Source organism: Diuraphis noxia, unplaced genomic scaffold (assembly GCF_037042655.1).
Source record: "Diuraphis noxia isolate RWA-SAM2 unplaced genomic scaffold, SU_Dnox_SAM2 contig0001, whole genome shotgun sequence".
NCBI lineage: Eukaryota > Metazoa > Arthropoda > Insecta > Hemiptera > Aphididae > Diuraphis > Diuraphis noxia.
The window spans coordinates 70,639,991-70,712,079 of NW_028301711.1; the positions used below are offsets into that span (position 1 = coordinate 70,639,991).

Consider the following 72,089-nt stretch of genomic DNA (forward strand, 5'->3'; position numbering starts at 1 on the left):
ACTATCTATATAAATTAAAGAACGCTTTAATTATTACTTTAATTGATCATTCTACCGATTATAATTAATTATATATTCATATACATAGGTATGTGTAAACTTTAGAGTTTTGCAGCTGGAGGGGAGGGGTGCATCAAATAAAATCAAAAATATTATACGTTTTAACAAATTTTAAAATTTGAACTATAAACGCTTAAAATGATCAACGGAATAACTTGTATAAACAATGTACTAAACATAAGTACAATAAGTTAGGTAGTGTTATATTCACATTGAATTTCTGATAATTGTGTTCAGTATCCTTTTTTAGATTTTCATATAGAAAAATATTAATGTTATTGGTTTAACAATGATAAGTATTTTTTTTTATTTCCTGTTGTCACATAGGCTTAGGATAAATAAAAATGTTTATTTTTCAACTTTGTTACTGGTTTCTGATTGAAAATTGATGTAATTGGTATAGGTAATAGGTGCCTACTTTGAAAAGTAAAAGTAAACATTTTCTAGAACTTTTCAAAATAAAAACAAAAATTTAATTTTTTTTTTATTAGTTTTTTACGTAATATGGTAAACATTTGGTTGGAAATAAAAAAGTTTACATTTGAAATTTTTTTTTTAACAGTGAAATCTTAATATTATATTTGTTGTTGTTATTATTATTAGGTATTATATGTATAATAATAAATAATATTCATGAGTGTAATTAAACTAAACATATTTTATTATATTTAATAAAGTGATTTTAGTTGAAATGTGGTTTTACGTATTTATTTCTGAATATGGCATTATAAACCCAATATTGTATTATTTAATATTTAATATTATAGATTTTGATTTTTTTTTAAGAATTTTTTATTACGATAACACAAATTTCTATATAACATGTAATAGCCGTACCTACATTGGTTGATTTCAAACCATAGCTGAAAAAAAATCTTGTTATCCATGATAAATAGGAATAGTGTTTTCATTAAATTATTGTACAACAAATTTAATAAGTGAATATGGCGAGGAATGTAGTATTAAAGTGTAATCTTTGGCGAGGACCGAAATGGTCCGAGCTTTTTTTATTATACGATCTTTTTGTATATGATATGATATTTTTGAAGACTCTATACGATGCGTATTGAAATACTGGCAACAGTATATAAGGTATATTTTACAATGACTTAAATGATTATTATCTAATTTTCCATATTAAATATTCAAAACATTTGGACTATTTTAATTTTTAAGCTATTTTTACCCAAACCTATTCACACTATTCTACATTTCTAACGAAAATATTGGCTAGCGGAAAAAAAAATCTTGAGATAAAATATAACGTTTCCTAATATTTTGACGATAATGTTTTTAAGATATTTACATACATAAGAACTTCAAATGATACCTATAACATGTGCAATGTAATGTGCAATGTAATGAGTAGGTAATATATGATTAATAACAATTAACAAACTTTTATATTTGTAATTAAATATTAATGACGAATAAATTAGTTTAAAAAAAATATTTATTCATCATTTTCATATAGTTTTGAGGTGTGAATAATATTGTACCTAGTCTGGAGATTTTTTTCCAGAGATATATTTTATTCAGCGATTTTGTGTCATAAGATTGGCTTATAAACTAATAACAATATGTACCTATAATATTAAATTGTAATAATAAATAATAGTAATAATACTTATTTATAATATAAGCGATGTTATAGTCTTAGGAAAAAAATGTATTTATTGAATAAATAAATAATAACTAAAAAAATATTACATAAAAACAAAATTATCGTTAAAACTAAAAGAGTTGGTCACTCTATAAGCCAATGGACAATGGTTGTACGGAGATGAGAGTTTTAATAAAATACAATTTCTGACACATGCTTGAGAAATTATGGTGTAATTATGCTATAAAAAATTCGAATTTATTTTTTGAAACAACTATATCCCTTTTTATAGAAGTCGTATATTATCGGAAACACATATATTCGATCGAGAACAACTTGGTCATGAAAAAACGTTCTATAGTAATTATTCATAAGTTTCGTTATTTAGATTATAATAATAAAAAAACAATAAATTTCCTATGCTGTACATGTAAAAACGACATCACTACTGTCCGACGTGCATTCTGGCGGAATGTGATAATTCCGGACCATGTTTTTACGCTTCGTTCGGCCGTGTTCGGCGTCCTTCCTCTAATGTTCATGGACACACACACATTCATTTAAATAATCTAATTATCGATGTATACTCGAAATCTTATTAGTTAATAATATACGCTGCAATATCAGGAAAGAGCCGATTTTCTAGATTTTACTTTTTTTAAATAAGTTTAGTGACAAATTAACTTTATATGTTTAATAATCCATATAATGTGACCGTAAGTCGTAACATTAGTAATATTCTTTCACTCTAAAAAACGATTTTACATTTTTATGGTGAAAATACGGTTGGCGTGTTGGTTAGGTATTATTATATAGTGCACGTAGAATCATTATTTAATATTATTAGTTTAAGGCAGAGAGTTTTTTTGACAAAACAAACATACATTAAGTATATTCAATGAAAACCTTTAGTTTAATTACCGTTTTTTAAGCACTCAATAAATCATTAATTATACCTAACTATACTTTTGTTATTCACAATTATTTGTTTATCTCATTTAAAAAAGAATAAAGAATAAAGAAAATATATAGTTACTGTCTCTTATAGTAAGCATTTAATTTCGTAATACAATAATTGATATTAATATAATTATTATTATTTATGTACAGTATACTTCGTACCCATGTACTTCGTTGCACGTAAAACTTTCCAACTCCATTACAAGTAAAAACAAAAAAAAATGGAAACACGCAAAACTCATTACATTCAACTCAAGGATGATGGGAAATAATTAATAACACTATAATCACTACCTACTGTAGTTTAAAACATTTTGGCAACTACCGGTTTCAGTGTGTAGTTCAATATATCTGACCATCTAACACGTGCGTGTGGTTGACGCAAACGTCTCAATTTCATTACCTAACTTTTGATAGCAAAAACATGCATGAGATACGCCCCTATAATTTGGAAATAATAGACCATTTTACATTTTAATGTTACGTAACGTACAAAATATTATGATTCTTTTATATTTTTTTATTGACATGTCAGCAGGTGTATTATGTATTATATTATTTATTCTGACACTTAAAACATTTTTATGTAACACTATCCACTGATGAAGGATTCATGAGGATTTATATTCAAAATAGGTATATATACAGGGTGATTCTTTTATCAAACAACACTCATTATTTAAAAAAATATTGACTTTTTTCAAAATATTTTTTTACATAGTTTCAAGTTTTTAAAAAACCAACGTTTTTATTTTTAAAAATGATATTTTTAAACATTTTTTATCCTTATCATTTATTAAGTTTTATTCTTTTTTGAATGACAACATAGAGTTTTAATTTCATATTCCAAAGCAGAATGTTTTTCTAAATATTTTGATTCATAAAAATCGAATTTAGGACGAGTAGTTTATGAGTTATAAGCAGGGCTCGAGACTTATGGGACTAAAAAATCATGAACTATGCGCTATAATATGCACTAAAAATATGAAAATATGCTTTAAAAATTTTGATTTAGACATTTATGAATTTATAATTATTAAAATTTAAAGAAAATTTTTTATATAATTTTACAGTTATAAATTATAACTTATAAGTATTTAAAGTTAAGACAAGTGGAGTAGTGGACAAACATTTTACGGTGTAACCCCGTACCACTCCACTCTACCAATCTAAACTTTAAATACTTATAACTCATAAACTACTAGCCCTAAATTCGACTTTTATGAATCAAAATACTAAGAAAAATATTCTGCTTTGGAATATGAAATTAAAACTCTATGTTGTCTTTCAAAAAAGTAAAAAACTTAAAAAATTATAAGGATAAAAATATTTAAAAATATAATTTTTTAATAAAAACGTTGGGTTTTTAACAACTTGAAACTATGTAAAAAAATATTTTGAAAAAAGTCAATACTTTTTTAAATAATGAGTGTTGTTTGATAAAAGAATCACCCTGTATATACATATATGGTATATATCAGTGGTTCTTAACCTTTGTGTAGTGGCTACCCAAGATATTTACCAAATTTTTAATGCGACTTTTTTATAAATAATGTTCAATGATGGAATAAAAAATAACTATCGGGTACTCTTAATTTAATAATTTTAGATTCTGAGCGGAGCGATGAATATATTGATTTTACCATAATGTGTGTGTTTTTTTTTTCTGTCATCACGTTTTGGGGCAGTATAAATGCTTCGATTTTTGACTTCAGTACCTCGTTTGATCAGAAAGTGAATCTAGGTGGTAATTTGGGGGATCAAAAGTGAAAAATTCTTAATACTTTTCTAAATAATCGAGAAAAACAAACTAAAAATTAAGGGAAAAACGGGAAATTTTACGCACGCTCATTTTTCGACAAAATCGATTTTGGTTTTTGACGTAACATTAAAAAAAATTACCATAGATACCAACATATATATTGTTATAATAGCAGTTGAAAAATAAAATCAATTCAAAGTCATAAGTTTTTTTTTATAAACATTCAAAGATTGAATTTTGACAAAATACGTAAAATTCACAAATATTCGCAAATTATTTTAAGCTAGAAATTCATTAAAATTTTTTTTTTTTAAACTAAGATTTGAAAACTTAATACAAGACTCCTTGCAAGTTTGTAAATCTTTATCACAAAAAAAATGTCCATCAGAAATTTAAATTAAATTTTTATGAGCGTTTGAAATTTAAATGTTTACAACATTGAATTTTCACTAGATTTCTCAGTTAGCGATTTTTTTTATTTTGGTGTAACTCTAAAACAAATGACCGCAGATACTTGAAATTTTCACTGAATGTTTACATAGGAATTTTCTATATTTGATAAAATCTTCAGTACCTCGTTCGATCAGAAAGTGAATCTAGTTGGTAATTTGGGGGATCAAAAGTAAAAAATACATAAATACATGAAATTTTCACCGAATGTTTATATAAGTATATTCTATCCACCATGCAATTTTCAAAATTTTTTGACTTAAGTTGAACTATTCATAGGCATTTGAAATTTTCGATCATTATTAGTTTTTTTTAAAAATAATATTGATAAAAATGTATTTGTTATGCAGAAATGCTTAAAAATTTAATACAAGGCTCTTAACATATTGTTACAATAGCTGTTGAAAAATAAAATAAATTCATAGTCACAATTATTGATTATAAGCATTCAAAGTTTGAATTTTGACAAAATACGTAAAAACTAAAAATCACAAAAATCCACAAAATATTTTAAGCTAGAAATTCATAAAAAATGTTCTTTTTAAATCTAAGATTTGAAAATTTAATACAAGATTCCTTAAAAGTTTTTCAATCTTTATCACAAATAAAAAGTCCACCGGAAATTAAAATTAAATTTTTATGAGCATTTGAAATTTAAATTTTTACAACATTGGATTTTCACTTTTAGCGATTTCCTTATTTTGGTGTAACTCTAAAACAAATGACCGCAGATACTATAAATTTTCACTGAATGTTTATATAGGAATTTTATATATTTTATAAAATTTTCAAAATATTTAGATTTGTTTTGAGCTGTTTACTGACATTTTAATTTTTCAACTTTTTTAGTTTTTTTTTCTATAAATATCGATAAAAATTTATTTGTTCGGTAGACTAGCTTGAAAATTTAATACAAGGCTTCTAACACATTTTAACAATAGTAGTTGAAAAATAAAATTAATTCATAGTCACAAATTTTTTTTATAAGCATTTACAGTTCAAATATTGACTAAATACGTAAAAATTACGGCAAAATGTTCTAATTATCTTAGATAGAAATTCATAAAAGTTTTTCTTTTTAATTCTAAGATTTAAAAATTTAATACAAGGCTCCTAACATATTTTTACAATAGAAGTTGCAAAATAAAAGGAATACATAGTCACAATTTTTTTTTTAAGCATTCAAAGTTTGAGTTTTGACAACATATTATGTAAAAATCACGAAAATACAGAAATTATTTTAAGTTAGAAATTCATAAAAAATTTTCTTTTTATATCTAAGATTTGAAAATTTAATACAAGGCTCATAATATATTTTTACAATAAAAATTGAAAAATAAAAGAAATGCGTATTCACAATTTTTTTTTTACAAGCATTCAAAGTTTGAATTTTGACAACATATGTAAAAATCACTAAAATTCGCAAATTATTTCAAACTAGAAATTCATAAAAAATTTTCTTTTTAAATCTAAGATTTGAAAATTTTTAATAATCTATAATATATCCTAGACAGATAAACCGTCTTCGCTCAGAATCGTTTTTTGTATACAATGATATAATATCATTGGATTCAAATTTAATTCCATTCATTACAGTAACCCACTTGTAACCTACTGTACAGCAGAGCGACATACACGACTTAGGTACCCGCTTTTTTTTTTTTACTTTTATTACTTGTACTAATAGGTCATAATATTAATTACATTATATTTTTATAAATAAACATTTCTTTTAATAATTTAAAATCGTACATATTTTTTAAAATAATTTTTAATTTAAATATTTTTTTTAAATAAGAATTTAATGACTTCCTTGGTCTTGATGTTGCTTCGCCAATGAATCAATTTGAGCTTCTATGGAGTTAGTAAGTGAAATACGTATCGTGGGTTCGACATCAAGCTTACTTCTGGATTTGGTTTTGATTGTAGTTAATGTCGAAAATCCGGATTCACATGAATATGTGGTTGCAAAAGGAAGTAATTTTTTTAATGCTTCTTCGTAAAGATTAGGATACTCTTTGCTTAAAGATATCCAAAATTGGTTTAAACTTTTAGTATTAAAAAATTGTCCTAATAATTTATCTGACGATAATTCTAATAGTTGGCTCTCATTTAATAAAGATAATTCATGTTTTTCACAGGGTAAAAACGGGTTAAGAATCCACATATTGCTTAATCGAATATCATGAGAAGGTGGGAAATAATTTAATAATTTATTTTTTAATTTCGACAAATGTGTTTTAATTACACATTGAATTACATTAATTTCATTTTTTTTAAATAATTTTTCTTCAGTCATGTTATAATATGATAGAAACATATCATACCTACATATTTTTCTGAATTCGTTTTATCCAAAGATCAAGTTTCTTCAGAAAAGCTTCAACTTTATTGCCCTTGCATACTGAAATTTAACTAATTTAATATCGAAAAAATATCTGAAAGATACGCAACTTTTGCCAACCAAATTATATCTTGAAAATGATCGGATAACGGTGAATTTTTTTCTCTTAAAAATACTTCTATTTCAGTTCTTAATTCAAAAAATCTCGTTAAAACTTTTCCCCTTGATAACCAACGTATATGAGAATGAAATAATGCATTATTGTAAACTGAACCAAATTCTTCACACATGACAGAAAAAATACGAGAATTAATGGCTCTTGCACGAATAAAATTTATTGTTGCATTTGTTGCAACTGTTGCACATTGGTTTAAAATATCATTGAAATTTTCACCCATGTATTTTACTGCTAATTGTTCTCGATGTATAAAACGATGAGTGGAAATTAGATGTGCATGTGCTACTTCTTTAACGCGTGATACTACGCCTGAATATATCCCTGTCATAGACGCTGCACCATCTGTACAAATTCCAATACAAGAAGCCCAGTTAATATTTTTGGATATCATATAATTATTCATTATTTTGAAAATTTCATCTGCTGTAGTAAATATTTTCAACTTTAAGGTACATAAAAACTCTTCTTTTATATCGTTAAATGTATCATCAATGTACCTTACATAAATTAATAATATCTGTCGATTTGTCCAACTGGATGGCCTAAAATAAAGATTTGTTTATTTTTTCGACGAGCTGATATTCGATATCATTAGCAATACAAAGAATTCGTTTATGAATAGTGTCATTTGACATGGGGATATTTTTTATTTTTGAGACGTGTTCATTACCGAATAGTTCTAAACATATATCGACCATACAAGGTTTAATTAATTTTTCACCAATATTATATGGCTTATTTGTCTTAGCAATATGCAAAGCTGCAATAAAAGAACATTTTAAATACACCTTGTCAACTGTGGTATATGATTTAATATTTTTTTTATTTATCTTTAACTCATCACGTTTTCTTAAAAAAAATCTGTAGTTTTATTTTTGTATTCATTATGATTAGTTTCAAGATGCCGTATAAGTTTATTTGGCTTTAAAGAAGCATTTGCTAGTACAATACCGCAAATAACACATTGTGGCAAATCTACTCCGTTTTCATTTATATAAGTAAACCCATAACTAATATATTTATCAATGTATTTATATATGTAATTCGTCGATATTTATACCTTTTTTCTAGGCATCTCGTCCATCTCCATATTTTCTTGTTCATTTGCATGTGATTTCGTCATTTCATTTTCATTATTTGTAAGTTGTATCTACCAAAGGTTTTTTGAAAAAAGATGAAAGTGATGTCTGTTTACTCATTATAAATGTTTAAATTTAAGTAGGTATACAAAATTATTAGACGATTTACGAATGCTAACGACTATTCCGCACTGGGTACAGGTAGGTTGACGTTAACCTCACAACTACCCAAATAAGTACCATACGACGTTCACAACATTGATAATTTATTATAAGAAAAATGCTGGTCGAAAACTTATCTAGTACTATAATTTATAGCTATATATATTATATACTTTATTGGTTGGCATTAACAGAAACGAATAAATTTGATAAGCTCCTTTGTACCAATTATCAATACTGTGCATTTACGAAAACTGTTTTATTTATTATTTATATTATAAGAAATAAAAATAAAAATATAATACCAACATTTTAAATTTTAGCCGACCCAAAATTGGGTCGCGACCCTATGGTTAAGAACCGCTGGTATCTTCTATATATCATATACTATACACAACTAAATGAACATCAATTTAAATTATATGAACATTCAGCATAATATTTTTATGCGATATACACATGCACTTAAGCAATTTAATATACACATCATAAACTATATACGTTCACAATGTACACTTCTATATTTTATGTGTAGTCGAATTCTTCGATTTATTTGAAGTTTCATAACAATTAATCGATATTTATTTTGGGAGGGGGTGTGGAGTATTTTAGTTTTGGTTTTTTGAAATTAGACAACTTAAATTTTAAAAATATTAAACAAAAACTTTAAATTTCATAATTAAATAAAGTTTAAGAGAGCTTTATCAAGTTGGTTCGTGTTAGTTTTCTATATTTTTTAAAAATTAATCAACTACTTACAATATTATATTTATATATCTAGTATATCTATACATGAATATTCAAAATTTATGTTAGGTACAGGTACAGCTTACAGTTATTGTATCATATAAATATTCAAAATAGTGAATAATGTATGATATAAAAGTTTTTTTATTTAGAAACATCAATTATGATTTCACAATTTAATGGTTGTTTACAAGTTACAACATTTTAGGGTGGTTTTGAGGGGTGCATTTTAAAAATTCAAATAGAAGCCTATACTGACGAGTAAAAGTATTTGGGTAAAAGTATTCAAATACTTTTTAAGTACTCAAATACGTATTCTAAATACATTTGAAAATAGTACTTGGACACGGTATTTGAATACATTTTTTAAAGTATCTGTATTTAAAATCAAATACTATTTTTAAATATTTTTTTTGTTTTACCACAGAGTATATGAAAATATAAAATATAATCTGTGGTTTTACTTTTTGTACAGCTGTACAGGGACGCTAAATTTAAATAAAATAATAAAAATTGTACAACATTTTTATTTATAGATCGTTCATCAATATTGTAATATTTATAGAGGCATAAACTATATATTAATATATTATGTATATATTTATTTAATTGGATGTATACAGTCCGTTGATTTCCTAATAAAATTGGAAATACCTTTAGTCGAATTATGTACATATAAAAATAAAACAACGAATCATGAGGCGTAAAACACTCATTATTTATAAAACTATTTACTTTTTTCAATTTTTTTTTTTTCAAAATTTTAGATCTATGCTGTTCTAAAACTATATAAATTTTTAATATTTTTCACCCTTATATTTATTGGGTAAATCACTCTCAACTTTTGATTTTTAAATGGCAACCTATATTAAAAATATCATAAATTAATAAGGCTATTTTTTTAATGAATTTTGACGTTTTAAATTTCATTTTTCGTTAATCCGTTGACGAGATATATAGTCTCCCAAAGTTGGATGGTTTTGGGGTGGTGTTTGTGTATAAATGTGTTATACCATATCAGTACCGTGGCCGCAGCAATTGGGATTTTTCGGTGTAAGACATAAGAGCCAAAATAAGATAAGAAAAAAGCGCCAAAATCGTATCGTTCATAAGCGCCAAAATGCATGGGATAAGAAAAACAAGTCGTATCGTACAAAAGCGTCAGAAATTAAATAACAGAATTAAATTAAAAAAAACTCCAAACGCTTAATCTTAATCGACAAAAAATGTATTATCTGATTACGATAGATTGTCAAATAGACAGTGGGTGAGCAGTTTGTGTTATAACATATTGTTAGTAACTATTTCGTAATTTCGTCATTTTATTTTTATAAAAAATCAACCAATTTATTAAATGTATAAAATATTGATGTGCATGTATATTATAATTTACTATCGACATTTTATTTTTATAAAAAATCAACCAATTTATTAAATCTATTAAATATTGATGTGCATGTACCTTATACCTATATTATAATTTACTATCAACATAATAATATTAATATAATATAATTTTTATAAGATATAGAAATTTTTAAATATCTACCTACTTAATACTTATATAAAATATTAATTTTGGCGCAAATGAAAGGTCATTTTTGTACCTTTGGCGCTTATGTCATACAGCCGGGATTTTTGTACTCTAGCGTAAAATATAATACACTTTTCAAATAAATTCAGTAAGTACGATAGTAATAGTTAAGCCTAAGTTGTGCCCCAAAATAGGTAAACATTGGCCTCCACACATGCCATAGTCTAGATTATATCTTCATCATAAAAATAATTGTGCACATCTACCCTACAAATCAAAGTGGTTATTATTTATGCCACTAACCCATAAAGGGTTAAATAACAATAACTAATTTGCCACATTTATAAAATTAGTACTGAATGTTTAGTGTATAATATATAAAAGGTATTGTTGTCCAAGCTATAGGTAGTATTTGATGGTACTTACAACATCCACCAAGGACCAAAAGTGCAGCATTCTTATTCTAATTAATTTAAGTAAAACAAGATAGGTAGTGCTGAAATAAAAAATTAATTCAGTTTACTAATGATTAAGCTCATTTATAAGGTTAAGGTAAAAAACATTAAAACAAAACTACAAAAGTATTTGAAAGTGTCTTTAAATACTTTTTAAAAGTATTCGTATTTGTACTTGAATACTTTTTTTCCAAGTATTCAAATACGTATTTTAAATACTTTTGAAAATAAGTATCTGTATCTGTACTTGAATACTTTTAAAAGTACCTTTTACAAGACTAGTCATTTGTATGAATTTGTTTGAAGGTTTTTAGAATTTGTACGACACCAGGATTTGAGAAATATCGGAAATATAGAAGGGGGGCTGACGACGACACATGTCTCAAGCCACGTACATGTAGAAATATAGTTGTTTTTGAATGTTCTAACAATTTATTTTTTCCAATATAAATATTAAACTATATACCTACAATATATGCACCTATACGTACACTTAAATTTAAATGAACCCATCGTGAAATATTAATAGCGTTCTAAAATTATAGTATGATACAACCGGCAGGTTTTTAATTTCATCCATATTATATACGTATCTAGATCCTTCTAGGTATAAAAATCCAATTGATTATCAATTATTTTAATACCTTTAAAATGCATTTTTGTTTTAATTTGACTTAACTTATTAATTAGAGTTAAGTTAAGTTAACTTAATAGTGTTTTGTTAACTTAATTTATGTATTAAACATTTCTCTAAACATAACTTTTAATTCAATTGAAAAAAAAATACTTGACTTTAATTAATTAAGTTAAAAAATATATTATTGACTTTACCAGCCATGGATTTAGGTAAGTAATGTTATATTATTTGTTTATATGTTGTTTTTAACAATGCACAGTACTTATACACAATATAATATTGCGTATACTAGTATACCTACTTACAGCCTTACAGGTGCTATTTTTTGTAAAATTTAGGACTGCACATTTAATTTTACAGCTTTAAAAGAAAATGTTATGCACTACTATCTTATATATATACAGCATATCAGAGATACAGATGGAGAGATTTTGATCGCAGCGATGGTTCTGAATGGACCGCTAAGCTGACGAAGAAGAAGAAGAAAGTATGTATGTATGTATATAAGTATAAGTATAATAATTTAAAAATGCAATCAAATCAAACAACAAAATTCAAGAAAAAAAATCATGTTTTCTAGTAGCTGCGGCATGTAATTTTTGTTTTGTATACCGTAGTGCAAACACGTTCAAATCGTAGTGCACACTTGTACATTCGTGGTACACATTGTGTTTCGCGGTGCACATAAAAATAGGGCCTGCCTATACTTACTTGAAATACAACAATATTTATATTAGTAAAATGTGTCCGTGAAGTTTGGGTTGGAAACTTAAACGTATATAAGATATTATTAATTGATTTTATTATACATATATACGTATTATAGGTATTACTATGTAATATTATAATTTTATATAATAAAAAAATCTCAATTTCTAAGAACTTCCGCGGGGGAGCTACTTCATAGACGCTAGGGGCTACGTGGAGACCTACTTCGTGTGAAAACAGTATATGGTCTCCATATGTGGTGATGGACAAAACAAAAGGAGGGGTACATGGAATTTCTCCATCAAAAAATATGCATAGTGCCCAAAGTAAGGAGTTACAAATTTTGAAAAGTGCGTGTTACAGAACAATGGCGTTGGTCTGGAGTCGATCAGACAATAAGTCAGGGGGCTAAGTGAAGTTGACCCACCTGGCCGCACCTAATTAAAACTTGATCTTATAAAATGTTAAAAGGACTTTCTTAATTCGAAAGCTAACTTGCTATTACTTGATTCACTATTTGTTGGTACGTATGCTTAAATTTGAAGTGGATTGGGTTAAGTAGGTGTGCGGGTGTGCCAATTTTATGGACGTCGATAACACACAAAAATTGTTCAAACATATCTATATATAAATGTTGAAAATACAAAGGTTGTTTTTTTTTTATAAGAAGTTCAAATTTTAACAATATTCGTAAAAATTACGAAGATTTGCAAATTATTTTGTAGTTTAATATAATTGATTGGTGGTATATAGTATATACCACCAATAATGTCGAAATCGGGCAAACCTCAGAAATGCCGGTCAAAACACAAAATGCCCACAATCCTTAGGCAAAATGTCATATTTCGGCTTTTGAACGGGCAAACCTAGTTATGATCAACCTCATTTGGGAAAAACTGTATACTGACTTATCGTAAGGGCAAAACTGTATTGCTTTATAATATACGTTTGCTAATATTAAATACAAATAGTGATTTTTATCGTACGATTTTATTACGATTATAAATGCGTCTATTATGTGTAGCAACAAATAAACATAAATATTATTTTTTTATTATTATTAATATGTATTCAATTATATTTTTACAATATTGTATGATAATTATTTATTTGTATTTAATATTAGTGAAGTTATTTAAGACGCTATGGGTTTGCTACAATGAAGTTTAATATTTAAATGTATTCATTTTTTAAATTCTTTATTTTAACATTATAAGAGTACCTTATATTATTATTTGTTAATTTTTATACGAGTACTTAATATCATTTTATTTTTATTATTATTTAAGTGTATTCAATTATATATAAGTATTTTGTACGAAAATATTTATTTTATGATTATTTGGTTTTGCCCTTACAATAAAAATCAGTATACAGTTTTGCCCAAATGAGGTTGGTCATAACTAGGTTTGCACGGTCAAAAGCCGAAATATGAAATTTTTCCCAAGGATATTGTGGACAGTTCGCGTTTTGACCGGCAGTTCTGAGGTTTGCCCGATTTCGACTTTCGCCCGTAACATAGGTAGGTATATAATAAATACCTATTTAAAAAAAAAAACTTTTTAAAAGACATTAACTTATAGACTATAAACAAATTCGTTAAAGTAACATGAATATTGAGACATCTAAAATTACATTTACACAGACAAACAGTACATTATCCCAATCAGTGGCATAATCAGGTTTTTTCAAGAGTTCACAGTACAGACTGAATATAGGTACTTTGAGTGAATACCGCATATGCCTCCTCTTGGAGAAGAGAGGTAGTACCATGCATATAGTGATATATACATAGATAAATAGATCACAATATGATCTCCCTACTACCCACTTGTGATAAGCATTGACGAAAACCTAGTGGTCGTTTCAATGAACAAATACAAAAATAAAATAAAAATAGATTTAATAGATATTATGGATATTATAATATTATATATGTAGATATTAATATATTATATTATATTTCACAATACGCACACATTTAACAATAAAAACCGGTCGGTGCCCGAACCCGAAGGATTGCGCATAGTAGATATAGGCTATAATATAAAAATCTTGTGATTATAAAGGTTTCTGAATATTTGTAAGTACATACTATTATATTATATTTTTAGTTAGTGGTATAAATGTAATTATAATAAAATAATATTTGACGGTAGTCTAAATCAAAATTCAGTAATGTTCATTAGGGGATAAAATAATTGTGAAGTGTACAAAATGTTTAAAATCAAATGTAGATATACCAGATTATTTATATTGTTACATTTTTATCTATTTGGGATTGGATTATACTAAATTTTCCAAAGTATACTTTTTATTCATGTTATAATTTGTTACAGTATCTAATAAGATTATGTATATACATACTCATATTGTATAAAAATAATTTTAAGTTTGAAATGTATGAATCAAACAAAATAAACAATGAGTATTAAATCAATTTTTCCAATTTCCCTTCAAAATTATACATACATTTTAAGTTGAAAAACAAAATTAAGTAACTTGAGTAAATTTGAAAAAGAAAAATAATATCATATAAATACAACCTAACAACTTGAGATTCAGTTATTATACAACTAAAATTTTTATGGAATAAATACAATGTAATATTGTTAACTGACAATAAATAATAGTTAACTTCACTGGATCCAAGCCCTATTTATTATTATTATTGAGATTTTAATATTTGTTAATATCAAATCTTTATGCTGTGAAATGGTTATCTTTTTAAAAACATTGTTTAATTTTATAGCATCATTTAACGTTATGTTTTACGCAAAGTTTAATCATTCAATCATTCTATCTAAAAATTTGATCTTCTTGCATTCTATAGAAATGAATTACCATTTTTTGATTTTTTTGATACTACAGTAGTAAAGGAATGCAATTATGGAAGTACAAAAACAAATTTTATAGGAGAGATAAAATAGTATATGATTTTTATTTTTTAGTCAAATATTTCTGTTTATTTTTGAAACTTTTTTCATAAACAAAATTGGGTTAACAAATTAATTTATGATAACTACCAAATAATAAATAATATGATAAATAAAATTAATTTAGTAGGTGTGTGTAATAGTCAGTCTATCGTGAGTTCATTGTCATATGGAAAAACACAATATGCTGTTGATAGTATTTTTAGCAAAAATATCATACATTGACTTACAATTAAATACTTCAATAATATTATTTTGTATGATTATACCCTGAACCAGAAGAAAACTGAACTTGTTATACTATTATTTTGTGTTACTTTACTTCTGTGGTATAATAATACAATAATACAATCATCACATGAATTATTAACAATTTTAATAGTTAAAAAAGGACTTCTATATTTTTATGAAACATACATTTTTTGTAAATTACTATAAACACATACATTTTAGATTGAAAGCAGATTTCTTTTGGTGTTTACATAATTTAAGGTAAAAGTACTTAAGTATTTTTTTTATTAGAGAAAATAAATTATAAATATAAGGTAAAATTTGTTGTTGTACAATTAGTGATGGGCACTACCCAATGATTTGAATAACCGATTAATAGTTATATTTTACTCCAAAAAACCGACAAACAGTTGGTTACAATTACCATGACCAACTAACATCATAAAGTTTAATGACTCATGCTATTAGAAAATAACTAATGACTTATAATTATAACTATCAAAAAACGACTAATGACTAATAACTATCAAAAAAATACTAATGACTTATGGCTATCAAAAAGGACTAGGTAACGAATGAAAACTGACTAAAATACTAAAAACAAAATTAGTCGGTTAATATATAAAAATATATAAATAGTCTAATATTTATCTTGCATTCTTAAAGCTAACAAATAAATGTTTTTAATATAGTTCATTATGATAATTAGATATGATATTTTACAAGAAAAAAATATTGTAAATCCTTTTTTACAGTTGTATAATATATTTTATTTAAACAAAATAGAAATAAATAGAGTAAATACTAAATAGACAATAGTTAAATTAAATTAAATTCATTATTTATTTATTATTTACACTTTATTTTAAAATTTAAATAATGTAAAGAACAACAAAAAAAGTATCTACTTATTACTTAGTATTTAGTAAATACTATATACTATTTACCATTTTAAATATAAAAATGTCTATGATAAATCTTTTAAATTTTTGTTTAAAAAAAAATAGAATATCTAAATTTTTTGGATCCAGCCGATTTCTTTTGGCACCTATTATTTCCCCTGTCTTTGAAAAAACTCTTTCTGAGGGAACTAAAGTCACTGGAGTTGTAGAATATTTCACAGCTATTTTAAATAAAGAGTCCAGAAGCGACTGATGTTTGATCCAGAAATCTAGTGGAATACTTAATCGTTTTTCAAGAGGAAGACTAATATATTAGTTTATAAGTGTTTCAGCGGTTGTTGTTGAAGTTAAAGTAGTCCTTTCCTCTTCTACTTCTGTTGTCGAAATGCCCATAAGTTAAAGCATTGGTTTTCTTGAGATTCATGATTTAGTCTGAGTGATGAATGCTCACTGTTTTCACCTTAAAAAATAACATTAAGGTTAGCATATACCGTGTGTCCCAAAAATCAGGGGCCACTTTACCACTCATTACCATGTAAATATTTTTCAATTCTGTTTGCAGGACATTAAACTAGACTAATGGATCGTAAATTTCTATGACTGCACATGCGCAATAAAACTTACTTTTTTTAAATGGCAACCTGTAATTTAAATATCATATTCGGGTTCATCAATTTTTTTCAAGCCATTTTTATTTATCAACTTGTGTCCTAAACCCAAAATTGACTACACTAGAGCTAAGTAGAATTTAAAAAATTAAATTAAATTAATTTTTTTTCTGATGTACGTACTTATATTTTTATTCTAAACAACACCAGGGGGCCTATTCTCAAAGGCATCGAAAGCAGTGGTCGAATAAAACTGTTCGATTGTGAATATTCGATCATTAATATTTATTCGACACATTATATTCGATCAATCGTATTCTGAAACAACTATCGAATATTGAATGTCGAATATTATTTTATTCGATATACTTTTCGATTATCGAATAAAACCATTGTTTTGTCCATGTAATTTTCAGTTGTTATCACAAATTGATTGCTGATAAAAAATTTAATTTAAAATTTAAAATTTGTTTGACACTGTGACGTGCTTACTAGTTACTTAGTGTTTACTATTACTATTTAGTTTTTTATTTGTCTACTGCAAGTATATTAAGTATAACCATAATATAACTATGAGTACTGAGAAAAAAGTTAAAGGCAAGTCCGTCACTCTGGCGCAGAAGGAATGTCTTGTGGATTTTATGGAGATGCATCGAGAGTTAACAAAAGGGAAGTTTAGCACAAATTTCACCCACAAGAATGCCCAACATCTTTGGCAAAAAATAACGTTAGATTTAAATTCAATGATAGGTGCAATAAAAACTCCAGAAAAATGGAGAAAAGTAACTTTCATTTCAATTGTGACAAATTTTTAGATATACTAATTACTAATACTAAATACTTTTTTTAACATCCATTAGACTTGGACTGATATGAAATGTAATGCCAAGACTAAAAGTGTTGGACTTAAAAAAAGTATTTCTAAAACTGGTGGAGGTAGTTATGAGCAAGAAAACACACTAGCACCGATAGAGGAAAAGATTACTGAAATAATAGGAGAAGTACCCATTTTTGGACAACCACATACAATTGAACCGACTGTTAATTTTGACGGTTATGAATTTTTAGTTGATTCTGAAAATAGCAGTATTTTACAGTAAGAATTAAAAATGATAAATTATTGTTATTAGATTTTTCTTATTGAAAAAATAATATCTCATCAATACATAATGACTTCTTGTTTACAAATACAATATTAATTATAAAATCATAAGATCTAAAAGGTATATATATATTATATATATTGTATAGGCCATTAGTAAAATCTGCTTATGATAATGTACATGGAGAAGAATTATTCACTGATGATTTACCATCACCAATTGAGTCATCATCATCTAAAATACTGGAAAATTTACAGCCATCATTAAATGCGTTTGCATCTAAGCCCATAGAAATGTAATATCTATAAAATTTTTTTAGGTTCAATATTTATTTTTTTAAATCTTTACATTTAGATCCAAAAATATTGTTATTGACAACACTAGCAATTTTATTAATCAAGACAAAATAATTATTGAAGAACCTGTTAAATTATCTGTTAAAAAAAGGTAAGCATACCCCATCTATAAGAAAACTTCCTTGAAAAGTTTATTTATTTCATACAAAATTGTTTTGTTGATATCCATGTTAAATGACTCGAATATTTCTAAATTTGTTGTTAGTTTTGCATACAATTAATTATTTAACTGGTACACAATTCAACTTCTTTCTAGTAAGCTTGATATATTTCAAAAATCTGCTGATGCTTCTATGCAATTGCATTATGCCAGTGAAGAGAGAAATGGAATTCTTAAATCATATTATACAGCAAAGTTAAATCTCTTAGAAAGAATCGTTATAGCAAAAGAAAAGAAAGTTGCTTTAATGGAGGCTAATAGTAAATTTAAAGAATGATTAATATTGAAAAAAAAATGTTATTTGCCATATTATTAATTGTACCTACCTAAGTATTATTTTTATTTTGTTTTTAAAATTTTATATAGCTGGTTATTGCTTATTTATAATTAATATGTTACTTGATTTTTAGTATTTCAGTTAAATATTATAAAATATTATTCCATGTTAGTTTGAATGTAAAAGTAAAAAAGTAATTTGTTACTAACTTTTATAAAAATTAGTTACCTAATACTCAATTATATTTTTAGGATACAAATAAATGAACAAAGATTTAATTTTTTATGTTTATGTTTATTTTTATTTTTATTTTGTGATACAATAAAAAATAATATTTTGTTGAAGTTTGAGTTATTCATTTTTATAATAACAATTAGGTAATTGATAATTGGTAATTGAATAATTCTCTAAATGTAAAAATATGAATCTATCATTAGCTGTTGCATACGTTTTCCTGCCATAAGTTCTGTATTAATATGATTTGTATTTGGATCATTTGGAGCTGCATAATTATTTAAAAGTCCTAAATCATTTTCACAATACTCATCATTATTATCGATTTGAGGTAGATTGTTGATTATGCAAATATTGTGTAATATAGTGCAAGCATTAATTATACTAGAAGCTTTTTCTGGTTTGTAGTGGAGTACTCTATGTTTAAGTAAACATCTAAAAAAATATAATATGTATTAAAAGTTTATAGGTAGGCAGGTAGTTCTAGAGTAAATATAGAGTAATACCTAAATCTAATTTTAAGAACACCATTACACCGTTCTATAATTGATCTCGTTCTACAAAACCAAGTATTATATCTAGCTTCCGGGCTATTTGGTAGATATTCACTTAACGGTGTCAATAGCCACGGTCTCAAACCATATCCAGAGTCCCCTATTTTAAAAAGTAAATCAACAATTACTAATAATTACATTTATAGTACTTATGTAATCAATAATTTAAATTAAATGTACCCAATAAAAAACAAGATGTATGTCCGATGGAATGCAAATGTTTCAACAATCCTAACACAGGACTAAGACGCCAAATATGGCTATCATGAGTACTTCCCGGAAATTTTGCACATACATTTAAGATTTTCAGGTTTGAATCGCAAATCTTATTAAACATAGTATAAATTGTATACTATATAATATTATTTATTCAAACTTATAAGATTAAAAATATTCATTTATTCTTTTTAATTTTGTATGAATAAAATTGAAATGGGTATTTATTAAATTTCAAAATGTATAATATTATATATTTAAAATTACCAGTTGTGTATTAATGCTGTGGTAGCCTTTTCGATTAACGTATACATGTTCAGGATAAACGGGATCATTTAAATTGGGCGGTACAATAGCAATATGAGTTCCATCAATGACACCAATTACTCCTGGTATTCCAAATTTTTCATAGAAACTTAGCAAAAAAAATAAATGTACCTACTTCAGTTAAATATTACACAGTTGAGATTTTAGTGAAATATATTACCCTAAACGAACTTCTTTAAGTTCACTAACAGAACTTGGAAAATGTATATATTTGTTGAGTATTTCTGGAACATTCAAGGCATTAGCTACTTCAGTAATGCATCTACTTACAGAAGCTTGACTCACAGAAGCACCTCTATGTTCCCCAATATCTTGCTGGTAGCTTCCGCTTGCAAAAAATCTTAGTGCTGTCAATATCTAACAATGTAATAATAGTATTGGTATAAAAACAGAAAATACTATGATATACCTATCAAAAATAACAGTGCTTAAAATAGTGTGCAGTAGGCAGTAGCAAAATCTAAGTATAATGATTTTTATTATTTAATAATACCATAAGTTTACTGACTCAAGCTTTTTAGTCTTTAATTTTAAATTTCTTATCATATACCAAGGACTATTAATAAAAATGTTAAGCACTGAACAATACATCTTATTTTTGTGTGTATTATAATTTTCTATGGCTAACCTTTCTTTCGATACTTAGTCCAGCAATTGTATTCGGATTTTTCATAAAAGGAGTCAGAAGATTGGTTAACTCTTGCACTAGAACTTTACTTAATCGATAGGTTCCAATGAATTGTCGGTCAGAGAGTACTTAAAAATTTAAATATGTTTATTATATGATAGCTGATTTTTATAAAGCAATTATATTGATATATGAATAAATACATTTATCAATTTATAATATGTAGGTATTACACTTCAAAATGTATGAAGCGATTTTATAATATTGAATATTTACCGGCAAGTAAAGAATCATATTATTTGATTAATAATTAAAATGATGTATATAATTACCGACGAAAGGATCTTCTTGTATTAAAACTCGCCTTCCTTCATTTTCGAAGTTCATATCGTTAAATATTTCTATATTCATTGCATTTAACTGCATATTATATACTTCAAAATCGTCATCAATTAATGCCATATTGCTTAAATTATCTTGTTTACAGGTATTATTAATACAAAGTTAACGAATATCTTTACAGTTCGTGGAGGTAGATTAAATATAAATAGTATACTAAATTAAAATATACTAATATTAAATGATGACGTGAAAACCGTTGTGTCGAAAACCGTTTTCGTCACCTAATTCACTATCGTAGAAAATTATCGAATAGTAATATCGGATTTGTAGTCGAAAACCGTTTGAGAATAGTGTTTTTTTTTACAATCGAAACCAGAGTTCTTTTCGACCAATTTTTGATCGAAAGCCGGTTTCGATACCTTTGAGAATAGGCCCCCAGGAAACAAACAATCAAAATTATTATTATTATTATTAAATTTTATTTCTTGGTTTATGGTAACGTCTGAGGATGATCTATTATTAATTAATCATATTTTGTGGATTGATGAAAGTAAATTTACTTATAATGGAATATTAAATAAGCAAAATAATCATTATTGGTTGAATGAAAATCCTCACTGGGCTGTTCCTACAAACTTACAAACATGTTGGGGTACAAATGTATGGGTTGGTTTTATTGGTGGTAAACTTACAAGTAACTACTTGGGCCGGGATTTCTATGACAGAACTTTAACGGGAAGAAGATACGTAGATTTTTTGCGTAATGACTTGCAATATTACTCCTTAATGATTTACCTTTAGATATACGTAAAAGATTTATTATCAGCAAGACGGGGCACCTGCTCATAGTGCCCGAATTGTTCATGAATTTTAGAGAGTAAGATTTAGCGAAAAATGTATTACAACACATGGACCAGTAGTGGCCCCCAAGATCACCAGATCTAACACCGTTAGATTTATTTTACGGGGGCACTTGAAAAATGTTGTGTATGCTGATCCTCAATCAACAGCCAAGATTTAAAGAATAAAATTACACACGCATGTTACCTCCTAAACGAAAACCAAATACTGGCAGCAACTATAATAGTGAATGTTTACGTCGATTTGGGGCATGCTTTACACGACGAAGGGACTTTCGAACAGTTTATTGAATAGTTTATGTTTGTAATTTCTGTAAATTAAATTGTAAATAAAAATGTATAGTAATGTTTTAAAAAATAAAATAGAAATTTTGTTTCTTGAAACACACGTTTAAACTATGTTATTTCATAATGTGTAATAATAAAATAAGATAATAATTCATAAATAGTAAATAGTTAATTAGTTTAATAATAATAATTTTGATTATATGTTTAATGGTGTTTAGAAAAAAAAATAATAAGTACGTACAGTTAGAAAAAAAAAATAATTATATAGAATTTTTAAATTTTTTAAATTCTACTTAGCTCTAGTTAAGTCAATTTTGGGTTTAGGACACAAGTTGATACATCAAAATGGCTTGAAAAAAATCCCTGAACCCGAATACGATATTTAAATTACAGGTTGCCGTTTAAAAAAAAGTAAGTTTTATTGCTCATGCGCAAAATATATGAGTTAAAAACATTGTAAGTCACAGAAATGTACGATCCATTAGTCTAGTTTAATGTCCCATAAACAGAATTGAAAAATATTTACATGGTAATGAGTGGTAAAGTGGCCCCTGATTTTTGGGACACACGGAATATTAAAATAATAGCTAGTAGCCAGTAGGTTTTCAAATAAACATTACCAATTAATGCAGCTAATTCATATTTTATATTCTGTATAGCTTTATTGGCCGACTCTATATTGGGAAAAGCTACTTTCTTAAACCGTGGGTCAAGAACTGTTGCAATTGCAAAACAAGGTAAAATATCATTATCTTCAATCAAATCAAAACGATCTGCCATATTTTGTATTAATTTACTTTTTAATGCTACTCCTAATTCTGTCTCCATTGTTTTAGAATTAAGAGAAATATCCACACCTGCAAATAAATTAGTTAATAATTATACATAATATTAAAAATTAAATTTATAAAAAATGTTTAATACCTCTCACTAAAGGAATAACCATGTCAAGTGTTGGGTATTTTCCGCCTGAAAGTTCAGTTGTCATCAAATTAAACGGTGTTAGCAGTGGTATAATATCCTCTATAATTCTCCATTCCATTGGTAGCAGCACTGTTGGGCCATCCTTTAACGACATCATGGCATAAGTAAGTGGTTCTTTTAATGTTACCAACCGTTCAAGCGTTAAGAGGCTACTGTTTCAACGTGTGGATACATCTTGCTTTAGTTTCAAATCGGGTAAACCTAGTTGCTTTAACCTTTGAAGCACAGGATTTTTTATTTCTGATTTCTTGACTTTAAGTGACTGTTTCCTATTATTTTACAATACCATATTATAAAAAAATAGTTTTTTAAATTGTTCATTAAAAAAAAGGTGGTATACCATACTTACCACCATGCATGTAACACCTTTTGTATTAGGTATAACATATTTTTTTTATGATACGTATATAAGTATATTATTATACATTTATTTTCTTTATTTTTAAATATTATAACATAAATCAACACTATTAATATTGATTTATAAACCTTTTTATTATTATCATGTAAATATAATAGTTATGATAATATGTTTATGGTTTTTGAGCTTGCTGGGCATATAAATTAGTTTCTAATAAAATTATATCAATAAGACAATCTGGAAACATTTCATGAAATAAAATGTAAGGCGTTTTAGGTTCCAATGAGAGTATATGAGATGCTAAATTTGAATCTGACAAAAACATTGAATTTGTAAAGATTTATGTATTTTTATCCCACTGTGGTTCTTCAAATATATTATATTCATCATTAGGGCTCGGAAGTTGCAGGAGCTAAAAAAGGTAAAATATGCACAAATAAATTGAAAAATATGCATTAAAAATGTTAAATATGCAAAAATATTATTCTGAATTTCAAAAATATACGCGCTTCACCTACTAATAATACAACGTCTAAAACAAAACTGTCAAACATCAATCGTGTACAATCTACAGTAACGATAAACAAAGAAACCATCATTATATTTACGATAACTTATCGACGATAAGAAAGTACTACAAATAAGTATTTCAGTATACTAGCATGATAGACTAAATGCGTATCACATCAGTATATCACTGTTAATAACTCTGTAATTGACTATGGCGATGACAATAAATACCTTCATTGGTCATTTTGAGTTTTATATTCAATATTAGTTGAAATATAAAAGTTAAAAAAAAAAATCAATTTTTTTAGAAAAATATGAAATATGCATAATATGTGTATAAAATTAATGAAATCTGCACTTTTTAGCTAAAGTTGGCAAAATATGCAAATTATGAATTTTCAATTTTCAATTTTTTAACTCGCAATTGTGTATTTCAAATTTCTAGCTAGGTCTGCTATAAATTGAGATCATACAGAACAATATGCAATTCCTACAACTTCCGAGCCCTATTCATCATTATTAACAAGTAAATCATTATGTGTATTAGACTGTTGAGAAATATTAGCATCTTTTACATTTTGTTTGCATTTAGGTGTTAACTTTTTATCTTAGACTGCCTAGGAATAGGTATTTCTTCTTCAGAGCTACTAGAGCTACTAGGAGGTATAACTACAGGACTATTACTCACTGATGGACTTGGTAAAAAGACAGGATCGACATCAGAGTCATCAACAAAACTATTATTATCTGATGGTAAATCACTAATGTCAGCATCAGAATCAAACAAGCAACCAATTATATCTTCATAATTCAATTTATATGCCATAATTACACTAGATGAATAATTTTTGTTTAGCATACAAACAAAATAACAACTATAGCAACTAATATGGATATTATACACTGTTTTCACAGGGGTATATATACTATACCACCAATGAATCACTTTTTTAACAATTGCATTTAAGAAAAACAAAGATCTATCAACTAGGGAAATTTCATTAGATGTTTTGTAAGATGATATAACAAAACTACAAAACAAACATGAAAATGGATAATGGAATGATTAAAATATTATCATGTTTCTGTAAAACGAAAATATGATAAGTGAAAATCAATAAGATTTTATTGATTATACCATGTTTTAAAATTTTGACAGTTCTGCCATCTACCGGTTAATTTTACAACTTATTAAATGTGATATAATGGTGGTATTAAATATATACCACCATGCAAGAATGGGAGATTTTTTTAAAGTGGTATATATTATTTATACCATCATGCTTCAAAGGGTTAACTTTTCTTGTAAAAACGATGTCAACTCACCTTTTTTTTTTTAAATGTCACTATTGAACGATATTTTTTAAATAAAATGTTTAAATCATTGACTCCATCCATTGTGTTTGTAACCACTAAGTTCAACTTATGTACAGTAGATACATGGTATATGAGGAATGTCTTTAATTTTTTTTTATCGCTGTCTTTATGTTAGCACCAGAATCAGTTACAATAGCTACTACTTTATTATTTATTTTCTATTCCTCAAATATTTTAATCAATGTTTCTTATAAGTATTGTGCTATATGATTTTTAACAAGTTTTTCTGTAGTTAATACAAATGTTTTCAATATATAATTTGTATTATATACATGAGCAGTAACTGTTAAAAAAGAATCAGCGTTTATAGATGTCCAAATATTGAAATATCTGATGTAATAGCAACATGATGGCTGATTTTGATTTAAAATCTGCCATTGCTTGTTTTCAAAATTATATTTAAAAAAAAAGTATTTCAAGTATTTACTTTAATCGCTGTCAATTTTATATTCAGAACTTAAGCCAATTGATTGTATTTTCCTATACCAGCTTTGGCTCAAATGAAATTGTCATCCCTTCAGAGTCATTGAAGGCCAAACTGATAAAATAGCCAAATGTATTGCTTTTTCAAAATCTACAAACACTCTTTTTGGAGAAAATATAATATTTATTTTATTACATTCAGACAAAATGTGAAAAAATGCCTTTTCGTAGGTTTTTAATTCCTTATCAGGAAGTAGAAAAAATAACAGTGGTATATATTTAGCATTTTGCAAGCCATGAACTGTGAAGATTTGAGTAAAAAGGCTTGGGCAACTTTTGAAAGTTCCGTCACCAAAAATTGTATCAAAATTGCTTAAAAACATCAAGTTATTTTTACAAAAAAATAATAAGATATTCGATTCCTTATCATTTACCGACAAAAAGGTTTCACTACGATCGGTTAATAAGAAATCGCTCATATTGTCTAATGAAGTGTGCAATTCCTCCAATTTTTTTGGTAATTTGGCAAAATAGACGATCGTGCATAAAAGTTGCCACATACTGCAGCGGCGGTAGCGGTGACGATGACGGTGGCGTGGCGGTTACGGCAAAATGAAACGGAACACAATTTTACCGGCACCGCCAAGACAAGAGAATATTAGCGTCACCGCTGCAGCGTGTCTGCATCTTAATGCATATTTTTTCTGATCAATTGTGTAAGTAATTCGCAATTAATGATTTTACTCGGTTTTTCAAAAATATCATGGATAGCTTTTCGTTTTAATTTATTACTCACGATTTGACGGTTCAATATTTCGTTTTCTTCATCATAATGACTATGATCAATAACTTTTTTGACTACTTCATTATCGAAGTTCAAATGAATATAAGTTGTACAAGTTTTTTTACAACAACACCACCGTTCTAAATTATTTTTTAAGTACTTTTGGAAGCGAAATTTGTACACACCAATCACAAAGAAATCACATTGTTTTTCGCTAAACATAGTTTTAATTTCACTCACCATAGTTATTAAAAGTTAAAAACTTGGTTTAAAAAAGTAATACGTGTGAATAAGTGAACCGTTTACACTGCACTGCGACAATAATTGTGTTAGTCTACAAAACGTAACTCACTACGAAATTATCAAAGTTTTAACGTAATCGTTTTTATTAAATCTATAATAAATTGACAATAACCAATAATCTCGCCTTTTAAGATATCACAGGTAATGGGGACGAAATTCAGACGTGCTCAATAAAAACCGGGATGCAATTAGTATAATAAATTATACATTTTTATACGAAACGCAATTCGTAAGCAGCAAACATAATTAGATTCAATTAACATTTGTTGCACTTTAACTTTGGTTGACTGGTAAATGTCAGGCATTATTTTCCTTTCCTAGTAAGGGTACGACGAATAGGTATAGGTATGCTCCAAATAACGGGAGTCTAAAAAACTACCATTTTTCGAAAACCATTATTTTCCAAGTATGAAATGGGTTGTAAATCTCCTGCTATCATATACATTATAACTGATAGGTATGAAGTCATTTTTTTTTGTTTTGTTGATGGTTCGTTAAATCTGTTGCATTAAATACAAATACAAATAATTATTTTTAAAGTGATAATTACGGGTTAGCAAATATTCAATAGTTATTCAAATGTTTTAGAAAAATAATTATTTTTATGCATCTCCTTATAAATTGGAATTTTGGTAATTTAATAACAAATACAATATTTATTTAGTCAACACCGGACACGAAAAGAAGAAGAAGAAAACTAATAAAAAATAAATGTAATATTATAATTTATACAAGAAAGACTAAATACAATGGTAGTAATGAATAAACGATATTTTATAACACTGTCAAAGAAAAAAAATTTGTATTTGATAGTAATAAATGTTAAAGTATTAAATAAAAATTATCCAGCGGTCGTGGCGTATGTGAGCTAAGTAAAAAAATAAAAAATAATAATAACTGCACGACGGTGTGTAATGTGTTTAATGTGTATAATGTATTAATATTAAATGGTATTCGATTAAGAACAATTATTTGAATATTAAATTTAAAAAAAAATTAAGAATTATTAATGAATCATTAGAGGGTGAGGGTGAAATTAATAAAAACCGTGGCCCTCTATCTTTTTCAATGGATTTTCGCCTGTGGGAGAGGATATGAATTTATCCAGTAATCACTAATTCGACGGGGGCCTTAAATTATAAAAATGTTTACATCGTTCATACAAAATAGTTTCAAACATTTTACTATTATTATATTTAACATAAATATTAGTATGTTACCTACTGGCAAAGATTAAATATTAAGAACAAAATTCCTAATTCAATTATATTATGTGGTATTTAAACTTCAAAAGTATATGAAATATAAAATAATTAGTGACAGAATTACTTATATTGTTTCTCATAAAGAATTTAATTATCTTTAATTTGCGTACAAATAACTACATACCGTAGGACGGGGTGAAGTGGACCAGTTTTTGGTATATTTCTTAAGATTCTGAAGACTCTATTTGATCAAAACGATTGAAACTTGGAATATATAATCTATACATATGTATGCTACACTTAATGACATTATTTTTTTTTTAAACTTTTTTTAAACTTTTTTTTTTGTTCTAAAAAGTGGTCCACTTTACCTCAATATGTGGGGTGAAGTGGACCAGTCATTTGTTTTTCATTAAAAACCACTTCAATCGATTCTAGTTTTGAAGTGGACCACTAAATTACATTTTTAAAAAAAAAAATGACACTGGTACATAGTTAAGATCACTTTATTTATATATAGGTATAACATTTCGATATTTTTATGTAATCAGTCTTGATTTTACATTAAGTCTTTTGTCCTTATTATTATAAAACAATTGTTAAAATAAAAATACTTCTTAAACATAAAAAAAATTACAATCTTGAAACTTACAACAAATGGATAATATATAATTAAGTATAAAAAACAATAGGAAAAATCTTAAACATGTTAACAAATTGTACCTATATTTACTCTTTACAGGCACTAATCTATCTTATCAAGGTAACTTTTAATTAATAATCTTAAGTCTTTTCTTGTCATAGGAAACCCCCATTTAGCACACAATAATAAACCTTCACATAAATTAGTTTCCTCTAGTTCATTTAAGACTTTTTGTCCTCCATAATTACGAGTATGAGTACCGCTTACTTTTCTTTTTAAAGTTGTTCTTGGAATACCATACTGCTCTGAAGCTTTTCTTAGGGTTAATTGTTTTCTTTTAACAGCATTTACAGCCAAAGATAAATTTTCGTTGGTGTACTTCAAATTGTAACGTCCTGTGAAGTTCTTTTTATGGTTTCTAGGCATTTTTACTTTTTGGTTGGTGGATCACTTCAGCCTATGGTTATAAAATGTTGTACGAGTTGTTTCACCAAAAGCTAAATAACAATACAATAACAATTATGATTGAAATAATTAATTCATATGAACTTATTGAAATGATTATTAAGTATGAACATTTTCAATTTAGTTACTTACTTTTGAGATTTAATTGACTTTTTGACGACCATCATACAAAAACAAAAAAAATGAGGTTTGTTATCAAAATTATTTTGATAACATATTTTGCACGTATTGTTATCACTAGTATCAAACATTGTTTGTTATCATAATGCTATGGAGGTAGAATTTATTAAACTAATTTTGATGAAACAATGTTAAAGTTATGCTGATAAACATTTAAAAAAATTAGAATGGGCCACTTCATACCAGCAGGTTCACTTCACCCCGTTCTACGGTACCTAATGGTAATTTTCTAATATCTACATTGAAACGTGTCCATTTAAATTATAATTGCTCCAATATTTTCAAAATGTAATTTTTATTTATTGGAAAGTTAGAATATATGTACATAGGTGCCCCGCGAGGATTTACCCATTGAGATATCTCACGAAATAATGGAGATATCAAAACTCTGGTCTTATGACTTATAATAAGATTCACAGGGATAAGAACTTCAATTATTTCATTTTTTAATTTTTTAATGTTTTTGTAAACAATTTAAAAAATATAGGTAATTTTTTATTTAATTATTTCAAAAAAAATTGAAGATAGCCATTATGTAGAGTTTATTTTTCTGAAAATATTGACGTATCAAAATTTAGTTTTCATTAATTTCCTGATTTTTAATATTTTTTATAGTTTTTAAGAAATAAAATATAATTAGGTATAACTATTAGGAACACGGAAGTATTCGGCCGGTCGTATGGGAATGCGTGAGCCGCAGCGGGTCACATGTTTGATAACATTACGGTGTTAAATAATTCGCAATTTTTCTCGAAACTAAAAAAAAATATTAAAAATCAGGAAATTAATGAAAATAAAATTTTGAAATTTCAATATTTTCAGAAAAATAAACTACAAAATTGCTTTGGTTAATTTTTTGTAAATATAATTAAATAAAAAAAATATATTTTTTAACATTTTTACCAAAACATTAAGATAAATTAAAATATGAAATAATTGTAGTTCTTATCCTGGTGAGTCTTATTACAAAACCAGAATTTCGATATCACCATTATTTCGAGAGATATCGCAATGGGTAAATCCTCACGGGACACCTTGTATAATAATAGGTATTTTTTTGGATTTATAATTTGTTATGATTTTCTAATAGCCTAAAATTATTTGATAGGTACTAATGGTACTATATTAATTGACTCTAGTAACAATGGAAATTAACTATCATAAACTTAAATATATATGAGTGGTTAACTATTGACCATAGGTATCTACATATTATATTTACGGTTGTAAAATTAGTATAATAATTTAGTAATAGTATTTATTATTTAGTATATTATAGGTACTGAAATTGCAGTAAGATCGATCTATCACAGTAATTTACAACAATAACAGTGAAAAGACTAAAATTGAAATGTTGAAGCTATGAAAGATGAACGTTCGAACAATAGAGAACATTCTTAGATTATTATTAGATTATTATACGTAGTATGTCTTAAAAAAACTAAAATATTTAGATATCCTATTTTAATTTTACCATATTTAGAATTAAATAATTTTGCAATTATTGGTTTTATACTTACTCGTAGTTTAAAGTTAAACCTGTAGCAATTTTGCTTCTTGGATTCATACAAAGGAATCTGTATGACTGTATAATACGCAAATAGCACGAACGTGGTTTATTACATATTGTAAAATATTCTGTGTGTATAGGCGGTGTGGCCTTTTTGTGCAGCGAGCCACACATAATTTTTTTTTAATCTTGCGGGATGCATTCGTAGTAAAAACATGTACCTATTTTATATAAAAATTCAGTTTTATTATTACAATTTTTAAAATTAGGGTAGGTACATTTAAAATTACAAATTATTATTATTATTAAAACATTTATAGATAAACATTTTTTTTTTTTTATTACAAATTTCTTATATTGCATATTTCCAATATTCGTAATAGCATGCTAAATTTAAAATGTGATTATATATTATGACAGGGCGGGCCGCGGGTTGGAGAAATGAAGGGCGCCCGGGAATTGGGCCACATTTTAACTACCTGTTTCGTATAAAATATTTGTTTACATTTTACTACCCGGATATTGGGCCACAAATTAAATCTATATTTTAAAGTATACCCGGAGATTGGCCCTAAAAGTATAGCACACAAATATACTATTAATACGAATATATAATGTTTATTAACTAATTATTATTGTTTTAACATATAAAAATACAATTCGTCAAATAATTAATATTTTTTTAAAATATTTCCATACAGATTTAACTAATTTAATATACAACAAGGTCCATAAAATTAGTCAAATATGAAATAATTTTTATAAAGAATGCCAACACTCATTTTACGAATATAACATAAGGACCATAAAGTTAGTCAAAAAATAAATGATATGAAAAAAATATTTTCTAATCGGTACATAAAAATATAATACAAAGGCTCTCTGGCCCACGCGTAACATACACAAAACACATTTACGCAGAATCATTTTTTCTATATTTTTTAGTAATCGTAGAGTAAAATCACCCATTACAAAAAAGATAGATAATAATATTTTTGAGGGAATGACATATCGATTTTGTGTTTTATTGTTATTTGACTTTAAAAATAAACAAAATAATGTTGTAAATGCATAGAAAAAAATGATTCTGCGCAAATGCGTTTTGTCTATGTTGCGCATGGACCAAAGAGAGAAAAATGGTGCACTGACATCCTCTTGAATATTATTTTATTACAATTTAAAACGTAATAGTGGCCCAATCACCGGGCCTTTCTATTATAAATATAAAATTTTAGTGGCCCAATAATTATCGTATACCTTTGGAAAAAAAGGTGAATTGTGGCCCAATTCCCGGGTGCCCGAAATGAAGACCCCTGTACGCCAACTGATAAGAATCAAGAATCTATAGGTATATACATTGGGTTTTTTCAATAATATTATAAAAATATTGTAAACAGAAATGTGGGGATTCATCCCTCGATCACTCCAGGAATACGGGAGATCCATACCCTATTAATTATTTTATCACTCCGACACTCCGTAAATACGCCACATCGCGCCACTATAGGTCTAACTGATATAGATATAACTTATAAATTTTAATGTATCCCTATAGAAATGTATGTTATTGGTTATATAATATGTTAAATGTGTATTTTATAGGATGGCCAGTAAGAAAAAAAATAAGTCAAAGCACAAAAAAAAGAAAGGGAATTTAGATAACGCGGACGACAGCCTGCGAATACTTTTACAAGATGAGGCGTTAGTATACTGTAAAATGGAAAACTATGAAAAAGCCATTCGTCAATATACAGCGGTAAATATTATAGTTAATATTATTTAAAATTAGATTTTACTTATAGGCCATCTAACCCTTTAGACATTATATTTTAATCTAAGACTTACCTAACTCATAATAATTTATATCTTTGACATTTTCTAGCTATTAATTAAAAACATCGTATATACCTGCTATATTTTGTTTAATTGTATTGCTTTTATTTTTAAATGAATTAGAAGCAAATTTGTTATAACTTTCAATTATGCTAAAAATGTATAATAAATTATAAAATAAATAATTACTTAATATATATATATATATATATATATTAATATTAAACAGTTTTAGGTAAAAATTAAAAAAAAAACTTTCATTATAATCACTAAATATAGATTGATCATTGCATATAGTTATTTTCTCAGAATTACATTTGTTATCAGCACCTACCTGATTATGTTTGAGTTAATTTACTACCTACTAACAAATTTTAATATTAGATCAGAAATATTTAATGAATAATTAATATCAATAGTCTGAGATCTAATTTCGATATATATTTTTCTCTATATATGTTGTACTAAATACCATTTAAGTTATCGTAATTACATTTACTACTCAATATTAATTGAAAAATATTAACCTAAAATTATTTAGATTCTTAGAGGATCCGTGAGTAATGATTATGATCAGGGCTCGAGACTTACAGCACTAAAAAATCATGAAATATGCGCTATTATATGCACCGAAAAAATGTAAAATATGCGCTATAATATGCACTAAAAAATATGAAAATATGCTTTAAAAATTATTTATTAAACATTTTTATTTAGACATTTATGAATTTATAATTATTAAAATTTAAAGAAATTTTTTTATATAATTTTACAGTTATAATTTTCTACAAATAATGACTAAAAACTCTTCCCTGTTCTCATTAATTTGTATGTGTCGAATTTTACTGATTCTTCTTGTTTACGTTTAATTACTTTTGTATGTTTGTCAGTTTTAAGATGTTGTGTTACATTGAATTTTTTTTCACAATTTACTTTAATTTCACAGTAGTTGCAGAAAAGAATAGATGAATCGTGTGAAAACGTATCTGAAACGAATTCTTGTACATAGCTTCTTAACCGTCGGGCTAGTGATAATTTATCTTTTGGCGTGGTATAAAAAATATGTTTTAATGAAACACACAAAGCTGAACAAAGAAAAATTTATAAATTCACAAATTCACTATACGGATAAAACGTACATACGAGCGCAATCAAAAGTCGAGGTATACTAATCGATTACGTCGTTGTAGATCGGAACAGTCTATAATTATTATTGGGTTTGGGTATATAAGCAAGCATGGTCGAAGTCGATAACAGAAACAACATTAAGATAAAAGATACGATAAACACAATATTGTCTTGCATTGGGATATTTTAGGAATATTTTTTTCAATCGACAATGAGTTTTATAACGTCCCAAAACTGTCGATCATTGATGAGTGGCCGAAATATGTATTTTTGCAGGACTGAGTTTTCGATTTTTACATTAATTAGCAATAAATAGTAAAATAGTCGAAGAAATAGCAAAACCTTTAGAATATGCAAAAATATGCACTAAAAACTTTTGGTATTGAGTTCATTTTTGTCTGAAATGGATTTATTGCTTACTCTGCTATCTTTCATAAACTACAAAAAAATATGCAAATGCTACAAGTCTCGAGCCCTGATTATGATGTTTATATTTTTTGTGTAGGTATGTGTATCTTTACGATTTATGAAGAAATAATTTTTTGATTTTCAACTCATATATTTTGTGAAGAAAAGTGAATCTAATTGGTACATTTAGATGTAAAAAGATAGAAATAAAATAATATAGAAACCTATATGTTTTTCTTAATAATAATAGGGAAAAATACAATGGGACTTTTAATGGTACTTAAAATAGACGATGATTAAAATGATTTCGAGCAAATGAAAACTGCATATTAATTATCCAATAATTAATTATTAATAATTTACCTAACATACATAATTGTGTATTATATTCATAGGCATAAATAGTTTTGAGATTTGGAGGGGAGGCTAAGATCAGGTTTATATTGGACACTTTATTGACACTAATAATATGTGGTGTATATATGACATTAGTTTTTTTGAGGGCTATTTAAATTTTAAGGAGGATTAGCCTCCCAGTCTTTCCTTATTTTCGCCTATGAGTCAATATTACTATATCTATATATGATTTGTCTATATTCAATATATATTATTATTTATTACACAATATCAACACAAGCTGGATCACACTTCCTACCACTCGCCTGTGTACCTACGTCATACGTGTGATGACACCCCAGGATTTAGGCCTTAGATCATTTATACAATATTTATTTTATACATTTAATTATATATGCATATATGATAAAAGTATTTATAATGCGTGTGTAATGCAGCGGTGGTAATTCGCTAGGTAGTAGGTGGTCGTCATCGAAACATTTCATATTAGTATAATTTTCAACACTTTTATACGCGTACCACCGCATATGTCATGACAATATGACATACCTACCTACTTAAATAATTTTAATACCTAATCGTTTAGATGCGGAAAAATAAATTCGATTTTTGCCGATTCCGTTGCAATTTAACACCGTCGCACACTACCCGTCACCACATTTACACACACACGCACCGCACACACGTACTCACGTACACACACACTCATGCATACAGTGACGAACCGTACTAAGCGTTATAAGCATTTGAGGTGCGGCTAGGCGTGGTTACTATGGTGACGACACGGAGGTGTTGAATCGACATTTTTTTCCTCGCCTTTTCCAATCACACCGCCAGTACATACTACATACACCTGATATAATATACTTACGAGTTTACTATTATCGGCTCCGGCTATCCATCTCGTGCGCGTATTGGCGTCGTTCAATCGGGCCCTCCGTCATATATATATAATATATATATATATATCAGACAAATAACGGCACACAATATAGTCTACGGCCACGAGCCTGTGTGCGCCGGCCGAAATACGCGAGTGACGTACGTGCGTGAACAGAAGTCGCGTCGCCATCATGGCCGGGCTGGGCGACACGTCGGGCGACATACAGCCGATGACCGATCATGTCAAGGACATACTTCAGATGACCCGCGACTCGGAGATGATGCAGAGCTACGTTCGGGTGGGCAAGTCGGACGAGTCGGACGACTGTGGCGCCGGTGGAGGTGGTGGTGGAGGTGGCAGCGAGGCGAACGGCATGTGCGTCGGCGGAGTCGGAGGTGGCGTCGGCCGAGGCGAGTCGGATTCGGACGACGTAGCCGGAGCGACGGGTTACGTGATCGGCGTCGGTGCGAGTGGAGTCAACGGTCACGGTGGGCCGGGCGCCAGGCGGCCTGGTCGAAAGGGCTGTAGGGTGCCTGCGGGTCGGCGTCATGCGAGGCGTAAGGGTGGTGGTGGTGGTGGTAGTGGTACTACTGGAGGTGGTGGTGGTGGTGGTTCTTTTGGAGGTAGCGGTGGTGGTGGTCCGACCACGACGTTCGACGAGCTGACCGAAGAGTTCAAGACGCGCAAATCGGGCACCGGCGGTGGAGGAGGCGTCAGTGGCGGTGGCGGTGGTTTCGGTGGCGGCTGGGCCAAGCGGCACAAACGTGACTCCCGGTCCAGGCTACTCGAAGAGGTGTACACGGACAAAGACCGAGCGGCCGCTGTCAACTTAGGCACGCGCGACATCAAAGCGTCGTTGCGCATGAAACGACGACAGGACCGGAACCGGACGCTGCACATACCATCCACGGCCGAGTCACCCACCCTGTTGGCGTTGGCCCGGCACTGCGTTAATGACGTGAGCGTGTCGCTCGAGTTCATCGACAAGGTTAGGACTGTGACACGGTCCCGGTAGGATTGGGTTTGAGATATTTTCGGTTAGAAAGCCTGCTTAATATTATGACCGCTGAACAAAAAAAAAAAAAAATAATATAGAACGCAAGTTGTATATAAATATGGCTTCCCACGAGGCGTGGCACAACTCGAGGTCCGTGACTGTACTGAGGAACTGCGCCATGGGAACGCATGTGACGGGCCACGAGGATTGCTTACGTTTATTTATTTTTCTTTCATTTATAAGTGTCCCATTATCGGAAGCTATCATTCCATTAATTTCATTATATAGCATTTAGCCATATTTTCATTGGTATTAAATATTTAAACAAAAACAATAGTAACGATAATGAAAACGGAATCAATTTGGCGCTGTAGTGATACTATAGCTGATAGTGGGACAAGTTTGTCGGTCTTCAACGCGTTTCATATGTTTACTGCAGTTTGCGATTCAGTATTAATTATATACGTATAGGCTTTCTGTAAGCTTTTACAGAAATATCACTGCCAATTCACTGGTAAGTATATTGTAATATAAGCCATCAGTCTATATTTTGTTGTTATATATTAACGAACAACCACCGCAAAATTTAAAAATATGTTCACCAAATATTTATAATATCATTTTCTCAACATGATATATTGGGTTTTCTATGCAATTTAAAGATATTTAAACGTTTTATGTTTTTAGTTGTTTTAGATTTATTTAAAACTAATTCAACTGGCAATAATTGATAAACACTATTAATACCACGTACTACTAATTGAAATATATTTATTTGTTATTAATTACTAATATTATACCTATTAATATAAATAAACTATTAACTTGTTTTGATTAGGATGATATCATAACTCATGGTAATGCGGTACCTTAAAAAATGTTTAAGTTAGGTACTACCAAGTCGGAAATTATTGCATTTTATTTTTCTATATTTTGGTCATTCTGTTATCAAAATATAATATATGCCTATCATTTATGTTTGTCTTTGTAGTTAGATATCTATTATACAATGTTGGTACGTACCTACCTATGTATATATCAAATAATTTTCAACTATGATGTTAGATAGGTATTGCTATAATGACCTGAATATATCCTATTACAATTTGGGTATAAATATGTTATATTCTTCAGATTTATAAATTTGAAGAATCCGCGCGTATTATTATTCTATGAAAATGTCACTGTGACATGATAACATTTTAACCAATGAGAGTGGTTCACGAATAAAATATTTTTAAGTTCATTTAAAATTCATATATTTTTTACATTTCCGTAGAATTAATTTTGTTTGTTTCTAAAAATAAGATTATACCACATTGTCACTGCATATTCAATACCTAAAGTTTTTTATTTTATTCTGTTCAACTATACCTATGTGTTTTCAACATAAATGATATATATATATTTTTAATTACACTAATGCAGTATAGTATACACCTAGTAAATAATAATAATAATATATATTATGAATAAATACATAGAAACTATTATAATATATATCTGCATACCGCGTATGTGTATGTGTGGGTTTTCCTTATCAAATAATTTTTGCAATAAATAATACATACCTAATAATAATAATAATATTTATAGTAACTTGATATTAGGTAGCTTATGTTTGGAGTAGGTGAGTTAAGAAATATATTTGATAAGTTATTGTTATATGCATGATTAACAACGTTTAAAAAAAGCGGTAAGTCGTGGATGTCGCTTAGCTGTACAGTAGGTTACAAGTAGGTTACTGTAATGGATGGATTTAAATTGAATCCAATGATATTATATCATTGTATACGAAAAACGATTCTGAGCGGAGACGGTTTATCTGTCTAGGATATATTATATAGATTATTAAACATTTTAAAATCTTAGACTTTTACGTAATCAGTCTAAATTTTAACTTTAAATGCTTATAAAAAAAAACCTGCCTATGTATTTTTAATATTTTTCAACTGCATTTTTAACAATATGTTAGGTGTCTTGAATTAAATTTTCAAGCTTTTCTATCCAACAAATACATTTTTATAGATATTTATAGAAAAAAATGAAAACTAAAAAAGTTGATAAATTAAAATGTCAGTAAACAGCTCAAAACAAATCAAAATATTTTGAAAATGTTATCAAATATAGAAAATGCCTATATAAACATTCAGTGAAAATTGCATGTATCTATGGCCATTTTTTTTAAAGTTATATCAAAAACCAAAATTTATTTTGTCGAAAACTAAATATGTGTAAAAGTTCCCGTTTTTTCCTTAATTTTTAGCATGTTTATCCCGATTAGTTAGAAAAATATTGAGAATTTTTTACTTTTGACCCCCCTGCCCTCAAGTATCAACTAGATTCACTTTCTGATCGAACGAGGTACTAAAATGAAAAATCGAAGCACGTTTACTGCCCTAAAACGTGATGACACAAAAAAAAAACACACACATCATGGTAAAATCAATACATTCCTCGCTCAGAATCTAAAAGTATTTAATTATTAAGTTACTTAATAGTAGGTAGTTAAAACGAATAAATTGATAGTGGATTAATTGTTAATACATTCATTTACATTATACTATATTTAATAATATTATCAACATTTAACTTTTTAATATAGTCCATTAATATTGTCTTGTATCTAAATTTGTTTAGATCATTATTCAATTGTCAACAAAGATCAATACTAACATGTAGGTACCTACTGTATTCGTTCTTAAAAAATGTTTATTAACTTTTAAAACATTTAAACTACAATGATTTTAAACGTGTGTTATATTCATGCTGTGACATAAATAAATTTACATTTATGTTTAACATAATATAATGTAATATTTACATTATTGTACAGTATTGCATAATCTGCTAGTTAGACAAATGTATACAATACTTTCCATCCCGGACTGTTATGTCATAAGTCCATGATAAATTATAGATTGTGCCTCAATAGAGAAGTGACCATTTTTTAAACTGTGTAAGCTTAGCTTAACTTTTAAAAACTTAATTAATATATAAAACAGCTTACGTATTAGTGTTGAAATATGTTAAACTTCATTAGACCGTATAAACTTTTCATCAACTTTAATTTCTTGGTATTTAATTACCGAGCAATGCCACTATGAACTCTTAGTCCCATGTGCAAGGATTTATTTTGAGGACCAAAATTTATATTATTAATATTAGTTATTACTTTTCATAACTATCCAAACAAATCAATATCAACGTTATCCACTCGACTGATGTAAAATTAGAATAATTGATGAAGCTAATGTCTAATATAAATATTTGGTGAAAATTTCAAGTATTTTACAGTTAATCATTTATATAAATTACAGTGGTATAAGAAACATTTCCATGATAAATCATTAAATTACAGGTGAATAGTCTCTTAACAAATCTAACTTCAAAGACTCATAATAATTAATTTGAATTTCCGATGCATTTTTTTTTATTGTTAAAGGAAAAACGTATTTCGTATGTGAAATCGTGTATTTAAATTTAAAATCCTAATTAAAAAAAAAAATTGTTTATGGATTTTAATATTTGAAACAGTCAATTTTTAATTTTAATTTTTGGTTTTTAGAAGCCCCCTAAAGCTAAAAGCCCGTGTACATAGCACACCTTGCCACACCATGTTGCGGGCATTGCGGAACTATGCCTAGGCAAAGACAGTTATCATCCATCGAACTATCAAACAGTTTTAAATATGAATTATTTAAGGCAGATTATAACATTTTGTGAACGGAAATGAATATATAATTAGATTTATTAAGATTAAGTTTCAACATTTTATGTTGACCTTTTTTATACAAAATGTCACAGAATTATAGATTTCAGTTAAATCGCTCTTTTTAATTAAATTTAATGTGTCATCAGCATATGATATAGATTTACAATTTAAAAAAAAAATTGAAAAGATCATTAATATAATACATAGCATATTTTAACATACAAAGTACAAAGTACGGGGCACTAGTGCCCCCTAGTGATATTTTAATGCTACCCACTGGTGGGTGATCGTGCCACACTGCCACTGACTATAATTTTTTTAATATATTATAATATACATAATAATTTATTATTATATAAAATAAATAAATTATAATACATTCTCATAACGACCGATAGGTACCAATGTCAATTATTATGTATATAATATATGTATAAAGAACATAAAACTATTTTAAGTTTTCGACTCTTGTATAGTTTATCCCATACTATATAATAAACAATAATAATATTTTATTGAATGTAGAACATGTCACATGCTCACAACTATTTTGTCGGAATTGTTTATATTATATACCTATTGATAATATAAATTATACGAATAGATATAGTTGTACTGATGTAGTACGAAAATAGTACACGTAATTTTAACGATGCTATCAATTTCTTCGGAAGTCATCGATCGTCACCGTACATTTCTAATTTTCTACATATTTTGAATTTTTGTCCTGTACTCCTGATGAAAGACAGGCGAGGCGACCATACACTGTATAGGTAAATTTTATACTACTTTTATACAATTGTTTAGAAGTATTCATACTTCATAGCATTGTTCTGTGATTGAAATATCAAATACTTATACTCGTCCAGGGCCGGATTGGATAGTCTCGGCCCTTCGAGAAATATTTTTCAATTGGTCCGTAATTTGCTATAAAAGCCCATATTGGACGAATTTTAGTATTAATAAATAGTAATGATCTTATCCTGTTTGTTGGCTGTATACCTAGTGTATACTATTATAATATAGCTGTCATTAAAATGCTAAGTTTCTGGAATCTAAAGAGAGAAGAAGGAAACTACCTGACCCAGAGCTATACCAGAATCAAGAATTTATACAACAATTTTTTTCCATAGGTTCAAACATATAATTTTAAATTTTAACACATATTTTTTTAAATACAGATACTGATAGAAATGTATATACTCTGTTCTACTTATTTTATCAAAGTTTTATTATTGAAAAATCGGTTATTTTGATATAATAATAATATCTCAAATTCTCAATAAATAAACCTATATACAACTTGTAGATGTATTTTTCAGTAGAGTACAGTTAATAAACCTATATCAAAATTGTTGAGATAGGAGAGTTGATTTTCTTGCTATGTTCCACTGGTAGACTATTTTATTGAAGTGCCACCCAGTGAAAATTACTTAAAATATGCTCTGATATAATATATAAATTATGAATTTAATCGGGCCAATTGCAGTAGGTACCTTTTCCATATTAAAAATCTCCACAGCAGTATTTACACTATGGACATTTAATATCTCAAACCATTTAACATTTGAAAACAGTAGATTAAGTTGTATAAAATCAATTTGATATTTTTATAGTTATTTTATGGATTCATTTTGGATTCAGATTTAACAAGTTGTATGTTGTTAGCTGTTGAAATTGTAATTAAGTGATCAGTTAAATTTGAATTCAAAACAAAAGTTTAATATTTGGAATTAAAAAACTTTTTACGAAAATATGACCAACATATGATTTGTAATTTTGGGTAATTCTGATGCAATGATGTACGCAAAACATAAAACCATATTCATTCATTAAATTAATATACTTTGTAGTTTGTACCCAGTGTAGAATGGTTATATTGAAATAGATTGATATTTATGTCCTCGCATATAATTCTTTTAGAATTATCATTAGTATCTAAACCATGCAGAAATTGATAAATATTAAGACTAATAGTATAGTGTATATAAGACATAAGTGTACCTACCTGAGCACTACATATAGTACTTTTATAGAAAAGGAAGAATGGGCAAGTTAATATAGATAAATGGAAGTGAAATTTAAAGTTAATATTTACTTTATAATTCTAAATGCTGTATACAAAAATTTGTTTTCTTCGTATAAAATTTAGGATTATAATATTATATTATAATTTATTATGCCTTAACAAATATTCAAAATAGTAAAAATAATTAAGTTATATTAAAATATTAAACTTAAAAATTATTTAAGTAATTAGTTCTAGTTGTATCTACCTATATAATGCATACATAGCTATATGATTTTTTGCATTCATACCTATATACGTATAGGTACTTTAATCATCAAGAAAAAGTCTATACCATGATTATATTTCCCCAATGTTGCTAAATTCATACTTAATAGTTAAACGTCTTATTGCTTAGTATAGTGCCATACACACAAATAATATTTTTATTATTAGAAAATATAGGTAGATAGTTATTTATATCTATAAATTAACACTGGGTAAATAAGTTATATTTTTATGTTTTTAATAATGGTTATCCCTATATAATAGTCATTATCCAAATCATATTAAATTCTGTGATTATACAATTATACTATAATTAAAAATTAAAAATTAATGATTATTATTTATTTAAATTAACAAAACAAAACAATATTTAATTTAATTTATTTGGTGTTTAAATTAGGAACAAATTAAAATTAACCTAACGTGACAATAAAATTAATTACCTAACTCATTTTTGAGTGTACTTATACTTACTCACTATACTTCATAGTGACACATTTAACTCGTATGTAACATTTAAATATGAGTTAAAAGCAACTTAACTTTTATTTTTTATTTCGTTAATGTCTTACTCTTTTAAGTACCTTGATATATTTAGGGATTTTCTATAGTATTATAACATTGTAAATTTTAGATTCTGAGCGGAGCGATGAATATATTGATTTTACCATAATGTGTGTTTTTTTTTTTCTGTCATCACGTTTTGGGGCAGTAAAAATGCTTCGATTTTTGACTTCAGTACCTCGATCGATCAGAAAGTGAATCTAGTTGGGACTATGGGGGGTCAAAAGTAAAAAATTCTAAATAATCGAGAAAAACAAACTAAAAATTAAGGGAAAAACGGGAAATTTTACGCACGCTCATTTTTCGACAAAATCGATTTTGGTTTTTGACGTAACATTAAAAAAAATTACCATAGATACCAACATATATATTGTTATAATAGCAGTTGAAAAATAAAATCAATTCAAAGTCATAAGTTTTTTTTTATAAACATTCAAAGATTGAATTTTGACAAAATACGTAAAATTCACAAATATTCGCAAATTATTTTAAGCTAGAAATTCATTAAAATTTTTTTTTTTTAAACTAAGATTTGAAAACTTAATACAAGACTCCTTGCAAGTTTGTAAATCTTTATCACAAAAAAAATGTCCATCAGAAATTTAAATTAAATTTTTATGAGCGTTTGAAATTTAAATGTTTACAACATTGAATTTTCACTAGATTTCTCAGTTAGCGATTTTTTTTTATTTTGGTGTAACTCTAAAACAAATGACCGCAGATACTTGAAATTTTCACTGAATGTTTACATAGGAATTTTCTATATTTGATAAAATCTTCAGTACCTCGTTCGATCAGAAAGTGAATCTAGTTGGTAATTTGGGGGATCAAAAGTAAAAAATACATAAATACATGAAATTTTCACCGAATGTTTATATAAGTATATTCTATCCACCGTGCAATTTTCAAAATTTTTTGACTTAAGTTGAACTATTCATAGGCATTTGAAATTTTCGATCATTATTAGTTTTTTTTAAAAATAATATTGATAAAAATGTATTTGTTATGCAGAAATGCTTAAAAATTTAATACAAGGCTCTTAACATATTGTTACAATAGCTGTTGAAAAATAAAATAAATTCATAGTCACAATTTTTGATTATAAGCATTCAAAGTTTGAATTTTGACAAAATACGTAAAAACTAAAAATCACAAAAATCCACAAAATATTTTAAGCTAGAAATTCATAAAAAATGTTCTTTTTAAATCTAAGATTTGAAAATTTAATACAAGATTCCTTAAAAGTTTTTCAATCTTTATCACAAATAAAAAGTCCACCGGAAATTAAAATTAAATTTTTATGAGCATTTGAAATTTAAATTTTTACAACATTGGATTTTCACTTTTAGCGATTTCCTTATTTTGGTGTAACTCTAAAACAAATGACCGCAGATACTATAAATTTTCACTGAATGTTTATATAGGAATTTTATATATTTTATAAAATTTTCAAAATATTTAGATTTGTTTTGAGCTGTTTACTGACATTTTAATTTTTCAACTTTTTTAGTTTTTTTTTCTATAAATATCGATATAAATTTATTTGTTCGGTAGACTAGCTTGAAAATTTAATACAAGGCTTCTAACACATTTTAACAATAGTAGTTGAAAAATAAAATTAATTCATAGTCACAAATTTTTTTTATAAGCATTTACAGTTCAAATATTGACTAAATACGTAAAAATTACGACAAAATGTTCTAATTATCTTAGATAGAAATTCATAAAAAATTTTCTTTTAAATCTAAGATTTGAATATTTTTAAAATTCTATATATATCCTAGACAGATAAACCGTCTCCGTTCAGAATCGTTTTTCGTATACAATGATACCTATCATTGCATTAAAATTTAACCTACCTTAGTCAGAGGTCCACCCCACCCCCAATGTACAGCAGAGCGATACCCACTTACCCGCTTTTTAATATTTTTTATAGTTTTTAAGAAATAAAATATAATTATAACTATTAGGAACACGGAAGTATTCGGCCGGTCGTATGGGAATGCGCGAGCCGCAGCGGGCCACATGTTTGATAACATTACGGTGTTAAATAATTCGCAATTTTTCTCGAAACTAAAAAAAAAATATTAAAAATCAGGAAATTAATGAAAATAAAATTTTGAAATTTCAATATTTTCAGAAAAATAAACTACAAAATTGCTTTGGTTAATTTTTTGTAAATATAATTAAATAAAAAAATATAATGTTTAACATTTTTACCAAAACATTAAGATAAATTAAAATATGAAATAATTGTAGTTCTTATCCTTGCGAGTCTTATTACAAAAGTTTTTTTTTTTAAGACTAAGATTTGAAAATTTAATACATGGTTCCTATCATATTTTTACAATAGCAGGTGAAAAATAAAAGAAATATATTAGCACAATTTTTTTTTACAAACATTAAAAGTTTGAATTTTGACAAAATGTGTAAAAATTACGAAAATTCGCAAATTATTTTAAACTAGAAATTCATAAAACATTTTCTTTTTAAATCTAAGATTTGAAAATTTTTAATAATCTATATTATATTCTAGACAGATAAACCGTCTTCGCTCAGAATCGTTTTTCGTATAGGTACAATGATATAATATCATTGGATTCAAATTTAATTCCATCCATTACAGTAGTCAGTAACCCACTTGTAACCTACTGTACAGCAGAGTGACATCCACGACTTACCCGCTTTTTTGGATATTGATATACGTGTTGATTTTGAACAAAATTATGTTAAACTTTTATAATATTACCAACTTCGGCTCATCAACCTATGCACCTATAACGTAGGTACCCTTGTAGTCATGATAAACATCAATCTAAATGTTAGATGCAACAAGTTTTATATGCTGAAATGTTATATATGATGATTCATATAATATGAATATGAACTTCGCTATATGATGGTACGATGAATATATTATAATAGGTACACGCAACACGCGCATTTACTATTCACTCGACTTTACGAAATTCAATATCAAACATATCTCAAGTCTTAACATAAACGCCTTACAAGTTCGTGTTGAGGTTGTCAGAACATTTTGAGTTATTCATGTTAATCACTTATCTGTTGACGGGAATGTTCACACGTAGGTACCACCATTAATGTTTGCACTGATCGTTTTAAATAAAGTGTCAGTAGACAGTTTAATTACAATTTATTAATCATTTTTGACCTTCTTACTTTTAAAACTTGATCCTTATTAGTCTTACGTTTATCGAATTTCCGATCTTCAATTTATTACGGTAAACTGCTCGTTTTGCACACGCACAATTGTTTTTACTAATAGTAATTAATAATCACTAATTATAGAATAAAAAGTTTTGAGCGGGCATAACATATATTAGATACAATATCGATAGTGAAATAAAAAAAAAGCTTAAGAGGAATTCGATATCGTGGTTTTCTGTTTTTTTCTGACATACGCGCAACATAATATAAGATTATTGTCGTGTTCTTTACCAAATGTATCGATTGCAGGTATTTATAGTGAAACGATGAGAATTCTGAAAACAAATTTGAATTTGCGTCAAGTCTACTTAAAGTCTTAAAACCGTCTTTTCACGCATTTTTTGATTTTTCGATTTTAACTTCTCCAAATATTGAAATATGACAATTTTTTAATTACTTTTTTTATATTATAACTTTTTAGGAATTTGGAGGATAATATAAAAAGTGTGGGATTCTTATCAATTTTATCAATTCATTAGATTATAGCCATCAGCCGGTACGTTTGGCAAATAACTTAAATCCTATGTCATGAGTGTGTAGGATAAAGACAGAAAATCACGGTATCGAATCCCCTTAATGATGGCTAATTAATTGCAAGACAGTTTTAAGTCTCAGACATTTTTGATTTAAGTTTATTGCGAGTACCTATGATTATTTTGTAAGTATTTAAAAGTGTAGCCAAGCAATACATATATTATGCTTGTTATTAATACCTAACTATACCTGCAGCGCGACAGAGCCCAGTTGAGTAGCTGTGCACCATTTTTTTTAGGGAAGGAGTGCAAAATATTAAATAGCCACTTAGATAATTATTGATAAAGTTCAAATTACTTTAAAAGATGATAAGTATTATATCTTAGATTGTGCTGAACATATTAATTAGGCAGTCATTAATGCTTATATAAAAAATATATTATAGGGAACTTTCACTTTATGAGTATCTAAGCAACCACTCATCGACATTCGTCTAAGTAAATAATATTAAACCAAGTTCGTCGAAATAAATATATTACATTAGTATAATAAATAGCAAATGTCAATAGGTACAGTAAAGTAGAAAATTCTGCACCATTTTACTAGACTAGGTTATTAAATTAAAATATGCATTTATAATTTAATTTAATTTATACCTAGTGTTATACTGTTATTAAATATTGTAAATTATATTTTTCCCTGTTATTTCTTATTTTCATGCCTTGTCATGGATGATTAAAAAAAATCGAATTTTATTTAAGCTTAAAAGTTTAATTAATATCACATATTTTTAATTGAGTAAGTATACCTACCTACCCAAATTCGAATTTGTAAATAACCTAATTATTGATGTAATAAAATCTTGTGTAAATATTACACATTACAAAAAGTATGGTATTTTATCAAGTATCAATATAATATAGGTACGTTTCAAATTTCAATATTTCAAATACGATAATAACACTACTATTTACACTTAGCAATAAAATAGTTAAACTCACAAATAAATGATAACTTGTTTTTACAGTTATGCAGTATAGTTGTGTCTTGTACTCTTGTGTGCTTATAGGTATTGCTTTTGTACATCACAAAATAAACTTAAATCAAAATAGTCCACTAAATACACATTTTATACACGTTATATATTGAAACGTTATTTATACGTAAGTAGGATTTAAACGTCTTAAACTTAATAATATACCTATATAGATCTCTCACGAATCACGGAAATCCGTCAATTATTGCGGGAATCCGTACGGTTAATACTTATAAATGTTTCTGTTTTTATGATTTATTTCTTACACAAGTTTAACTTTTTCAATTACTTATAATTTCAATTAATAAATTAACTCAGACATAGTTCCTATCTTTTGAAATATGTTTGTATTCAACTTCAGTAAAATGAAGCAGCCTAACTATTTTTTTTTTTTTTTTTAAATACACAAAAAATAATATAACGAATCAAATTGATTTTTAACTATGATAATCATCATATTGAAATCACGTTAATGCGATTAGATATTTAGACGCAAATTTATCCATATATTTATTTATGTGATTTTATAGTTATTTGTTGAGAACTTATTGTTTAATATTAAATAATAAGTTTTATACGTCATATCTCATATAGAATATAGGCGAAGTTTCGATCGGTTTCATGTACCTTTTTAATTTTTGTGTACAACTGGTACGCATGATAATTTTTCATTTATTATTTTTGTTTAAAGGCATTGGAATTGAGCCCGAATGACAAAACAGCTTTGGTTTCTAGAAGCAAGTGTTATCTACTTCTCGGTCAACCACGTTTGGCATTGAAAGACGCCGAGGTGGCGTTGAACGAGGATAGCACATATCTGAAAGGTATCGTAAAAAAATTATAACTTATAAAAATAGGACTTACCTAACTATACTTTTTTGTAGATATTTTTTCTCTTTCTACATTTTCAGTTTGAAATTCAATTAGTATTCAATTATTTGGAATCAGAGGAGTATTTACAGGGGGTACCTAGGGGATCAAGGAGATCATCTCCCCTTATGGTGTATAGATAATGTAGATAATTATGGTCATCATATTTTAAATATTAAATTTTTTTTTTATTGATCATTGATTGAATATCTATTTTACATTAAAATATACAAAAAATTAAAAAAAAAGGAATCAGATTTGTTTTCTAAAATAGACAAAAAAAATGGATTTCAAATTCTCATTTTTAAACTCATCAGTAGATACCAATATAATATAATAATTAATTCCTGTGAACCAAATTTCCAAATGATTTACTGATTTTTTAAATATATTTCATCACTATATATGAACTATAAGGTAGTGGTGAGCAACCTTTTTACATCCACGACCTTTCAAATTAATTAATTTAAATGTGATGACCCCTAAGATTAGGTATCTAATTAGGTAGCTATAGTTTTAATTTGTATGGTCAAATTGAAATTTAATTTTAAATTTATTATACATTAATTAACCAATAAGAAATATTACCAATTTGGTATAATTCATAAACAATAATAATTATAATAGATAGTCAAATAATATTTTTATAGATACTTATAAATATATAATATGTACCTAAGTTATTGTCAATTGTCATACCTCAAGAAGTCCATGAATAATGATATTATGGTTGTGTGATGCCATTTTGAGGTGTCACTGCAGTTTTCCGCCAAAGTCACCTTCAGTCGTTATCACCGCTTCCGTTTTTCACCAAAGTTTTTAATTAAACTTTCACCAAAATACCTATCTAGGTATTATTTTAGATACTTTTTGAAAATTTCTGAATCGACTGAACCTATAACTCCATCAAATTACAATGATTATAGGTACTCAGGTACGGATCCAGAGTAAAAACCTGAGGGCCTACAATTTTTTTATAGGTACTTTATTTATAATTTAAAAATGTTGCCATAATAGTAGGTATGCATAGGACATAGGTAATCAATGTAATAAATAAATTAATGATTATTTAATTTATAAATGTTATACGTTAAATAATAAAATTTAAATGTATTTTTACATTGTCGCTTTTTCCAAATCTATCAATTATTTGGTCAATGTTTATTTTAACTTGCCTAAACATAAATATAGTAAACACAAAGAACTAAGAAGTAATATAATAAGTAACAAGTAACTATTCTGTGATGATATGTATAAATCAAAGTGTGTTATACGTTTCACGAATTAAAATATTTTAATTTGTGGTGTGTATTGTATACATATATAGATAAGATAGCCATTTTGTTGAGTTTATTTTTCTGAAAATATTGACGTTTCAAAATTTTAATTTTATTGATTTCCTAATTATTAATATTTTTTTTAGTTTCGAGAAAAATTGCGAATTATTTAACACCGTAATGTTATCAAACATGTGACCCACCACGCCGCGGGCATTCCCATAATACGGCCGGCCAAATATTTTCCATTTCCTAATAGTTATAAATTTATAATCATATTTTATTTCTCCAAAACTAGAAAAAATATTAAAAATCAGAAAATTAATGAAACTAAAATTTTGAAACGTCAATATTTTTAGAAAATTAAACTCTACAAAATGGCCATATTTAATTTTTTTGGAAATAATTAAATAAAAAAAGCGGGAAAGTGGGCATCGCTCTGCTGTACATTAGGCGGTGGGGTGGACCTCTGACTAGAGTAGGTTAGATTTGAATGCAATGATAGGTATCATTGTATACGAAAAACGATTCTGAACGGAGATGATTTGTCAGTCTAGGATATATTATATTTAAATATTGTCATATATTCTATTTTGAAACAAATATTTTATCTTTCAATTAAGACGCATTTTGCATAAGACATGGTTAATCATAATACCTTATATTATCATAGATAATAGATATACATATACGATATACCTGGTTTGAGGATAAAACGATCTGCTATAGTAATAATATGTTAAAAGCAATTTTATCAACATTCGGTGAAAATTTCATGTATCAATGGTCATTCGTTTTAAAGTTACATCAAAAATCAAAATCGATTTTGTCGAAATTTTGTGTAAAATTTCCTGTTTTTCCGTTAATTTTTGGTTTGTTCATCCCGATTATTTAGAAAAATATTAAGAATTTTTTACTTTTGATCCCCCAAAGTATCAACTAGATTCACTTTCTGATTTAACAAGGTACTGAAGTTAAAAGTCGAAGCATTTTTACTGCCCCATAACGTAATGACAAACACAAAAAAAAAGCAGGTACCTAAGTCGTGGATGTCGCTCTGCTGATAATACTACAATATAAGTACTACGTGCTACACCTCACCTCGTGAATTATCTGTAGCATATCACAAATGACAATTTAATATTACCAGTGTATTTCTCAACTTATATAGGTATATTATACGTTATTAGTTAAATTATAAAATGTATACACTACTTTATATAGCAGGGATTCCCAACCTTTTTTACCTAACGGCGCACTTGATCATTTTAAAAATTTTCACGGCACACAAATAAATAATAATGAATATACACAATGCCATAATATTGATATATAATAAATTGTTTTTATTTATTATTTTAATGATACAAATTTAATGTGATATTTGAGACTGATATTTTTTACATAAATCGTTTATTCGAGATGAAACAGTTGAAACAGCAAGACATAAATATCAGGTTCAACATTTTTCAAACGATTTCTACTACTTTTTTTTATATTGTTCAGAGCAGAAAATGCCTGTTCACAAAGGCATGATGTAGAAAATGGTAATAATAGCTGTGTGTATCAATTTTTATTTTTAGGAGATTTCTATTAAACAATTACAATGTAAGACACAAATTATACGACATACCTAATACCTAAATAATTCCGCAGCACACTTATGCGCCGCGGCACGGCGGTTGGGAATCCCTGTTATAAAGTATACCTATACATTATACAATATAACCATATGTTACTATGTTAGGTTATATAATATTATATAATTGTGTAAAAGTTAAAATAATCGAAGTATTATTATGTTCATTTATTACAATTTACAAGTAATATAAATAGTTGGTACCTATCTATATACATACTAAAAGTTACAAATATCACAAGTTTAGCGTTGAAATAAATAAAATTGTAAAATAAAATTATAAACATAATGTTATGTGTAAAATAAACGTAAATATAGGTTGTTAATGCTAATTATATGAGATAATAATACGTGAATATGCGTATAAGAGATACTCAAAATGTTAACCTAATTTATTTTGGTGGAAACGGCTGCTGAAATAATAAACAATACCTATTACAATAAAATATAAATTGCCAATTGGTTATATAATAATATAATATTATTGATACAATATTAAATGTTATTATTACATCTACGTATAACTCAAATGGAGATACTTAGTTAAATCTTAGGTACAGGTGCGGACTGGCTGGGATGCTGGGATGCTACAGCATCCCTTGCCCTAAAATATATTCGATCTAAAATTTGATCTAATTTGTTTTTAATCTAATATTGTACAATTTTGTTTGAATATTAGTTATATCTTGGTACCTATTAACGAGTTTTTCTTATTTTCAATATTTTATACATAATCTACATATTTTAAATTTGCTCCACACATTTTTGTTATTTGCCCTTTGAATTATGTAGCATCCCATGCCCTTTTTCACCAGTCCGCGCCTGCTTAAGTAATAATATATAGTAATATCTATATTATAAGTACTATGTATGACTACATGAGTGATAGATGGTAAATGAGCGCCAAAAATAATTTTTTAAATAACCAATTTTCTTTGTTGAAATGCAGTATCGTAACTTGCAAGTATTGATAAATCATTATAACTGAAGGGCCGCAGCCGGGGAGGTTACTATTCAAAATTTTCGTTGTTGACCTACGGCCATTGTCATATAAAGCTTTTAGCTTATAAACTTGCTATAGTTAAATTTTTCAATAATTTTATGGTTACGTGTCACTTATCGACCGTCACTTGTTATTAATCAAACTAAAACTGAGTTTACGTAATAATTATCATGGCATCGAGATTCTAAAATAACGTTTTTTATGTCTTATAAGTATTACATATTATGACTTCTAGAATTGTCTTTAATTTTATAAAATCGGTAATTATCGGAAGAATTTTGATTGGCAAGGAAGTCGAGTGCCTATTGTTTTATATTTAATTTTAAGGCCACCAAGTGGCTCGTTTACTAGCGCTACTACTAGTGAGTTATCCACAGTATTAATTATCTTAGCATATTTCAACAAGTTTGACAATAGTATAGGTAGTTTCGATATATAAACACCACGCATGCTAGTGATTCTGAACCAACGATTTTTTTCTGTTTCTAAAAAATCTTAAAAATAAAGGACTAAAATCATCCTCCCCTCAGAGAGTTTGAATATACTAACGATACTGTCAAAACTAGTATACAGTACACTATACATATATAAACAAAAAAAAATAGTATTATTTTCTTTTTGTGCTATGCAGCCATATATCAGAAAGCGGAAGCACTGTACCATCTCGGCGATTTCGAACACAGTCTCGTGTTTTACCACAGAGGACTCCACGTTCGACCGGAGCTTGAACAGTTCAGGCTGGGCGTGCAAAAGGCCAGAGAGGCCATCGAAAATGCCATAGGTAAGTCCAAAGGTTGTTTTCATCGCAAGACGAGAGCATAGGGGGCTTAGTAAGTTCCCACACGTAAAAAATGACAGCCGTACATAAGTTTCCCACAAGAAAAAAAATTATACTGAACATAAGCTTCCTTTAATTGAATCTAGTCCATATATTAGGTATGGAATAAAAAAAAAAATAATAATAGAAGAAATAAAATTTTATTTGATCAAACACTTCACAATATAGTCATACTATGTCATTATTTTTATGTTTAGTTAAGAAACAAAATGTATGGTAAATTATCTGTCAATTAATAATTTATTTGAAGCTAGACAAAAAGTACTCTAATTAAAGTAAAATTAAATGAAGGTAATTTGATATCTTAAAATACCAAAGTCAAGAAAAGAAGTTCATAATACTTTGAGTTCAATTAATGTAAAAACAAATAGGTCTAATAATAAAAAATACAGATGGGTAAACATTTTATTTTTGAAAATGACGATTTAAATGGGATTATCTATTATATTTTCACGTGATAGGTACTAATTTTGAATTTTTGAAAAAACTGGAAATACTTTACATGGATTGCACTTATAATTATTGACTATTGTGATAAAAATTTCACTCAACTTTATACAGTTCAATTAGTTCATGGATTAAAAAATAGTATTTATATTCCATTAATGTTTTGCTTTTTACCAGATAAAACATCGAAAATGTATAAGTATTGAATTATTAAAAAAAAATTAATGTAGTTGGAATAAACCCAAATAAATTTGTCTTAGACTTTGAGATATCAATGCACCAAGCAATAAATATAATATTTCCGACAGCACAAATATGGGGATGTCGTTTCCATTTGAGCCAAGCTTGGTACCGTAATGGTACCGTAAAATTCAAAGCTTAGGGTTTGCATAAGAATTTAATTTTGCAAATGATGAATTAGGAAAGTGGCTGGTACATATATTTGGTTTACCATTTCTTAATCCGATTAGTTGGAGATTATTTTATAAATATTTTCATGGCTGAAAAAACAAAAAAATAATAAAATAAATTAATTTTGCGATTATTTAGTGACTAATTAGTAATTACATCGAAGATACGAGTAAGTTCCCTCCCAGTATTTGGGCTAGTGCTAGTTCTGCTACAAGCCTTACTACAAACGCTTGCGAAAGTTTCCATTCTAAATTCAACTCAAATTTTAATCATCATCATCCTAATATATTCTGCAAAATAATAAAAGTTTTAAAAATGTTTCAAACTAATATATATATATAATTAAGAACATCAGATTTCAATAGATCTCGAAAAATAAGAAAAACGAAACTATATCAATAATAAAATATCTGATTATAGCTTAAAAATAATTACTCATTATATGACTATGTGAAGTGTTTGAGCTTTCCCAATAATAAGGCAAGTAAAATTTGATTTTTTCTATAATAATTATTTTATAGGTACCTATAAAAATGATATGTAGACCATACCTACACATTATATTATTAATTTGTATTATACCTATGTTATATAGAAACCAAACAAATTTTAACCACACCAACTACATTTAAGTTGTTAGTCCTAAGTCTGAATAAAGTGGGAAGAAAGTTTATATTCGGTAATTTTTTTTTCGTGTGGGAACTTACCCATGGATAATCTTTATCTGTCATATCTCGTGTAGGAACTTACATTCGTCCGAGCGTAATAGCTTGACCTGTAGGGGCAGATTTCTAGAACTCGGTTATACAATGGACTAAAAACTGCACGTAAATTCATTATTCAATTATATAATATGTATAAGTATTATAATTTATAATGTCCCAAGGATTTCAACACGCCCATTCATTAATCATTAACATAATATAGGTATGTTCATGATTCTTACAAATTTCTTACATAAATCAAGATAAATGTTTAAATAATTCGAAATTATTTAAAAAAAGAAAATCAAGCACAGAATAGTGGTGTTTTGGGTTTAGTGCATACATTTTTTTTATAGTACCTACTTATCTATATTTTTATGTTTTATAAACTATTAATAATTTCTCATAAGCCTAAAAAGTATATAAGTAAAATCCCTGCATACCTAGGAAAAATGAAGGACACCACCTTCGTCATACAGCAGGTCGGCTGGGCGGTCAAGCGTCAAGCGACCGCAGCTGGAACAGTCAATGGAGGCAGTGGTGGTGTCGGTGGTAGTAGAGGTTCGACACCTGCAGTGACGGGATCAGCAACGAGGCGCAAAGACGCAGTGGCGTCGGCGGCCACCACCAAAAGCCAATCGAAAATGTTGCTTAGGGAATTGTGCGTGGACAAGGACTATTTGGAACACTTGACGATAGATCCAAGTAATATAACTATTATCCTAGGGTTGTTATTTTTTGTGAATATCCATCGCAATAGTTTTAAAATAATTGAACGCGCTAATCTCAGGAACTACTGGTTTGAATTTAAAAATTATTTATTTGTCAGATTGTTCTTTGATCGAGAAAGGCTCTAAAACATTTTTAGAAAGTCTACAGGTTTAAGAATTTATAAGAAATGTATGAATTTGCTATTTAAAAAGCATTAAAATTATTGCTACGTATCAAAAATTCAATGACGCAGTGGCACTTCAGTAGGATTAATATGCTTTTTGTACTGTTTTCAAAACAAAAAAATCTTAAAAGTGTTATGATGACAAAAAAATAACAATTGGAAACATATCATGGCAAAACATTGCTGTAATTTTTTTTTTTTTTTTGATAGAGGTAAAAAAACATAATGGAATCCAAATTGAAATCAAATTTATTTAAGATTAACTTTTATAAAAATTTCTAACGTTATCTATGTTTATTCGCAACACTTAGTATATCCCATTGTATATACAATTAGTAAATTGAACATAATTTATTAAATTAACTAACCACAATGCGAAGTCGCAATCACATATTTTATGTAGGTATAGTAAATATTACAATTTAATTAATGTAATTCATACACTTGAACCGTTGCTCATCCCAAACATATTGAACTAGTATACTGATATAATTATTATTGTTCTACACATTCAATTTGTCGAGCTACAATATTTTTATTTTAATAATTATTCGAATTTATAAATAATAATTTATAAAAGCTCCATAAATATTGGTTTAGTATATTAATAATTAGTTTTAATAATTTGCTTTTTTTTAATAGATATCGTGAGTGCCATAAAAGAGGACGACGACTATATACTGTCTGAAGCGAAAGATGGCATTAGTTTTCTAAATGGCCGAGAAGAGTTCTGGAAACAACAAAAACTTATTAACTAGATTTATTATATACCTAAAATGTATTTTATTTAGGTATGCATTATGCAGTTTAGGACAAATGACAATTGATAGGATATTTTTGATTTAATCGACTATAGGTATACATAACTAGTCGTAAATTAATTAATTTGATATTGAGTAGTTTTTTTTTTAGTTTTAGATTCAATAGGAGCTAGAAACGTATTGGTTTTACAATGATATATTTTTTAAATCTAGTCTACTTATTTTTGAGTCGTCCCACTTACATCCATTTTTTGAGTGTACCTACCTGTCTCATAATTTCAAAGCAGTAGATTACTATGTTTCCATATGCCACGGACATCTATTTTTATTAAAGATAATTCATAAATCAATTTTTTTCAGATGCATACGTAAAAAATAAACTCTTAGAATATTATTTGCATGTAGATACTTTAATAAGCAATCTAAATATCAATTTCTACCGTTTGAATAAGATTTTTTACTATCTCATAAACATCCATTATTAAAATAAATCTATCAATAATAAATTGATAGGTATGTACATAAAGTGGTGATTTTAAGCGCAAAAGGTTAACTTTTGATAAATAACGACGCGTACATTTGAACAGACACCGCTCAGAGATGCCCTCAGAGGCGGTTTGAATGTATTATACTTAGTGGTGCAAGACAATATATAGACATCCCCCCCCCACCACCATCATAATAGAAATTACAAATAAATATTTTTTAATAAGTTTATAGTTTATAATTATAAGGCCCTCATATTCTTAACTCAACGCTTTCAACAGTTTCAGCCACGATTATCATTTATCATATGTCATTGATTAGGTATACTTTATTACTTTTTTCATTTATTAAACATTAAAATTAAACATTGCGGTCAGCACATGCTCAACCAAGACCACCCACCCCCCCCTAACATTGGTGGTGCAGTGCACCAAAAATAGTATACTCAAACCGCCTCTGGATGCCATCCTATTTAAACTTTATTTTAGGCATGCAATTCGGATGAGACCGTACAGCTGTATTATAGATGCCTATTAAAATTCAGACATGATATTCTCATGAAGTCGTGAACGTTCATATTTAGGAATGGAAATATTACTGAGAATACTATGAATTAATTCCTTGTTCCTTATTAAAAAAAAAAAAAAAAAACAAATAACAAAACCAATCTTAAACATCAATAAATAAGTGCACCAGTTTATGATAATTTTTTTGTAAATAAACTGGCTTCCTATTTAATTTTATCGATTGATAAAGATAATGAACGGTACTTCAATATTATATTACAATACACAATTATATACAATAATTAATAACTAGGGTTCGGATTTGAAGGCAATATAATCAATAAAAAAAGCATTTAAAATGTAAAAAAAGGCAAAAAAAAGGCATTTAATTTATATAAAAAGGCAATTCATAAATATACTACAAAATAAAATAGTGAACATTTTTTAAACACTTTCAAATGCACACATTTTGAGAAAAATACAAATTAAAAATCAGCATGAATGCTAAACTACATTAAGTTTATGCTATTTTGTATAAATAGATTTGGTATCTTTTTCTTTAACCAGGTTTGTCCTAAAAATTAGTTAAAAACAATTTTAAATATTAACTTACTTGAGTTATACCAGTTAATTTAATGCAAAATAAACTAGTTGGTATTAAAAAAAAATTGACTACCGTGTATTTTGATAAGCTGTCTTCAGGGTAATTTTATGGCCATACCAAACACTCGATAAGACGATATCGATAAATATTGCGAATAATAAAACCCATTTAATGTGATAATACTCTAGCTGGGTAACTGAAAATTAAACACAAAATAGGCATTTATAAGTACAAAAGGTAAAAAAAAGGCAAAAAAAGGCAAAAAAAAAAGAAAAAGATTTATCGTCTAAGAAATTAAATGAAATACATTTTTGTATAAAAATTATTTTTCTATTATGATTAATAAAAGAAAGGCATTGCCTTCAAATCCGAACCCTATTAATAACATTTGGATATAGAAACCTTATTGAAGATATAGATTATACAGAACAAAAAACCATTACCACTATTTTAAATTATACATTATAGAGAGAAAAAATAATTAAAATATAACTATTTAATAATTTTTTAATAATAATATTATATATGCATCATTATTATTATTGATGTTTTTTTAAATACATATACCTAATAAAAATAATATTATGTACTTTTAATAAGTGCTATATATTTATGTTATTATGTAATAAATAATGTTACGCCATCAACATCATTGGCTTTTTTGAACTGAACCTTTAAAAAATAATATATATTCATGGATATATTTTTAGTTTGTGATCAGAGGAAATATTTACAATAGATACACCTACAAACAATAAATAAATTTAATAAATTATACAGGTAATTGTATTACCCGTAACGGCTTAAGCTAGCATCTGTACACTATCTTCAGAACAAATAATGTTTGTGAAGTTTGGAATAGCTATTTTAATAAGCTTGTAAATAATCCATCTTTTTCGTAAATAGTTAAATGTATCTAACAAGATGAAGCGACAACGCGGATTGAAAGAACACACAATACAAATAATACCTTAATGCCTAAAAGTTCAAAAAACAAAATAGTTTGCAAGACAATGACAAACTACATAATGAATGTGAAAGCTATTTGAATAAAGAGATTAATTTAGGACAATTTTTAAATAATATAGCAGCTAAATGTACGAAATAGTCGTTTATATTTATTAACTATTATTTTATTTATCAACTATTTTGTATGAAACTATTGAAACTTATTTGTATGCTTTGTTCATTTTTATTTCTAACATTATTTTTTTTTGTTTTCGACGTATTATTTAAATTTAACTTGTTGACGATGGTAATTTATCAAAACTATAAATAAACATTGTAAATTTGTAAAAAAATTTTAAAAATCTTAGAACCTCTGAAAATTAAATTTTGAAGAGTACCAGTATTCCATGTTTTTGATTTCTTATGTTATAAATTCTATGGACCGTACTAATATTCCGAGCATCCATATAAATCACGATGAGAAAAACTTAAATGTTTATAAAATAAATCAATTGTGTAATATAAAAGCACGGGACTTAGGTACCATATAAAAAACCAGCCAAAATTTTAAGAAATATAGTACAAAATTCAACAATTTCCAATGGTATAATTACTAAGGATATTTTTAATTTAAGACGTAATATATATAATATAAAGAGGAAAATATTACCAACATTTCCAGTATCGCTGAATGAATAAGTACATACAATGATGTTAACTATGGATATTAAAACACATATAGGTACAGGCGAATCGTTTATTTTATTAAAAAATTCTGATAAAAATATAATTATATTTTCTTGCAAAACAAACATTGATTTCTTGTGTAAAAGTGAAACAATTTATCTTGATGGCACATTCGATTATTGTCTGAAATTTTCTTTATAATATCTATTGATATATAAATAATAAAAATCATAAATATTATTGACCACAGGAAATAGTCAATAGCTTTTATATACATAGGTATTGAATTAATAGAATTATGTAGTAGATATGAAAAAAATACAAAATTCAAAATGCCGAAACAAATACAATCTTTTGATTTATTAATACACTAATACAGACAAGTATTATACATTTTTTTTAAATTATTAAATAAAAATAACATGGTATTTAATAATGTACTCTGAATACTTTTTCAGGAAACTAAAAGTCTAAAACTGCAAGTTAGAGAATATAGCCAACTTTATACTTCATTATATTTATTATTTCATTATTTATAAATTAACTTAACTTGAATTTGATTAAAAGTAACTTTTATCATGTTTATATCAATTAAAATAAGTTAAGTTAAAAATGAAGTTTATAAAAATTAAATTTAAAAAAGTTAAGTTAAAAGTTAAAATTAACTTAACTTTTAACTTTTTAGCGCGTTTGTGCCCAGACTTGGATATTTTAATAATAATTACGTTCCACTTGTGTTTTCGGTGTTACCAAATAAAACAAAACAAACTTACTAACTTTACACATTTTTTAAATATTTTAGTATACTTGAATGTCAAAATGTTGGACTAATATTAAAACCTACAACAGTTATATGTGATTTTGAAGAATCGATTCATATCGCATTAATATAAGTGAATAATGTGAAAATCTTTGTGTGTCGTTTTCACTTAACACAGTCTTGGTACAGAGAAATACAAAACTTAGGACTGGCTGTGTAAATAGCGTATAAAAATAATAAAACCCCCGAAGGTGAATGGTCGAATAATATTTTTAAATCCTAATGAAGTGGGCTCATCTTTACTGACAATTATATAGACAACAATTCATTTCCACCGTGTATTTGGGCAGTTGCACCAGCCTCGTCGTCACTTACAACGAATGCATGTGAATCCTTTCACAGTAAATTTAACTCAGCGTTTAATCATCCATACCCACACATTTTCAGTTTCATTAAAATGCTAATACCTACATTTATAAACAGACACATACATAAAACTATCAAGTTTATATATAACTCCACGAAAAACATCTCAAACATGTCAACGGACAAAACAAATTCAAGCTGCTTTGGACCAGTATCTTAGTAAATTGATTTCAAGAACTTCATTCATTGAATTATAGTTGCATACAAATACAAAAAATGCGGGTAAGTCGTGGATTTCGCTCTGCTGTACAGTAGGTTACAAGTGGGTTACTGTAATGGATGGAATTAAATTTGAATCCAATGATATTATATCATTGTATACGAAAAACGATTCTGAGTGAAGACGGTTTATCTATCTAGAATATATTATCGATTATTAAAAATTTTCAAATCTTAGATTTAAAATAAAAAATTTGTATGCATTTCTAGATTAAAATAATTTGCGAATTTTCGTGATTTTTACATAATATGTTGTCAAAATTTAAAATTTGAATGCTTATAAAAAACAATTGTGACAATGTATTTCTTTTATTTTTCAACTGCTATTGTAAAAATATGTTAGGAGCCTTGTATTAAATTTTCAAATCTTAGAATTAAAAAAAAAAACTTTTATGAATTTCTATCTAAGATAATTTGAACATTACCGTATTTTTACGTATTTAGTTAAAATTTGAAATTTAAATGCTTATAAAAAAAAATTGTGCCTATGTATTTTTAATATTTTTTAACTGCTATTGTAACAATGTTTTAGAAGCCTTGTTTCAAATTTTCAAGCTTTTCTACCGAACACATAAATTTTTATGGATATTTATAGAAAAAAAAACTAAAAAAGTTGAAAAATTAAAATGGCAGTAAACAGCTCAAAACAAAACTAAATATTTTGAAAATTTTATCAAATATAGAAAATGCTTATATAAACATTCATTGAAAATTTAAAGTATCTGCGGTCATTTGTTTTAGAGTTAAACTAAAATAAAGAAATCGCTAAAAGTGAAAATCCAATGTTGTAAAAATTTAAATTTCAAATGCTCATAAAAATTTAATTTGAATTTCCGGTGTACTTTTTATTTGTGATAAAGATTGAAAAACTTTTAAGGAATCTTGTACTAAATTTTCAAATCTTAGATTTAAAAATAAAATTTTTTATGAATTTCTAGCTTAAAATATTTTGTGGATTTTGTGATTTTTACGTATTTTGTCAGAATTCAAACTTTGAATGCTTATAATCAAAAATTGTGACTATGAATTTATTTTATTTTTCAACAGCTATTGTAACAATATGTTAAGAGCCTTGTATTAAATTTTTAAGCTTTTCTGCATAACAAATACATTTTTATCAATATTATTTTAAAAAAAAACTAATAATGATCGAAAATTTCAAATGCCTATGAATAGTTGAACTTAAGTCGAAAATTTTTGCATGGTGGATAGAATATACTTATATAAACATTAGGTGAAAATTTCATGTATCTATGGTCATTTGTTTAAAAGTTACATCAAAAACCAAAATCCATTTTGTCGAAAAATGAGTGTGCGTAAAATTTCCCGTTTTTCCCTTAATTTTTAGTTTGTTTTTCTCGATTATTGAGAAAAGTATTAAGAATTTTTTACTTTTGACCCTCAAAGTACCAACTAGATTCACTTTCTGATCAAACGAGGTACTGAAGTCAAAAATCGAAGCATTTATACTGCCCCAAAACGTGATGACAGACACACAAAAAAAAAAAACACACACATCATGGTAAAATCAATACATTCATCGCTCCGCTCAGAATCTAAAATGTGCAAGTATTAAAGCAGTAAGCAAATATTTTTTTTTTTTTTTTTAATTATAAATTATTATTTCCAGGTTATTAAACCTTCGATTAATCGTAAAACATAAAATACCATTAAAACAAATCTTTCAATTCAACATAGGTAATTTTGTTTTTTTTTTTTTAATTTAACATATAATGTTTTTAATCTGCTAAATATTTTTTATATTCATAAATTATGAATTATAATAATACGACTTTGATTTTAAATATTTTTTTTTTAATTGGCCAACGTTTTTGTATTAATTATTATTCGATTTTATATAAACTTATTACAACAATATGTGCATAAGCTCAACTATTGTATAAACAAAAACTAAGCTAAATTTATATTAGGAAAAGAAACTTGTATGTTTGTACTATCGAAATACTATCGAAAAAATAATCAATTTTAAATTTGTTGCAAAACACATTTCCTATTTCTATTAATACCTGAGGATGATGCATTTTAAAAAAATTGGTGCAAATTACACATGTTGTAAAATATTTTGGGTCAATTTTGGTGCAAATTGACTACAGCTGAGAAAATGTATTCCATTTCTAACTTAAAAACGTTTCCCTGAACAATTAAAAAAAATATGTTAGAAACTTAGAACCATTTCATTCTGAGACGACGTACCTAGTATTGATTTGAATTAGTTGTGACAAACAGACTCATTTGTTTTTTTTTTTTCAGAAAAAAGCCGTAATTGAAGTTATACAACTCCAGGTATACAATTACCTATATATATATATTTAATTATATTTACTGTATAACTTTAGTAGTCAGTTCATTACGTACAATAATTCTGTTTGAATGTTTCTTTCATTATTACTAATGGAAAAGTTTTTGGCAACATAAAACATTTAAAATTACTTAGTCTCTAGCTCATATGCATTTATTTAGACATATTTACTTTCTAGGTACCAGACTCAGAATAAATATAAGTATCGAATTTCACAATACCTTTTAATACTATTTGAAAATATTCTGCAGATTATGATAATATTTTGATTATTAGATTCAATGAAATTGAGATCATTAATAATAATTTAGGTATCGGCTGATTATCATACCTATAACAAACATAAAACATGGTTCCATAACCAACTCGGAATGTAAGTCTTCCATAGTTACCTACCTACAACCTACATTATATTATTAATTATTATAATGCAATTTTATTTAATATTATGATATAAATACTGATAGAAAATCTTGAATTTAATATTCGAAATTCAAATCTTAGATGTTAAAATAAAATATTGTATTGATAGATTTTAATTTTACGCTAGTCATATGTATCCAAATATTATCTATTGGGTCCTCGAACAGGTGTTTTTGTCACATGTTACCATTGTATTTTTAACTTTCTCCGAAGCTACGAATTTGTGTGATGCATAATTGCATAAAATTAATATAAAATGCATGTATAGTCCAATAAATATATCTATCGTGTGTTTTTCTTTGTCCAATTTACAGATCTTATAATGCCGGTAGCGATTGACGATATATCATACAAAAATTTTCCTAGAAACGGTGATAGGAAACAATAATATATAACGATACGCGAAAATAATATATCATCTACCACTTGTAAGATCAGAGCCGTGCCGTTAAGATTTGGCGCCCAGGGCAAAATTAAAAATATTCGCCCTCTTAAAGTTTAAAATAGTATAAAAAAAATTTTTGACGCCCCCGCCTTTAAACGTTGCGCCCGGAGCGTATGCCACATAGGCCCGCCCCACGGCACGGCTCTGCGTAAGGTTACCGATATATAGGTAATACGTAGATACTTAAATTAATATTTTAATCTCATCAAAACTTAAATAGATATATATTTTTTTTTTTTTACTTTATTTTAAACACACAATCTGTAAATTAAGTTTACAGCAACCATGTAGGATGGTTCATATAGGAAAATGTCTCAAGTAGTAAATATGATAAATTTCAGCTTACGCAGTTGTATTATTAGTAAAGCGCGGATTTGTACACCTACTACTGCACAAACTTTTACATATAATAAATCTATATTTTTATATTTTTCACAAATTTAGGCTGTTGGAGATAACCATTTATGCTTTTTTTTGCGAACATAATTTTTATTTTTATATAAAATAATGTATTCTATACAATAAATAATTCAATTCTATCTCTCTCCGTAATTTACATAATATACTTTAGGTACTTAAATAGTAGGTAATTGAAGTGAGGTAACTTTATTATTCAATATACAGTGAAACTTCTAAATACCGGACACTCTCGGTCGCTTAAACGTCGTCTGCTATGTGGAGGTGTCCGCTATTGAGAGGTGTCTATTAATGGAGGTTTCACTGTATTTTGTTTTGTGAAATTTGTGTTTATTATTATTTATTTAACTCAAAAACTTACTTGGTTTTTTCCAAGAAGTCTTATATCATTATTACCACCTACTCTCCTCAAAAAAATATGGTTTGTAGATAGTATATATGAGTTATGATTTCAACTTGTATGTGTTGAGTATAGTCTATTTCCAAGTTGTTGATGGATAAAATGTTTTTCCAAAAATTGTTGATCACAAATATAACCTGATGCTGTGCAATAAAATATAAAGTTTGTTAAATAATTTTTACGGAAGGCATGTTCTAAATATAAAATTAATTTTTATCATAGAACCATTTTAATTGTTGGTGGTTTTAATACCAGTGAACAAAGTATTGGCATTACATTTAAAATCTATAATATAATATACTAATTGGACTAAAATTTACGAAATATGCATGCATTTATGCACTTAAAATATGCAATAAAATTAAATTTAATTAAACATTTGTATAATTCATTAAATATTTAATATAAGACAAATAATTATATTAATAAATACCTAGTTGAAATTATTTGTATTTTGTATGTTGTATTGCACTGTATGTTGCATTTCGAACATTCTCTCATCTAATTGTTGTGGTACCCAAACTTTATTATAATAGATTATAGCAGGAAATTCCTGCCAGGAATAAATGTAGTTGTAATAGTTGTATTCATAAATCTGATCCCGACTCATTAGCTTATAATTGTTTTTATTAGAGTCAAAATATACACTATCATAACCATCAAACAAAAATACATCTTGAAATATATTATTTAATTTTTTTTAGCTCCAGTTAGAGCAGTTTATATTTTATTTTTAATAGCAATTGTCAATTCGTAGAAAATTGAAAAAAGTTTCATCTGCAGTTAATAAATCGTTACCTATAAGCTATACTCTAAATAATAAAAATGTATTTAAAATTGTATGCCAAATATTTTATTCGAGAATATTAACAAAAAACTTATCATTCAATGACTTATTGTAATATTTTTAATTTTTAAAATTAATAAAATATATTAAAAAATATAATGTGCCTATTAGCACACCGGGCCGGCTCAATTTATGGGCCACTGGGCCACTAGGGGCTCATGAACATCAATTGACAATATTAGTATATTAATAATACCTAAATGTATTTTTAAATTTTAAATACCAAACAGTTTAAGACTACCTACTGCTATCGGTTGCCAGCTATTGAAACAATACAGTAATAACTAAAAAGGACCTCAAAGTTTATAGTGCACAGGACCCTTATTTCACTAAATCAGGGCCTGATTGTATCCTTATACTTCATTAATCACGAATTCATCCATTATTTATTAATAAATTATTCCATGACATGCTGTAGATACTAAGAATGTTATCACTCTAACATTATGGAAAATGTAGATTTTTCAGATATTCTCGAATATGTAGATGGTACTTCAAATTTAATGAAAAAAATGCTCACTTAAAAAATGATGCTTCATGCTTGATAATTTTTTTAATATAAATTTAATTTCTGCTTACAAACCTAGTTATATATATTTTTTTTTATATTAGATTGGTAAATTGGTCGAAATAGTTTTATTAAAGAAAATATTCGTCGTTCTTTAAGATTCAATAGGTACACCTATCCTAATTTACATAACAAAGGTGAAATAATCTCAAGCTCTACTAGGTAACTTTTTTGTTTTGCTTTAATTTAAATCAATAATATGTAACTAATATTTAGATATTTACTGCAATCACTGTTATAACCGCAATAAGGTACCTAAGTATTTAGTAGGTATATTTTCTGAAGTCCTACAGTCCTACAAGCCACAAGACGAACAAGTGGGTGGTATATTATAAATAATATAATATATATGGCTACAACTTGTTTGCGCTTAATGCACAATTAATAATTTTTACTTGAAAAAATTGGAATTCGTTGGGGCACATTGTTTTATTAAATGCATGACTAGAAATCGGAATTATATGCACTAAAAATGTGGCAAATAAGATGCAAATATGGAAAGCAAAAGGGTAAAATATGTATTAATATACACAAATAATTGGAATATATGCTCAAATATGCATCATAATTCATAACTTTATATTATTTTATACCTATATATAATCAACAACATTTTTAAATATTAAAATAAATCATTTTATATTTTTTAAAACAATTAAAATTTAAAAAAAAGACAATTTAAAGAAATAAAACATAAAAAAGCGAGTAATTGGAAATCGCTGTCTTATAGAGGTTACAAGTGGGCCGCTGTAATGGATGGTATTAAATTTGAATTTTATGATTTAGGTAATATCATTGTATACAAAAAACGATTCTGAACGGAGGCGGTCAGTCTAGGATATTTTAACCAAATAATTTGCAACATTTTCAATTAAATAGATTTTGTCAGAATTTTATCTTTAAAGGATAAATAAAAAAACATGCCTATGTATTTTTAATATTTCTAACTGCTAACCTAGCTTATAGAAAAACTTGTATTCAATTTTCTAACATTTTTTTTCGCCAGAATATAAAAATTCCAATTTCCAAAATGAAAAAAATAAATAATGTGATTATTTACTAAGACTGTAAAATTTTGCACATTATATGCAATTACGAAAAAATATGCACCAACCCACCAAATATACATTTATATGCAAAATTAAAATTGGTCTACGGATCCAATAAAGTCTGAATCGCCGACATTTCAAACCATCTTATAAGTGCATATACTTAGTATCACCATGCAAATGCATAAAATTCGTCTCTAGTTATGACTTTAGCCTGTAATTAGGTACTAAACATGGATTTAGAAATTAGTGAAGTTTTCGAATCGAAAATTAGTTTTGTAGTGTGCAAACAAGTTATCTTTTTGGTATTTATGCGCAATCCAGTTTCGCTTAATATATATAAATTATATATTTTATAACTATACTATACATAACTAAACTATATATTTATATTTGATAAAATACCCGAAAAAGTAGCTAGGTATTATAAATACCTACCTTATTCATAGAGGATGGTATTTACTACAGTAGAATACTGGGCCGTTTACCTCCCAGTCCGTCCCTGCTTACCGAGGAATTTATTTGAGAATTATGTTTTTAATTTTCAAGGCTATGTTAATGATTTAAAATTTAAATAAATTTAAAAATAGAATTTAGAATCAAAATAACAATATTTGATTTGCATAGCCAAAAGAAGGATGTGTTATGCTCTAGATGACACCATACCTGCTATGTTGTATCCGTATTCCAAACGCATAACAATCTTACGTCCTGGATAATAGATTAAACATCGATTTTTGTATAGGTAGTAGGTACCAACATTTTATGATAACTATTTAATGCGCGAAATTGGATGGGATTATAAAATATTATTTCAATATTGATACCCAATTATGAAGCCAAAAGTTTCCAAAACAGAAACAATTTTTTCTAAAAAAATATATTAAAATAATATATTTATAAACAAACGACAAAAAAATTAAAAAAATTGGAGTTTTAATTTAGGGTAGTAAAAGTTTAGCCATGAGAGAGATTGTGAAAAAGTTAAACATACCTGAACATTATTTAAATTTTTTTTTTAGTTAATTCAAGCCCTTGTAAGTATAAACCCATACTATAGTGTAATGTTGAAAACTAATTCGAGCACGTTCAATAAAGGGTATATTAAAATATGAATAAGGCGTTTATGCTGGTTTCACAATTAATCAATGTTCGTTTCCAAACTTAACTTAATAAGTTTAAAATATTAAATCATAGGTTAGGTTATTAATATCTTAATACAGGGTGATTCTTTTATCAAACAACACCACCCAAAACCACCCAACTTTGGGAGGCTATATTTTGTAAACGGATTAACGAAAAATGAAAATTTAAAGGTGAATATTCATTGAAAAAAAAGCGGGTAAGTCGTGTATGTCGCCTTGCTGTACAGTAGGTTACAAGTGGGTTACTGTAATGGATGGAATTAAATTTGAATCCAATGATATTATATCATTGTATACGAAAAACGATTCTGAGCGAAGACGGTTTATCTGTCTAGGATATATTATAGATTATTAAAAATTTTCAAATCTTAGTTTTAAAAAGAAAATTTATTATGAATTTCTAGTTTGAAATAATTTGCGAATTTTCGTGATTTTTACATATGTTGTCAAAATTCAAACTTTGAATGCTTGTAAAAAAAAAATTGTGACTACGCATTTCTTTTATTTATCAATTTTTATTGTAAAAATATATTTTGAGCCTTGTATTAAATTTTCAAATCTTAGATATAAAAAGAAAATTTTTTATGAATTTCTAGCTTAAAATAATTTCTGTATTTTCGTGATTTTTACATAATATGTTGTCAAAACTCAAACTTTGAATGCTTAAAAAAAAATTGTGACTATGAAACTACTGAAAATTTTATCAAATATATAACACGCCTATATAAACATTCAGTCAAAATTTCAAGTATCTGTGGTAATTTGTTTTAGAGTTACACCAAAATAAGGAAATCGCTAAAAGTGAAAATCCAATGTTGTAAAAATTTAAATTTCAAATGCTCATAAAAATTTAATTTGAATTTCCGGTGGAATTTTTATTTGTGATAAAGATTGAAAAACTTGTAAGGAATCTTGTATTAAATTTTTAAATCTTAGATTTAAAAAGAAAATTTTTTAAGAATTTATAGCTTAAAATAATTTGTGAATTTTCGTGATTTTTACGTATATTGTCTAAATTCAAACTTTGAAAGCTTATAAAAAAAAATTGTGACTATGAATTTCTTTTATTTTTCAACTGCTATTGTAACAATATGTTAAGAGCCTTGTATTAAATTTTCAAGCTTTTCTGCCTAACAAATAAATTTTTATCGATATTAATTTAAAAAAAACTAATAATTATCGAATATTTGAAATGCCTATGAATAGTTCAACTTAAGTCGAAATTTTTTGAAAATTGCATGGTGGATAGAATATACTTATATAAACATTAGGTGAAAATTTCATGTATCTATGGTCATTTGTTTAAAAGTTACATCAAAAACCAAAATCCATTTTATCGAAAAATGAGTGTGCGTAAAATTTCCCGTTTTTCCCTTAATTTTTAGTTTGTTTTTCTCAATTATTTAGAAAAGTATTAAGAATTTTTTACTTTTGACCCTCAAAGTACCAACTAGATTCACTTTCTGATCAAACGAGGTACTGAAGTCAAAAATCGAAGCATTTATACTGCCCCAAAACGTGATGACAGACACACAAAAAAAAAAAACACACATCATGGTAAAATCAATACATTCATCGCACCGCTCAGAATCTAATAGCCTTTTTAGTTTATGAATTTCAAGTATCGATTGTCATTTAAAAATCAAAATTTGATAATGGTTTACCTGATAAATATAATGGTGAGAATATTTAAAAAATATATAGTTCTAGAACAAGATTGATCTACAATTTTGAAAAAAAGTCAATAGTTTTTGAAATAATGAGTGTTGTTTGATAAAAGAATCACCCTGTATATTAATCATTAATACATGCAGGAATTTCACATATATCGATAGTTTCAACAATAAAATTCCGCATTGCTTTTTGATAGTAAGTTTTCATTGTTTTTATGATTCCCTGATCAGGAGGCTGAATAAGTGACGTAGTGTTTGGTGGTAAAAATATCAAACCTATGTTTTCTAAATTTTGTAAATTCGTATGTGCTGTATAGTTATCAAGAAGTAGTAAAATACGTCTTGGTTTTTTTATTTCTCTGTCCTATTTTCGTAAAAATTCGGTAAAAATTAGACTAGTCATCCAAGCGTTTGAATTAGCGTAAAAATCGACGGGCAATGTTTTAACGCCTCGAAAACAGCGTAGATTTTTACTTTTACCAATAATTAAAGGACGTCTTTTATCCGTACCTGTCATGTTGCAAACCAGCAGAATCGTAAGTCTTTGCATTTGTTTTTTACATCCATTAACCGTATTCCCTTTAAAATCAAAAGTAGAATCTGGTAGAGCTCGATAATACAAACCAGTTTCATCTGCATTATATATGTCATTAGGTGCATAATTAGACGATGCAATAAAATTCTTTAAGTAATTTTCTGCAGCTTCAAAATTTGCAACTTTTTTTCTCCACATGTTTTTTTTAAAAACAATATTGTTTCTGGTTTTCCAACGAGTCAACCACCCGATCGTTGGACTAAAATTGTCTACACCTAATTGCAAAGCTAAATTTATAGATTTTTCTTGTAAAATAGAATTACTGACCGGTACATTTAAATTTCTAGCTTGTTGAAACCATCGTAATAAAGATTCTTCTACATCAACATTTTGTCCATTTCGTTTTCGAGAAAGAGGC

General features: G+C 27.1%; 4 protein-coding genes across 6 annotated transcripts; 2 read left to right on the forward strand and 2 right to left on the reverse strand.

Moving 5' to 3' along the window:
- Positions 1-6,636: 6,636 nt before the first annotated feature.
- On the reverse strand, positions 6,637-7,002 carry LOC107170571 (protein ZBED8L-like). The gene has a single exon (XM_015520723.1). The coding sequence runs from the start codon at positions 7,000-7,002 to the stop codon at positions 6,637-6,639; it is 366 nt and encodes a 121-aa protein (XP_015376209.1).
- Positions 7,003-15,635: 8,633 nt separating this feature from the next.
- Positions 15,636-25,604, reverse strand: LOC107170572 (E3 SUMO-protein ligase ZBED1-like). Of its 3 annotated transcripts, XM_089215765.1 has the most exons (5): positions 24,035-25,604; positions 23,626-23,954; positions 23,499-23,558; positions 23,322-23,417; positions 15,636-17,208 (listed from the first exon to the last, which is right to left on the reverse strand). In XM_089215765.1, the coding sequence occupies exons 2-5, from the start codon at positions 23,780-23,782 to the stop codon at positions 17,117-17,119; spliced, it is 405 nt and encodes a 134-aa protein (XP_089071891.1). In that variant the 5' UTR covers positions 23,783-23,954; positions 24,035-25,604; the 3' UTR covers positions 15,636-17,116. The 3 variants fall into 3 exon arrangements, with proteins under 3 accessions (XP_089071891.1, XP_015376211.2, XP_015376212.2); XM_015520725.2 differs by having other exon boundaries at positions 15,638-17,208; positions 23,322-23,558; positions 25,245-25,604; XM_015520726.2 differs by having other exon boundaries at positions 15,638-17,208; positions 23,322-23,558.
- On the forward strand, positions 17,929-19,596 carry LOC149061553 (uncharacterized). Its single transcript, XM_089215764.1, has 5 exons — positions 17,929-18,138; positions 18,217-18,452; positions 18,608-18,754; positions 18,814-18,906; positions 19,072-19,596. Exons 1-5 carry the CDS (start codon positions 17,929-17,931, stop codon positions 19,250-19,252), a joined length of 867 nt encoding a protein of 288 aa, XP_089071890.1. The 3' UTR covers positions 19,253-19,596.
- Positions 25,605-36,037: 10,433 nt separating the features above from the next.
- On the forward strand, positions 36,038-58,354 carry LOC107170573 (uncharacterized). Its single transcript, XM_015520728.2, has 5 exons — positions 36,038-37,043; positions 49,060-49,192; positions 53,789-53,938; positions 56,005-56,262; positions 57,095-58,354. The coding sequence occupies exons 1-5, from the start codon at positions 36,246-36,248 to the stop codon at positions 57,208-57,210; spliced, it is 1,455 nt and encodes a 484-aa protein (XP_015376214.2). The 5' UTR covers positions 36,038-36,245; the 3' UTR covers positions 57,211-58,354.
- The last annotated feature ends 13,735 nt before the right edge of the window (positions 58,355-72,089 follow it).

Excerpts from the sequence above, each read along its gene's own strand:
- LOC107170571 (XM_015520723.1), bottom strand. The coding sequence starts at position 7,002 with ATGTGGATTCTTAACCCGTTTTTACCCTGTGAAAAACATGAATTATCT.
- LOC149061553 (XM_089215764.1), top strand. The coding sequence starts at position 17,929 with ATGAGTACTGAGAAAAAAGTTAAAGGCAAGTCCGTCACTCTGGCGCAG. Across the intron at positions 18,139-18,216 it reads CTCCAGAAAAATGGAGAAAA|ACTTGGACTGATATGAAATG; the intron begins GTAACTTTCATT and ends AACATCCATTAG. Across the intron at positions 18,907-19,071 it reads AAATTATCTGTTAAAAAAAG|TAAGCTTGATATATTTCAAA; the intron begins GTAAGCATACCC and ends ACTTCTTTCTAG.
- LOC107170572 (XM_015520725.2), bottom strand. The coding sequence starts at position 23,782 with ATGATGTCGTTAAAGGATGGCCCAACAGTGCTGCTACCAATGGAATGG. Across the intron at positions 23,559-23,625 it reads GGTTATTCCTTTAGTGAGAG|GTGTGGATATTTCTCTTAAT; the intron begins GTATTAAACATT and ends ATTTATTTGCAG. Across the intron at positions 17,209-23,321 it reads TGAATTAGCTGCATTAATTG|GTGAAAACAGTGAGCATTCA; the intron begins GTAATGTTTATT and ends TTATTTTTTAAG.
- LOC107170573 (XM_015520728.2), top strand. The coding sequence starts at position 36,246 with ATGGCCGGGCTGGGCGACACGTCGGGCGACATACAGCCGATGACCGAT. Across the intron at positions 49,193-53,788 it reads GGATAGCACATATCTGAAAG|CCATATATCAGAAAGCGGAA; the intron begins GTATCGTAAAAA and ends TGTGCTATGCAG. Across the intron at positions 56,263-57,094 it reads ACACTTGACGATAGATCCAA|ATATCGTGAGTGCCATAAAA; the intron begins GTAATATAACTA and ends TTTTTTTAATAG.